Source organism: Spermophilus citellus, assembly GCF_964194105.1.
Source record: "Spermophilus citellus genome assembly, chromosome: 2".
Taxonomy (NCBI): Eukaryota; Metazoa; Chordata; class Mammalia; order Rodentia; family Sciuridae; genus Spermophilus; species Spermophilus citellus.
In genome coordinates this window covers 197,532,121-197,604,209 of record NC_138183.1, presented here as the reverse complement: position 1 = coordinate 197,604,209, position 72,089 = coordinate 197,532,121, and the positions used below count along the sequence as shown (strand labels likewise).

Here is a 72,089-nt window from a genome sequence, read left to right as displayed (position 1 = left end):
AATATCCGAGATGACTAACTTATAAAGAAAAATTTTGTTTAAGCCCACAGTTTTGGAGGTTTAAAGTCCATACGGCATAGTCCATAGCAGGTTGAACAAATGCTGCCTTTGACTGCATCACCACATGACATGGATAGCAATGGCAGGAGTGCATTCTGGGAGCAAATAAGTGATTATATATATGTGTGTGTGTGTATATGAAGCAGAATGAGAGTCCTATTTTATTATTTATTTATTTATTTTGGATTGAACCCTAGGGCATTCTTCCACTGAGCTACATCTCCAACCCTTTTTATTTTTTATTTTGAGGCAGGTCTCACTAAATTGTGGAGGCTGACCTCAAACTTGCAATCCTTCTGCCTTAGTCTCTAAATTTCTGGGATTACAGGCATGCACCACTACACCTGGGCCACAATCCATTTTGAATGCATTGTCCCCAGTGACCTAAGGACCTCCCGTGACTTCCCACCCTCTAGCTCCCACCCACTACTAGGGAATGAATCCAGGTTTTGGGTATGCTAGGCAAGCACTACTACTGAGCCTCATTTCTAGCCTTATGTCCCACTTCTTAAAGATCCACAGCATATAGTTTTCTGTATTGTTATCATTTTATATTAATGTGGTACATGTGTTAAGATAGATGAACTAATATTAATCATATTAATATCTTCCCTAATACTGCCATCCTAAGGACCAAGCCTTTAACATGTGTTCCTTTAGAGAACAATACCCATAACCAAACCATAACCCTAGGATTTACTCTTTGAATTTACTCTAATTCTACAGGTTTGACAAACGTATAAAGTCATGTATCTACCATTACAGTATCAGACAGAATAGTTTCATTGCCCTAAACATGCCTTGAATTCATTTATTCATCCCTCCATTCCTTCCCTGAACTCCTGGAAATCACTGATCTTTTTATTGTTTCTATAATTTTATCTTTTCCAGAATGTCACATAGTTGGAATCATCTGGTGTATTTGTCACTTGGGCTGCCCTTTTCCCCTCACAGCTTTGGAAGCTAGAACTCCAATAAGATTAAGATGACACTCGGTTTGTTTCTGGTGAGGCCTTTGTTCCTGGCTCGTAGATGGCCTCTTTCTCTCCAAGTTCATATGGCTTTTTTTTTTTTTTTTTTGTGCATATGTGTGAAGAAAAAGAGATACCTCTGGTGGCTGAATTGTTTTTTATCATTCCTTTAAAAATACCTTATTTTGTGTGCCAGGGCACATATAGTATTAGTCCCTTATTGTAGTTATGGGCATTTTTGAAAATGTGGCTCCCAAATATTTACATTATTTCCATTCAGAAACAGCTTTCTTCCTCCACTCCCACCACTTCTCCTTAACATTTTCTCAGCAGACCTTTGCAAAAAAAAAAAAAAAAATTCCAATGTAACTGTATGCTTTGTTGCTATGAGGTCTCCAGGCCAATTTCCCTGGAAAGTTAGGTTGCACTATCTAGTCCTGTTTCCTTTTTATTTTATTTATATATTTTTTGGTCTTGAAGTAAGCCTAAACAGTCTGAGATCACCAAAATTAGCCAGTCAAAGAAAGAGTCTGAAAGAATCATTTTCCAACACGGAAAACCATAAGTGCACTATTTTGCTTTTTCCTTGTCTTTTTGGAGGAAATCCTAGAAACACATAACTTCTGCCATCTCTTAATGTGTCATTGTGTGGAAAAAAGTTATAATCCCATGAAGGGCAGAGAAAGAGAAATTATGCATCTGGCATGAAGCTTCCTTCCCTGCCAAAAGAACTAACTCAGATATTGCAGATAATGAACTTTTTTTTTTTTTTTTTTTTTGGAAGAGGATTGAGTGGTATGCAGAGAAATGATTTAAAGTGAGTTTAAAGATTCTTTTAAATGTCAATAACTATCACTTTTCCCGGGTCACCTTTGTTTGTGCATTTTGTGGTGTGTTCTGACAGAGCATCAGATTTCATTCTGTAAAGTTGAAACAACTCATGAATGTTTGAGAATGGCAGTGGTGGGGAAAACTAGGACCACAGTGGTCATTTTCAGTGATGCCGATTAGACAGAGAAACAATATTTGTGTGGTTGCTGTCATGCTAATATGGAAAATAAACTCATATTGAATCTCATCTCATATATAATCTTTTGGCAAGCATGAACAACTAACTCAATTCTCTGTGTTTCATGTGATAATTGCTGATATTAACTGAACTAATCCACATAAATAATTTGGAATAGAACCAGTCACACTCTAGAATTCAGTGAAACTAAGTATTGTGTTAAAACTCTATTGTAGAAGATAATACCTAGCTTAGATTAATCTTCCTCCATCTTTGTTGAATCATCAATATTTTCCAATTTATACCTTTCTGTGAATGCTACTGGTGTTTTCTGAATGTTCTTTTCATTTGGAACTCCTTATTTTGTGTTACAAGTTTGTGTCTCCATTTCTTGTCTTACAACTTTTCCTCCAGGAGAGGTATCTATCTCGTAACTGATGAAGATGATAATAAATATAACAATGAGGACTCCTCTCATGAGAAGCCAGCCCATAATAAACATCAGATCCTAAAGCAGGATGTCAAAAATTACACTTTCATTCGATGAAACATGCGGACAATGGCTCGACGGATCTCCTTTGTCTTGGCGCTATAAATGAGAGGATTGAGCACAGGAGGCACAAAGAGGTAGATGTTGGACATCAGGACATGTATGTAGCGTGGGACATGTTTCCCAAAGCGATGCACTGTGGAAACTCCGATCATTGGCACATAAAATGCAAGTACTGCCAGGATATGTGACACACATGTGTTGAGAGCTTTGAGGCGTTCCTCGCGGGAAGCAATGCCCATAACAGAATGCAAAATGAGCACATAGGACAGGAAGATAAAAAGCAGGTCCATGCCAAAGGTGGATACCAGAACAAAGAGTCCATAGATGCTGTTGATAGTGATATCAGCACAAGCCAGCTTCATCATATCTGGATGTAGGCAGTAGGAGTGGGAAAGAACATTTGATCTGCAGATGGGCAGCCTCTTGATAAGAAAGGGAAGAGGGAAGAGGGTGACAAAGCTCCGAGCAGTTACAGCTAAACCCATTCCAGCAATGACTTCATTGGTGAGTACAGTGGCATAGCGCAAGGGATCACAAATAGCTACATAGCGGTCAAAGCTCATGGCCAGTAGAATACCTGACTCCATCATGGAGAAGGAGTGAATGAGAAACATCTGGATGAGGCAGGCATCAAAAGCAATGTTGCGGGCATCAAGACAGAACGTTCTGAACACAGTGGGCAGTGTGGCCAGGGACATAGCCACATCACTGAAGGACAACATGGACAGGAAGAAGTACATGGGTGCATGAAGGCTGGGCTCCATTCGAACAGCCTGTAGGATCACTGTGTTTCCCCCAAGGGCCACAGCATACATCACACAGAGGGGCCCTGCCAGCCAAGGATGAGAACTCTCCAGACCAGGGATACCAGTCAGGAGGAAAGAAGTAGGGTGAGTGACATTGAACAACCCCATGACAGGAAGAACCCAGGGTACTTCTCAGGGTCAGATCTGAGTTGGAGAATTCTAAAAGTTGTACTTACTGAAGGACAAAAAATCAGGAAGTAAGAGGGACAACTGATGGAAACAGATGCACTCATGAAATCACTGGTTCAGAGATGATGCTGGCCAACTTCTCTTCTTCATATTTTATGATCACTGGACTATAGGCTAGGCTAATGCTTCTCTCTGTTCCATGAAAGAAGAAAGACATTACCCAATACCTTAAAAATATTCATTGATTATGAGGAAAATGTTTCCTTCACATTATTAGAAACAACATTCAGTAGAAGAGGATTAATAAGAATTCATACATAATTATTATAGAAGGAAATCAGGAATTGGAGTGATCAGTAGCTATTGGAAGTGCTTAAATATTTTTTAAAAGCACTGTTTAATTCAGATGTGTCACTAATTAAGGAACGAATTCCCCAGAACTAGTGTAAATCATAAGTGAGGAGAAGGGATAGTGGGGTGTGGAAGGAATTGACTACCTCTGGATATGGCAGAATTGCTGCAAAAAAGCATCAATAAAAATAATAAAATATATATTTGTGCAAAGACTCAAAACTGTTCTATTTTTAGAAAATTGTGAATCCTAAATATTCTATAGGTACACTAACATTCAGTTTATAGGAAGGTATTGTTCCAAATGCAAACTTTCATACCTTTATGCAGTCATGTGTGTTCTCAAAATACCCATTATGCACAAGGATACACATGTGCCTTCTCAACAGTCGTACACTGGATGCCATTAATTTGCTAATGAAATACTCTTTCTCCCGCAATCTCACTCTCATGTACAGATCTATTCACACACTTCTTGACCTTCACATTCTTTAATGGGCACAGATCTTGTCCTGATAATACTCTCTGTCCACACTGATATACAAGCAGTGTTTGTATATGCAAGCAAACTCAAGTGTATACGTAGAGTTATGTACTCACGCTGCATTTCTACCCATAGGCTTGCAGGATGCTCAAGGTATTAATCCACTCACCACCATAGGAACTTTTTTAACCCTTGTGTATTTGACAACAGATTTTTTTTTAAAATCCTTTCACTCATATTATTTAATTCCTACAGCCATTCTCTGTGGTAGTAACTATATATTGTTCATTCTTCTATCATGCAGATGTTTCTGAAATGCTGTCATGTTCACTGCCTCCTGTGGATGAGCACAGTGAAGGCTGAAGGCTCTCCGCCTGATAGGTCTCTTTAGGCTCTCAGAGAATCCTCCTGTGGGGGAACTCCAGCAATACATGCCACTCTCTTCCCTTCTCTTCCTCCCCAACCCTGAACAAAGCAAGATCAGATAATGTTTTAAAAAATCCCTTCTTATAGGGGTGGTGGAGGAGGGGAAACTGGGAGCCTTAGGGAGGTGCAGTGACAAGAGATGCAGTAACTGTGTGCAGAACAACACAGGGAGCATTTCTGGGCTTTCCAGCACAGTGCAGAACTCATGTGCTCTGTGGTTCCCAGCAAGTCAGAGGCCACTGCTCTGTGTTTACAATGATTACAACCCCTCTGTTCTTAGAGTTCAGTCTCTGCACACCTGTGGTCCTCAGAACTGTGATTCTTTAGGATTCAGGACTTGCCAATCTGACTTGTATTTTGTTTCTCCCACCTGACTACCATCTTATTCTTTGTAATGAGGTACACAGAAGATAACAAAGAAGAGAACTGAGATAAAATGAAGAAACATGAGGATAAGAACAAAGAAAGCAGACTCAAAGAAGAACTCTGTTCATCATAAGGCCAAAATCATTTTGAGTCTGGAGACCTAAGTTTTAGAAACTTTTGAAAGAAAGATGCCTGACAATCCCAGGATCACACTTCTTCCTGTACTCTTACCACTGATATTGTGGGTTGCCTGGGTGGCTATGATAAAGAAAAAGAGAAAGAGAAAGTAAATGTTCTGGGCATGCTATGTGCCAGGTACTCTGCAGAAAACTGCACAAACATTTACCATTTAATAATTGACAGATGTAGAAACTCCGCTCAGTGTAATTAGCTTGCCTTACAAACTGTAGTGAGTAAGTGATAAAAGCAAAATTTACATAAAGATCTGTAGGACTTTCTACTCTCTCATCCAGGTTTGTGAGGCATGATTAAGACATTAGAAAAGAAAAAATAAAGGAAAATACAGGTGTGCATGTTGGAAATTTCTCATCCATCCTTTCCAGAAGGAGGATGCCCTTGGGTGTGGCTTAAAGCAAATAGAAGAGATGAAAATGGTGCCAAAATATAATACTGATAGCCTGTATTCCATTTCTTTTGCTCCTGGAACCCAGAACTTCTAAGTAATTGTTTTGATTTTTTTTGGACATTCTCTAAGAACTTTTCTGGCACTGATACTCTTTATGTTATTTTGCTTTTTAATTTTCTGTCAAAGAAGAGGTATCTAGGAGGGTTTAATAGGGTAAAGCAAGAAGTTAGAGATGGAATATAGAAAGACTTGTCTAAAAAACCATAGCTTCCAATCATTATTAAAGATAGCAAAAAACTAGAAACAGCTATTTGTGGCCCATCTGAGGTTACTACTACTATTCTTTAAATCTCTGGAACTTTTTATTCATAAGGCAAGTTCAAAGCTAGACCATGTGTGTGTGCTGTTAGTTTGAGCCATGGATGCCTTATGAATCCATGAATCTTTACAGAGACCTGCTTCCCCCCCCCTGAATTTTCAGTAATATTAATGAATTATAGAAACTGACTTTTGAAGCTAGGAGTCACAGAGAATTCAATGATGGCAAGTGTGTCGTCTAGAGAAGCACAGGGAACTTCCTAGGGCAGCACAATCAGTTAGTGGCAATATCAGGACAAGAACTCCAAGTCCAGGGATCTTTCTATCTGCTCTGCTGACTCTACTAAGCTGCTGCTGTCACCAGGCTCTCCCACTTCTTCTCCGCCTACCTCTATCCAGTTTAACCCTTTCTCGAAGCAGGCTTTAGGAGACTCACCCCTTCAGGGTTTCAGAACTCACCAGAAGACAGACAGATGTGAGGCACTCTCCCTCAGAACAACATGTCCTTCAATCTGCTAGAGTGAATTCATGCCTGCCACTTTTATATCTATTGCTAAGCCCCAGGGAGAGAACAGTGATGCTTACTTTGTTTTGGAAAATTATTCAGTGGGGTTTTAGTCTCCTGAGGTCTTTAATGGCTGCTAGGAATGAACCATATACTTTTTTAGCTGAAAATCAACTCAGCACTTTCCAGAATAATTCTTCAGCTAACACAATTATCCGGACATAGTTGGGCAGGTGTTGTGAGAGAGGAAGTCATCACCTTCTAAGAGATCCCAGGTTTATGCAACAAGTAAATCGAAGAAATAAAGTATAATCAGAAAGTAACTGTTTTTACTCTTATTGTCTCTTTAAATGTATTAATTACAAAGGGCTAATTACTTCTTAATCCCAGATTTAAACTCAATTCCTTGCATTTTCTGGTCACATTCACATAATAAAATAGCCTCTGGAGAAAAATTAGAATGCCTAGTCTTATGTGATAGTCAAATTTGGCATTATGGCTTCTTCTTTTCTCCCAGCTCTCACAGTACCATGCCTCTTTCTCCAGGAGGCAACCCATGAAGGAAATGGACAGCCTACCTCTGTCACACAAATGCTCTACCCCAAGGCAGCAATTGCTTCTCATGCAATCCTGCTTTCAAAACAGAAGAGCAGCTTTTTTTTCAATTTTATATTTTATTCATTTAGATTTAACATGTACTGGTTTTGCATCTCTTTTAGTGACTGTTGAATTCATATACATGAGTCATAATCTAACACAGGAAAAACAAACAAACAGGGTTCAGTGGTCCAGTCAGAACATGAAAACTACATCAGTTCCTACAATTGGAAAAAAAGTGTAAAGAAAAAAGTAACCAGTTTTAGAGAGCCCACAAGACAAAAAGGGAATCCAAAAGTGTCATTGAAGATAGCAGCTTCAGGAAGGAGCTTTTAACCCTAGAATTGGAAGCAAAAGTAGAGGCTTGGAATTATTAAATCATATAACCTTGGAAGAGGAGTTCTATAAAGCTGAAACTCTTTTTTTTTTTGTACTAGAGATTGAATGCTTAACAACAGAGCCACATTAGCAACCTTTTTTTGTATTTTTAAAAAATTGATAGACAGGGTCTCATTAAGTTGCTTAGAGCCTCGATAAGTTGCTGAGGCTGGTTTTGAATTTATAATTTTCCTGCCTCATCTCCCAAGCAGCTGGGATTACAAGTGTGTATCACCATGCCTGGTTTGAAACTTTTACTTTTGAGCAATGCACAATGTTTTGGAGGTTCTAGGGTCTCATGACTTTAGAAGAGAGATTCCCTATGATAGAGACTTACTTCTGTGAGACCGGAGTTTGAGGGAGGATTCTCTGGCTTGTTCTGGGATTCTGGGAATGTTGAGAAGGTGTAAAATGGAATCAATTCATGCAGCTGGAATTAACCACTTGTGATTGAATGAAGAAATATATCTGGGGTAACATAATAACCAAAAGTACACAGGAGAGTACAGGACACTTCTTTGGCCCAACTTCTGTCCCCTATTTACAGATCTTGGGATCTGGTTGATAAAGAAGAAATGCAGTTTGAAGTGCCTCAGTCCCAATGTCACTAATAAAGGCATAGAAGATGGTATTTAAACCATGAGACAATGACACAGTAGCCAGTATAATAAACCAAAATGAATTTAGTCCTGAAAATTGTTTATACAGATTTCAAAAGAACAGAGAAACTGAGCAGCAGATGGCCATACAGCCTAGAGACGTGCAGCAGCCAGAAGCTCTTCTGACCTTTCCAAGGTGGGCTTACGGCAGCTGCAGTCAAGGGGGCCCAGCCAGAGGAAGCTGGGAGAGGTGTGACCATGCTAGAGACCACTGTCCAAGATGAGCCCAAGAACTGAGAGGCACATCTTGCATCTATCAGTGCTTCCTCCTGCTAAATCCACCTGGAAGGCATCTGGTACAGGAGATTGCAATATTTGTCAAGTAATTATGGGAACCCTGTGATATGGAGAAGAATCAGAGGGCAAGGAGCAGATTTGAGGATAAACAGACCTAACCGTGGGAGAACAGAAGCACAATTTGTTCATCTCCCTCTTACTGTTTCATTGATATAAGATAAATGCTTTCCTCTTCATAGTCTGCACCATACCAAGCATCAACTCATGGCAGACCAGTACTGGTGGGAGAAATCTGACTTGTCAAGGTCTGAGCAGTAGAGATTCTGTTGTATAAAATGATCTTCTCTCTTAAATCCAGGCATCTAATTCTCCTGGAGCTGCTTTAGGACTGATAGGCCATAAAAGCCTACTTATATCTCTAAAATTTTACTCACTCGAGTAGAATGTATTCACTGTTTCTTTTTGTAAACTTTATTTTATAGGTTCATCTTAGCTATACATGACAGTAAAATCCATTTTGATAAGATTACACAAGAATAAGATAAATCTTATTCTACTTAGGACCCCATTCTTGTGAACAGAAATGATGGTGGGGTTCACTTAGGTATTTTTGTATGTGTACATAAAAAATTATGTTAGATTTATTCTACTGTCTTTCTGATTCCTATTACTTTCATTTCCCTTTTTCTATCTACTGAACTTTTCTCCCCTTTCCCCTTTTATTGTGGTTTAGCTCTCATATATCAGTGAAAACATTTGACCTTTGGTTTTTTGGGATTGGCTTATTTCACCAAGCATGATATTCTCCAGATCCATTCACTTACTAGCAAATGTCATGAGGTCATTCTTATTTATGGCTGAGTAATATTCCATTGATAACACTTTATTTCTGCAATAAAACAGTTACTGCACTCTGTGCTGAGAGAACTTTGTGAGAGAACCCAATGTCTCTGGAATAAGACTTGAATGTGGCAGGGGGGATCTCCGCAATTGGTGAAAGTAAATAATTGATCTTGGACAGAAAAAGCTGAAACTGAGAAATTTGACTCTTTTATTTAATCATATAAAAGGATATCAGTATGCCAAGTACACAAAATTTAGCCTGTAGCATATTATAACATGGTAGATATTAATTAAATATGCTCAGGTTTGGTTTAACCTTGGAAAGGAGATGCCTGTATTAAATTGAATGTTTTCATTGCTATTTAAAATGTGGTCTATACTTTCAGAATAATACTATATGTCTTTCATCATAAATTTTTAACCTATATATATCATTAATCTTTTTATTATGATAGCTTTATCTTATATCTATTATTCATCCCCTAACCATTTATAAATCATCTTACTTTTTCTCATCATTGTAAAATAAGTTGTGACATCAATACAACTTCCCTGTCAGTGTTTATATAATTAATTGGAATTCAATAGTTTCTGGAACTTTTTTGATTTTTTAAACACCCAATGCACAAATATTACATGTAGATAATATAAATTTTGACACAGGCATAAATTTATTATAGAATATGTTTATGACATATTTGTAGGTAAGGTATGGAAGCATATCTGAATTGCTGTGTGAATCAATTTTTCAATACTTTGCAAGAATAGGTGCTATATCTTTATTAATCTTTATAATCATCAGTGTTGAAGATAACATCTTAAAATTGCTCACTAATGTGTTTTTCTGCCATTTGTTTGTCTAGTTTTAGTTGAAATGAACACTTTGTAATTTTTTTATTATTCTGTACAGTGGTTGAGTAAAGGAAACACTTGCAGAAGAAACATGCCAAATGGATGCTTGTATGTGTGCAGAAAATATATGGTGCATTCACATTCTATATATTTATCTGTGGATAGATGTGGGGGTATTAATGTGTTGAACGTTTTGTTGATATGTTAATAATAATGTAGGTATGTGTTTGAAATACTTACTTTTGGTTATGTGTTCATGGGAGTATATTTGAAATATACTTAGTCATTTTTCAAGTCTGTGTATGAGTCTCTATTTCTAAAATTATGTCCATAATATATTTTTAGCCTTTATAATTAATGTAAGTATGCACAAATTACAGGGGGTGCTTTTGGGGCAGGGGTACAAGGATTGACCCCAGGAGTGCTTTACTACTGAGCTACATCCCTAGTCCTTCTAGTCTTTTATTTTGAGACAGAGTCTCTCTAAGTTGCTGAGACTCTTGCTAATTTGCTGAGGTTGAACTCAAACTTGCACTCCTCTTGCCTCAGCCTCTAGAAGGCATGCCCCACTACAGTCAGCTATAGTGTATGTTCAATATATCAAGAAATGTGATTAGTGACACTAATTAGTGACAGTTTCAGGAGCTTATTTGCATATAAATTAAGAGGCGATATGAACATTAATGAATAAATAGCTGGATGTGTCTAAGGTACATCTGTGGAGGTCTCAGCATATCTGGGACTAGTTTGTTTGTGTGTGTTGTATGCAGTGTGTTTGTATTTCTGATCAAGGAAGGACTGGCATGTTAATGGATGTGGATGATGACATCAGAATTCCTGAGGCCAAGATTGAGATTCCCCTGGGAGTGATTCTCCTATGGCTCAGCTCAGTTCATTGATGCCACCATCCCAATTATTTCTACTTTTCTCCCTCTTATACAAAACGAGTCTTGGGATTTTGGCACATTCATAAATTTATGTCATAGGAGAATGGTTGGTGCCGCTCTGGCGGCTGGATCCACAGTGCAGTACATCCAGATACAGGGAAAAGAGGCATCTTCCATCCAGTGAGTGCTCTTCCCAAAGACTGTCCACCTGGACTCTTTATATAGGCCTTATCCAAAATTTGAGAATTTTTACTGAAAGTAAAGGCAAACTCTACCTCTTATATTTTCCCTACAAACATGAGCCAAATCTATTTCCTTCCAAAGTCCAGGATCACAGAGAAATGATGCCTATTACCATCTGAATCAAAGCCCTAACACCAAACCACCTACCATTAGGCCAAGGGACTGATGCATCAGACTTGTCTTGAGGGTATTTTATATTTCTCATTTAGAAACCTACAATTTGAATTATGATCTTCTATACCTGGCTCTGGGTGTACATAGGGAGAAAAATCACAGAAGCAAATGAGCTGAAGTCATTCAACAATGTGGTCTTCGATCAGGTTGATTTCTACTATGTGTCAAGGGATTATCCTTAATGGAGATATTGCTGTGAGTCTGTTAATGGTGATCATTTGTGACACTGCTTGTGTGTGTGTGTGTGTGTGTGTGTGTGTGTGTGTGTGTGTGTGTTTATGAGAGAGTATAAACAAGGGAGGATGGATATTTGAAACATTATATTAACCAATGAGCTGTCATGAGTATTCTTGAATTCTGTGGTATGATGGTGTTATGTGTGACCAGGAGGGATGTGAGACAGTTTCTATGAATGTGTGGATGTTTAAGTGAGTGTGGAAGTGTAAAAATGTGCACTTTCGTTGCCCTTTTAGGCACTTATTCATGTGCAGGCTCATGTATATGCTGTGTTTCCATCTTCTTGACTTTTTTTTACTGAAAAGTCACAGTTAAGAAGCTTTAACTGACACTCCCTGGACAGAGCAGAGAAAACAATGGTTGTTGGGTGGCATTGGGCATTATTCTCCCTGAAATGTTTTCAAGTCATTTTCCAGACAGGAAAATCTGCAGCACAAAAGAAATATTACCATCTAGACTACCTCAGCTTGCACACCAAACATTAAGAACAATGGGGCAAGCCTCTCTTTTGAAATAGGTTTTAGTATCTCTTGTTGCTGTCAAGGTTCTTCCCATTTCTTCAGGACTCAGACAATGTCTGGGAGTAAAGGTGATTTTAAAAAGGTAGATCTGGATAGGCTGGGTCCAAAAAGACTTCTTAGAGATATTGATTTTAAACATGGGTTGGGAGGGGGGAAAAGTTTATAGAGGATAAAGGACTAGAAATCTTACTTATAAAAGGAGTGCAGTGATTTCTCAGGTGGAAGAGAGAGAGAAATTAAAAAAAATACATAAGTTTCTTCTGATGGTTTATATACTTTAAGGATTGTGACTGATATCACTATCCAGCCCCTGTCATGATCAATTTCACCATGTTTACCAGGTGTGTCAGGCAAAGAATGGAAAATCTGGAAAAGGAAAAGGACAAAAAAAGCCATTGTGCCTAAATTCTAGAATAAAGTTTTCATTTTGAGCTAGTTGGTAGTATGAAAATACAGTTGCAGTGATATGTTGAATAAATACGAAAAAGGGAGTCTTTAATGATACATTTTTTTTCCAATTTTCACCACTCTGACTATTGGTTATTTTACTTGGTGTTAGGCTATTGCTGCTTACAGCAAACACAGAGAAAGAGGATCCAGTGAATAAGGTAGAAATAGGAAAGCCAAGGCACAAGGAAAATCAAGGAGAAATGGTGCTCTTCCACAAAGAAGGCAGTTTTGGGAAGGTGAATTACTGATAATGCAATCAGGGAAGTCACATGGATTAGGAGGATATTTTCATTAGCTTTAGAGGCAAGGAGATGACTGGTCACCATAAAGAAATTTGTTTTGGGGAGGGAGAAAGTGTAGAAGCTATGTATAGAAATGAGTAGTAATAGAAGGAAAGACCAATGACATTGAATCCCTGATATAGAGGATCTCAGAGATCTGTTGCAGAAGCCGGCACATTAAATAGGTAAGTGCAAGATCCTCTCCCTTAGCATCAGGAAGGACAGTGTTGAAATAAATATGACTAAGAATTGATAGCAGCTAGAGAGGGAAGGTTCCAGTTTTCATGATGGGATGGTTCCTGCAGGCTTGTTGCCTGTCAGGAAAGAGGCAGAAAGGGGAGGAGATAGAAGGCATCATATAATGGACTAATGGAAGAGAGATCTGAAGGAGGTGGCCAGAAATGGGATCTTGAAGATGAAGGGACAGTCTTTGGAGAAGGAGGGACATCTCTTTCTCAAAAGACTGGGGAAAAGGCTAGATCAATGTGTAAATAGGTTTAAAATTTAAGCAGTGGCAAGAAACAATTACCTTCTTTTTATTTCAATAAAGAACTTGCATCTTCAGTTTTGTACAACTGATTTGATTATAGACCTTATCAAAGGTTAGGGTTAAAAAAAAGGTTAGGGTTTACCATGTTCATATAAAATGGAGGAAAAGTGATAAAGAAACAAATCCCTGTTGGGGAGTAGGTCAGGAAAGAAGTGAAGAAGTTAAAAGTTAATAGACAAAGAGAAAAAAAATCAAAAGAATCCTGGAGACTTCAGAGCTAGTGTACAAGCATGAGAAGGTAAGAGAACTGTGAGATAGAAGTCTATGATCAAAATGAAAGGTATTAAAATTTATGGTTTCAGAGAGAGAAGAGATTTTGGTGATGACCAGTTTAGGTGTGGCCAAGGGATTGGGAGGCTGATGTGAAGTGTGGGTGAAGGCTGTTGATGCCGTAATTTTATGACTGTAAATTTTTTGGAACATCTGCTGAAGAGTTCCCAAAGGCACGGGCAATGTTTTCTCTTTATGGTGTATCTTAATTCCTACTTTCCCCAAATTACTAGATATAATTTCTGGGTAGATTGGAAAGGGAAGAGATATTGCATTTGAAGGTAAGAGGACTTTGTTCATGCTGTCTCCCACCTTGTAGGCTTGCCATATTTTGGGCACTCTTTTGAGTTTCCACCTTGGCCTATGTGGCATGCTGGGCCCTGCTGGTACAGAAATGTATAGAACTCAGTTTCTTCCTCACAGAACGCAGAGTTGGATGGAGGAGGCAGGCATATAGATACATGTTTTCAATCTCTTGTCTTTTGTGTTGGAGACAGGATATCTGAAAGAAGGAAAGTGAAGAACTCCCCTGACACCCTCTGGGCTCATTTCCCTGCCATGCTGGGCCTCAATGGCACTCCCTTCCAGCCAGCTATGCTCCAGCTGACAGGCATTCCTGGGATGCGGACAGGTCAAGCCTGGGTTGCCCTGATTTTCTATGTCCTCTACCTGATCTCTATCGTAGGCAACCTGAGTGTCCTTGCTCTGGTGGTTCGGGAGCCTGCTCTTCACCAGCCCATGTACTACTTCCTCTCCATGCTCTCTCTCAATGATCTGGGAGTGTCCCTTTCCACACTTCCCACTGTGCTTGCTACTTTCTGCTTCAACTACCACTATGTTGGCTTTGATGCCTGCCTGGTCCAGATGTTCTTCATTCACACTTTCTCTTTCATGGAATCGGGCATACTATTGGCCATGAGCTTTGATCGCTTTGTGGCTATTTGTGATCCACTACGTTATGCCACTGTGCTCACCAACAGCCGCATCTTGGCCATGGGCCTGGGCATCCTTGCTAAGAGCTTCACGACTCTGTTTCCTTTCCCCTTTCTAGTGAAACGACTGCCTTTCTGCAAGGGCAATATTTTGCATCACTCATACTGCCTCCATCCAGATCTCATGAAGGTGGCATGTGGAGACATCCATGTTAACAACATCTATGGACTCTTTGTGGTCATTTTTATCTATGGTGTGGACTCAGTTTTCATCCTTCTTTCCTATGCATTGATCTTGAGAGCTGTGTTGGCTATTGCATCTCAAGAGCAGCGGCTGAAGGCACTCAACACCTGCATGTCACACATCTGTGCAGTGCTGGCCTTTTATGTACCCATAATAGCAGTCTCCATGATCCATCGCTTCTGGAAAAGTGCCCCGCCTGTTGTTCATGTTATGATGTCCAATGTCTACCTGTTTGTACCCCCCATGCTCAACCCCATCATCTATAGTGTGAAGACCAAGGAGATCCGTAGAGGGATCCTCAAGGCCTTCTGTAAGTCCTAGGCCTGAGGAAGGCTGAGGATCCCAAGAGAGCACCTTTGGAGGAAGGACTATGATATGCCTACTAACCTGGAATGCTAAAACAAGGAGGAAGATGACCCAAGCTCTTGAGAGTTGTGCATTTTGAATGAATAAATAAATGTTTAACTCAAGATAGTGATGCATATATTGAAAATTATTTATTGAAAATTCACTGTCTGGGGCTGGGGTTGTGGCTTAGTGGTAGAGTACTTGCCTAGTATGCATGAGGCACTGGGTTTAATCCTCAGCACCACATAAGAATAAAATAAAGGTGTTGTGTCCAGCTAAAACTAAAAAATATATTTAAAAAAATTACTTTCTGAAAATTCTTGAATCCTTAGTTGCTAAGGATATTACAAGGGTGAGTATAGCATATTGTTAAATAAACAGATACACATGTCAAGAGAAAAGCATAAAAAAGAACAACAAATACCCTGAGATTTTTTTTTTTTTTGGCATATGTGGGAATAATGGAAGTCCTTCAGGGCAAATAGGCTTGAACACAAATAATTCTACTATCACTAAAAATGAGGGAGGCAATAAAAATTAAAGACAGAGATTTTGGGCCACAGAGAATTGGTGTTCTTATTTAAAAGAGAGCTTCTATTTTACATGGAAATAAGTATAGGCTATTTTGGGTGTTATGAAGCAGCTTGTGAAGGATAAGAGCTTTTAGAATGCTTGGTTCAAGATAACAGGGTAAAGGACAGATATAATCACCGAGAGGAAATATTTAGACAGAAGACAGAACCATAATTCTCAAAATATAGTCTAATAAAAAATAGCATTGGCATATCTGGTACTTGTTAGAAAAACAGAATCTCAGGCTATTCTCAACCTACTGACTAAATGCATTTAGTAAGAGCCTTGGGTGACTAAAATTTTTGAAGCATAGTATTCTCCTTTCTAATAACTCCCAGTGATTAGATTCTTATATGTCAGCTGGGAAGCAAGAGTTAAAAAACAAAACAAAACAACAACAACAACAACAACAAAACAATCACACAGTCAACAAAAGTTTGAAAGGTGATTCTCAGAGTAAAACTCCCAGATCAGCATCATCGGCATTGCTTGGAACTGTATTAGACACACAAATTCTGAGAACTGTTTTCAAACCTCCCAAACCAAAAATTCTGGACACAGCAATTTGAGTTTTAATAAGCTCGCTAACTTATTCTGGTAGTTTGAACCTAGAATACTGGCCTAGAATGTTTGGGAAAGCTGCAATTAGTTTTGACTAGACAACAGGGAGGTCTTTCATTGAGGAGCTTGGGGAGCAAGGACTTTAAAGATTGCCTAAATTAACAGGTGAATGACTTAAAATTTGGAGAAACTGAGTGCTTTACAACTAAGTGTAAACTTACTATCTCTATGAGACGATGCAAGTGGAACATAGAAACAACTTCAGAGGAATCTGATGAACTATCTTCACCCACCTTCCATTCCTCCCAATCCCCACTCCTGACATCCCAACCTACTAGGCATCAAAGTCTAGACAAGCTCTGATTTTAGGGCTGCCACCTAGGTACATAGAAACTAGAGAGAAAAATTTCAGTTAGTTTTTTTTTCTTTCTCAAGTTGCTCTGATACTTCAGAGCACCACAAGGGGGAAAGAAAGTTCTCTATGCCCATCTTCTGTTTGACTCTCCACACACATTCTACCACATGATAGAAAATGGAGAGAAATTTCTGTCATTTTTATCCTCAGTAAACCCTTATTCTCTGAAAAATTGAAATTAAAAGAGGTTAAATTGAATCTTTAATAGGAAGAACAAATGTTGGGGAAAAGAACATATTTGGAGGATCTGAAATTGAGACCTACAGCAGAAGTAAGTTACCACTAATTATCAGGTGTGCTATAATTAATTAAAAACAAAGAAGCCCATTACTTCCTTCTCATTTGAATCTCTATCTCCTGGAGACAGAAATATATACTTGACAAATTAGGTTCCAAGTTCAAGTTGGAAGAATATGAATCTCCTAAAACCCCAAAGTAAAGCCAGGACATAAACCTAGGTTTGTGACTTTGAACTCCGTGTTCCTTTGCTGCCCTGGAATGTCTATCATAGAAGAGACCCTGAGCTTGCGGAACATGGTGAAGGGTCAATGGAGATGGGATGGCAGTGGAAATTAAGTAGGGAACAGTGGGGATAAATGGATCAGGGTAGCCAAGGGCATGCACTCTAAATTCTGGGGTTTTCTCTGGGCTCCAAGCTCTGTTCTCTGATATCCAAGCTCTAAAATTTTTCTTCTGGGTTCTGTGCTTTAGGATCTACCTGAGATCTGGGTTTTATGCTCAAAATCCAGGAACCTACACTTTGGATTCTGGGCATACAGTTTTAAATTTTAGATTGGATAGTTGAGTGTAGGTATGTGAAGCTATGAAGCTCGGAAAATTTTTTCTCCATGTTCTTCATCATGAGAAAGAAATTGAAATTTTATTCTTTTGTGTGTGTGTGTGTGTGTGTGTGTGTGTGTGTGTGTGTGGTGAGAGGACACTTCCAACGGGAAGTGTTTTCATATACATTCTTATCTTACTATGATATACCTAGCCTAATTCTCTCTTGGGATCAGAAGCCAGCTTGTCACAAGCTATGAAGGATTCATTTCTGTTTTCTGTAAAAATATTAGGATGTCTGTATAGCTTGGCCATAAGTTGATGTTGTAAAGCTGCTTGGAATGCCTGCCTGTACCTTGAACTCACCCATGCCCAGTTTTCCCTGACCAGATAATAACCCTTTCCTAAACCTTAGTGATGCCTCATAAATCCTGGCCTTCCCTGGACAGATAACGACCCTCTCTGAGGCTCTAACGACCTTCATAAATTCTGATGTCGGGGCCAGCAAAAATGTAAACACACTAACATTTGTGTGTGATGCTTCTCAGAGTTCTGTTATCTGTAACCCCTCTTTATGTAACTTTTTGGGCTATAAAGCTGGGCTGTAAGAAGGCTGCGGGGCTGTCCTTGGCTTCCACGATTTTGATGGGACAGGCAGCCCGGCTGGTTGAAATAATAAGCTTGCTTTAATTTGATTTTAATTGGAGTCAGTGGTCTTTTCTTGCATCGTAGTCTAACAACTATTCCCAAGGGGAGATCTAACCCCCTCCTTTTTCCATTACCAATGAAGCATCACACTCAGGCAAAGAGTACTCTGGAGGCCTTGGTCTCTGGGAACTCTGACTCAAAGACATTAAATCTGCCTCCTCCCCTGGCTACTCACTGCCTGAGGCTCACTGTGGATGGTTATAAGCTCTGGCCCTCTTGCATCCCAACAGTCGCTTGCTTCACAAAGCCCCACCCAGTGAGTTTGAATCTGTTTTTGTTTTCCAGATGTGTCTAAGAAGTGTGTTTTTATTGACAATTCTGTTTGTGTTCCTGTATGAGTTTCTCAGTCTCTTTGATCATATTTTTGAGTGAGTTTCTGTCAATGCTTGTGTGTTTCAATAGTTGCCACAATATGTTTAGCCTATGATAGAGAGGTTTAAGGCAAAACAAACAAACAAAAATCCCCAAATTTCATTTTTTAGAAAAAAGAATATGTGGGGCTGGGGTTGCAGCTCAGTGGTGGAACCCTTGCCTAGCATGTGTGAGACATTGGATTTAATTCTCAGCCTCGCATGTAAATAAATGAATAAAATAAAGGTCCATAAAATAAATATATATATAAATTTTTAAAAAAGAAAGAAAAGAAAAAGCAATAGGCATTCAAATGCCTTTGTGGTCTCCCACCCACTTTCAAACAGGGTTTCCAGAGTCACCTTCAGATGACAGGCATTGGAAACTTGCCTCTGTCTTTCCCACACAGATTTGGAGATAAGATTTTCTGTCACTGAACAGGAGATAATTTGACAGTCTGGAATCTCAGGCCTGAGACAGGAGGAGAGTTGAAAGGGCCTTTCAAGGTTATCTTGTCTTTCTCTGAATATCTTCCTTATCCTGAAGCTTATTATTTTATCACATAGCTTTGACTTTGAGAAAAATGTTCCTTATATGACTCCCATACTGTCTCCTGGCCACCTCCACCTATGACTCACCACCTGTCACATCCATTTCTGCTATGGTTCCCTCTTGTCAAAATGAAGTGTCCTTTGTTCCTTCAATTATTTCCTTATATCTTAGTTTCTCTTACCTTTGCTTATGCCATAGTTGGTTTAACTCTTATCTAGAGTACAGAACTCAGAACTGAATGTGCTTCAATTATGTCCTGAGTAGTATAATAATGCATTTTATTTGTTGATTGTTTTTAAAGAATGTTTTTATGTCACAAACATGGGAATAGCCATGGAGGTGAGGTAAATAAGGTACAAATCTGATATTAAAATAACTCAGTCTCAAAGGAAAGACAGAGGCATAAATGCCATTTTAATATGATAGGAAAAGTTCATATAAAAGTTCAGATGAGAAAATTACTATTCCTGCTTAAATGATATTAGGAACAGTTGTCAATTTGCAGTAAGATACATATTACACTGCTCATTCCTATTACACTTACTATCTATTAGTCACCCTAACAAGAGGACTCATGTGGTATGGAAATGGAAAGTCAGAAACTTCAAGAAGAAGCTAAAGGAATTTAGGATAGGTTATATGGAGAAGGGAAGATTATAGGATACCATGACTAAAATGTTCAGATACTATTTATCAATTTAGTTATTTATTAATCCAGTTATATATTTATTAAGCATTTTCTATGCACTTGGACACATGTTACTATTAGGTATGTAGTGGGAAAAAAGTCAGCATTATTATTTCTTTGATGGAGTTTGCAATCTAGTAGGGGATACAAACATTAAACCAAAGAATATACATGTAAATAAATGCCTACAATTAAGATAAGGGTTGCAAGAAAATTACAGATACTGTGAAGAGCAAAATTCAAGTGATAGCTGAGTAAGATTATTGTGCCTCCATGTTTGCATCTATAATACAGAGAAAATAGATTTAACCCAAAGGTAAGAAAGTTCTCTATAAGTCAGTGAGACCTGACAAGGATAGTGGTTTCAGGAAGCAATAAGAGTATAGACTTTGAGAATGTTCAGACTAAGCTTAAGAATGTCATGGTGAAGATTCTCACAGCGTGTACAAGATTGGGCTCTGGTCTGATTCACCTTCAAGCAAGTGCAACAATAGCCCTGAATCTAGGCTACTGCTGTGGATGTCACCTTAGAGTATTACAAGTGAATCTACATTTGTTTAAAGGAGCTCCAGGATTCTGAAGAATCTGATGGATGATGAAACACAAGGAAATGTGAAATTGTAGTTAGAAGTTAGGGAGGAAACTTTCTGAAATAAAAAGTGTATGGAGGAGACTTAGGAAATGCTTGCAGGTTTCATTGTGGTCTAAAAGGATGTCACTATAGTGATTAGAATGTCATAAAATGAGTCTGGAGTTGTTCTCAACACTGAATTCATCTCAGAAAATTTTTAGTAAAATTCATAATTTGATGCTTTACCCAGAGGTTCCAGTTTAATTTGTGATTTAAAAATTTAATTTGTGATTTAAATTGTGATTTAAAAACTGGGATTTTTCGTTCTCCCCATGTGATTTTAATGTGTAGCCAAGATTGAGAACCACTGATCTATAAGGTTGACCCAAGAGAAATCTGTGGATAAGAGGCACATGGTAGTGTATTTCATTTGTCAGAGAAGTTGCTAGTTTTGAGGGAGGCCCAGAGAGAGTGTGCAAGGGGTTTTAGCAGAGCTGTGTCTGAAGAGTGACTATCATAAGAGTGCAGCTTCTTTGACTGTCCTTCTTGTTACACTATGCTAGTGTCCAGTCATAGCTCTTTGTATTCCATGGGCTCTCCAGTTCTCAATCATTTATCCCTTCCAGCAAAGCATTATCATTTAATTATTTAGATCTTTGAGCCGTTTCACATTAGCATAATGTGACCACAGGATAAAGAACTGATACAAAATCATTGATTCCTACATCCAATCTGTGAAACAGTAAACTGATTGGTGTTAATTCAGCTTTCATGCTCATTGTGACTGCATCTTCCTATCTACTATTTTACAAATTTAATATATCATATTATGTTATATTCAATGTGTTATGCTATATTATGTTATTTCACATTGCATTACTTTAAATTTTATGTGACTTCCAACTCCTGATTGGTTTTTAGCTATTGCTCCCTGACTCTTGGTCTCAGATGGAATCTTTTATCTCTGAATCTTTGATCTCCATGGTCTCTAGGTCAAATCTGCTCATTTCGAAAGGAACACATCTCTGATAATCTTTCTGTTTTTATACTGGAAGGTCACTGTATTTTAGCATAATTTTAAGATGGAGTGTTAATTTCCTTCATAGTCCATATTTCTCTTTTGAAACAGTTTGAAACTGCAGTTACAATTTTACTGGAAACATTTTTCCCTCCCTAGGATTCAGCAGGGACTCATGGAGACTATCACTTTCCTAGGTGTTTTTGTCATCTCAGATCCATGTCAGCAGAGCTCAAACTCAACTCTTTTTGATGACTCTAGCCTAGATCAGAGTTTGCTCTCATCTCTGTAGTGAAAATGAATATAAACTCTGAACATATATTAATTTTCTCAATTTTTCCTTATGTTCAAATAAAGAGAATAATACTATTTTCTTTCATTTTAAAATTAAAGTAATTGCCTATCTAGTGATTGACTGAGTATGGATCTGACTCAGATCTGAATTATTTAAGTTTGTGTCCCATTTTTAAGCTGTGTTATCTCCCACAAAATTGGGCAGTCTAACATATCTCTTTTACTATAACATGTTAGAAATGTAGAACTCAGGAGAACAGGAGTAGAGATGAGATTGTGTGTTACTCCAGCTTCCCCCACCCTTCCTATCTCATTTTTGAGCCTTTAGAGTGGGCTACTGAGGCAAACGACTTCATCTTGTGAGAGCTGATTTTCTTTTTCTTTTTAATTTGTTTTGTTTTTCAAATGGCAGGTGAAGACTAATACCTGCTGTCGATGACATGGGAACTGAGAGCAATGGAAGCCTCAACCGCCTATCTGTCTTCCTGACTGGCATCCCAGGACTGGAGGCCCAACATGGCTGGTTCTCCATCCCCTTCTTTACCATGTACATGGTGGCCATTGTGGGAAACAGCCTAATCATGGCAGCAGTGCAGGCAGACTCTGCCCTTCATGAGCCCATGTACCTGTTCCTCTCCATGTTGGCCATCAGTGAGGTGGGCGTCTCTGTGTCTACACTGCCTACTGTTATGGGCATTCTTTGGTTTGATGCTCACAGGGTTGACTTTGATGGCTGCCTGGCCCAGATGTTTTTCATTCACACCTTCTCCTGCATGGAGTCAGGGGTCCTGTTGGCCATGAGCTTTGACCGCTTTGTAGCCATTTACAACCCACTGCGCTATACAGCCATCCTGACCCTGCCCCGCATCATCTCTATGGGTTTGGGCATTACACTGAAGAGTGTAGCACTCATGGCCCCACTTCCAGTCCTGTTGAGGCAACTGCCTTATTGTCACATTAACATCCTCTCCCATTCCTACTGCCTCCATTCAGACCTGATCCAGCTGCCTTGTGCTGATACTAAGCTCAATAGCATCCTGGGCTTGGCCATTGTCCTGGCCACTTTTGGGCTGGACTCACTGCTCATTGTGGTCTCATATGGGCTGATTCTTTACACAGTGTTGGGAATTGCTTCTGGGGAGGGAAGGTGGAAGGCTCTCAACACTTGTGTGTCACACATCTGTGCAGTGCTTGTGTACTATGTGCCTATGATTGGTGTGTCTGTCATGCATCGGGTTGCCAAGCATGCCTCACCTGTGGTTCACACGCTGATGTCTAGCATCTATCTCTTTGTGCCACCAGTGCTCAACCCCATCATCTACAGCATTAAGACTCAGCCAATCCAACAGGGAATTGCCACCTTATTCTCCTGCAAGAGGAAATTGATCTAAGTCACTCCTTCAATCCAAAAGTTTGATTGTGTTTCTGCTATGGGCAAAACTCAACACTAGGAACTTTGAGGATAAACAGGAAGGAGAAATTCAAAGCATTGTCACAGGCTTGAATCTGAATCACAGGAATTACTCCTAAGTCCTTTACCTCTCACATTTTATTCATATATATGTCTCTGTGTGGGCACATCTATATACCCTTCATTTCTAAGCAGATATAACAACTTGAGGGCAGAAATAATGAAATTACCTCCCCACCTCATCCTCTTAGTAGTTCTAGCAGAAGCCTAAAAAATGGTAAGCTAACAGTAAAGGCCTGAAACCTTGTGATATTTGAATTGAAATAAAACAAAATTTTATTTTATGGGATAGCTAGGGTTTAAGAACACCACCTTCCTATCATCATAAAGAAAGATCATCCTGGGAGCAAGTCTTTAAATAAAGTGATCACACTTTCTGGTTTGCCCCAGATATGCATAATTCACACTTTTTTTCCTCAACATTATTAGTAATAATGCTCTCTTTCACTCCCCAAAATATTCTTGTTTAAATAATGAAAGACATGATGAACACCTATGATGTAACCTCCAATTATAAAAGAAGTCAGATTCTTCTAGCAACCCACCATCCAATGGTCTCCACATGCAGAATTTATGTACTTCAGGCTCTCAGGATGCACAGCTAACTAAATGACCTCAACTGAGGCATAAGTAAACTGTGGACAATCTTATAATGCACAGGCTACAAATCCTAGGAATTCTAGTAAAGGCAACAAGTTTTACCATAACAGAATTCCATGCTCTATTTTTAGGTAAACATTTGCTGTCTGGCATCACTGTCCCTAGATGTCCCCTCTTCCCTTCTCCTCTCTTCCCTTAAGCCTTCAGTGGCCTTCCTATGCTACCTGAAGCCTCTCTGACCCCTCTCCTCCCACAAACCCCTAAGGATAGGTCTACTTGGACCTGCCTCCTTCTGTCTGTGGTTTCTAGAAAACTTGGTCAAATAGGAAATCATCCTTTCTTCTACATAGCTCAGCTCTTTGTGTAGAATGGGTTAATAGGACTATGCCAGTTAATCAGAAACTAGTGTCAGGTTTTCAGCCTCTCTCCACTTAGGCCCTCTAACTACAGCAAGAACGTTTTCCTCACCATGTTTTATTTTCTCCCAACTCATTTAACTCTCTAGGTCCACCTTTACACAGTGAATTTTTGGAATAAAAAGAAACTACGTCTGTCTGGAATAGTGGTCATAAAATTTTTGTTATATACTTTTTAAAATAAAGAACAAAAAAAATCTATATACCTTCTCAACAATTCCCAGTTTGATATAAAAAAATTTGCTCATAAATTTTCACAGGTATTCAGCATGCATTTTGGACTATATTATAAATATAGTCAGTTTAAAATAGTTACACAACATCTTGAAAAACTAAGGGAGAGAAGAATGTGGGAGAAAGACAGCCCTCTGCTATTTATCTACTTTCTCTCTACCTTTTACCTCCTACTCTTCCTTTGCATTATGCTTCCACTGAAGCCTTATTTTCTCTAGTTCAAATCTGAGTTGTTCCTAATATTGACCACTTGTACCATGAGTCCAGTAATAAGAATCTGTGACCAAAATCACAGGTGTCCCTAAAAAAATGTTATTTTTGAGAGAACATGAACAGTTTCCTCATAATGTTTTATGAACATTAAGTTATATCTCTTATAATAGAAACTTTGCTACTACAAAGTCCATGATAACCAGGGGAATCTGCTCCTAAGTAGTGCCATATTAAGGCCATTGTCACATTTCTTTCTTTCTGCCTTTATTTTTTTTTTGAAGAAATTCTGATTCTGGTGGGGGAAAAATGAGACCATTTTGTGAAAATATTATCTTAGCTGAAGTTTGAACTTTCAGTTCTAAGAACCTTCAGCTAGGCAAAAGTCCGATTCCCGCTCTGAGGGATATTGCCCTGCCACCCTGATTTTAGACTTCTTCAATGGGTTTGCTTGTTCTGCTGAAATCAGGCTGCATTGACTAGGTAAATCTGAATGGCTGATAAGCCTGATCTGTTAGAGTCTGTAAACAAGTCTGCATGGCACCTGGCATATTGCCAGAGGGAGTGGTTTGTGAAGTAACGCCAGCGAGCCATTAAGTGTGGAGATTCCTTATTGGTTGACTGCTGTATCTAGTTTATGCTAATTAAGATAAGTTGTGTGGAATGTATAAATACCGCTCCTGTCCTACAATAAAGGGCTCCCACTCCTGCTGTATCAATGTACGCAAGTTGTTCGTCACCCCCCCCCCCCCGCCCCCCGTTATTTTGCTGCAGCCGAACTGTGGCACTGATCTTCACCAATTAATCTGTCCAAACTTAATCCTCCATTAAGTTTATAATTATTTTGCAACGGAAACTCAGAGAACATCCTCAGTACTCAATGTGGTGATTCAGGAGAAAGGAACCAGAATTGACATGCATTCTGGAGAAGAGCCCCCTAAGAGAATAGCTTAGGTGGGACAGTACAAAAAGACATTAAAAAAGGACAGTATAGCTTAGGTGTTGGTGTCAATGTGCTAGAATTCTCATCAACTCAGATGCACATCTCTTTTGTATAGAATCATTGTTTCTAGTTTACTACCCCAAACTCTCCTGCCACAAGTCAGGACCATGTGTACTCCCTCAGTAATATTATGGGGTTTTATTTTACATATATTATTTCACAATTCTGACTGTACGTTCCTCTTATTTCTGTATAATTTAACAAATGAATTCCCTTATCATAAAAAGATTGAAAGATGAAAAAAAAAAAGAAAAAAGAGTTTAGGCAGATTTCTAGCAATTGTTTCTTCTAATAGCCATGTAACAATGAGAACTCTCTTGACCTTTCTGAGCCCAAACATCTAATTTCCAAAACTGGGTTTCTATTTGCTGTGGCTTTTATCACAATTAAATTCTTTAACTAATCTTTTAGCTAGCTGATGAAAGGACATCCTATACATGTGTGTTACATTGTGACCAGATTCAATTCCGTAGGTCTCCCTGAATATGCTGTTGAATTGGGGCCTTGGTGCAAATTACAAAAATCCATTGAACTAGAGAACATTTTCTGAGACATACCTCAATATGTTGGGGGGGGGACATTAATTTTGAAATTTATTATAGACTTTTGAAAGGTAAAACTTTTCTATTCATATGTTAATAGACACTTGGGTTGTTCCCATATCTTGGCTATTGTGAATAATGGTTTCACAAATATGATGATGCGGAGTCTCTTTAAGACCCTAATTTTGATTTATATGTGCCCAGAAGTAGGATTACTAGATCATTTGGTAGTTCCATGATAAGCTTTGGAAGACTCACCATTCTGTTTTTTCATAGATGCTGGACACCTGAATAAAGTTATTCTTAAAATTCCTAGGAAGATTCTCAATCTATATGCAGTTTTGAGGTTCATCTTTATTTTTAGATTGAATTTGTTACTGATAATTCTGGACATATGGTGATTAAGAGGTGAGAAGAGGGCAGTAGCATTGGAAATATCCCAGATGCAGGAGTGGGTTAGTGGACATTCCTAGGGAAAACCCCAAATGCATCTCTATTTATATCTCTGTTTAAGTTGGGGCCTTTATCTCTGTCTGTCTGTCTATCTATATATCTATCTATCTATCATCCATAGAGAGACAATTAAAAATATCACAGAATGAGATTAAAAGAAGGATATAATACTAAGAGCAGCCTATACTCTAAACAGGGTGTTTTTTAATTTAAGCAAAGCTTTTTTCATACCCTTTATTCCTTACTCTTTATTGATAGTATTTACAATTTTGATGAAGGTGGTCCTTCCTTTTACTTCATGTTTCTCTATCAAAAGCATTCTTGCAAACCTGACAGTTTATGTGTGTTTTATATTCAATATCTACTAAAACTTCTTATGGAGGCATAATTGTACAGACTTTATAGATAAAGACTTACAAAATGATAAACAACTTTTTCAACTCATTGATTAACAAATCATGATGACACATCAAGGGTATCCACCATAATGAGAGCACAGCTTGAGCCAGTGTAGAAGGCAAAACTAATTTTCCACCATTTTGAGTTGGTTCTGTATATTCACACAAAATATTGACAAGTTTCTTGCAGTCTTCCAGAGGTGACTTTCTTGGAGTTCCTTCTTGCACCTACCATCCTCTTTAAGCAAGAGTTTCCATTTCCGATTCTTTGACACCACCACTAAGTTTAAGTGAACTTTGAATTGGAAATTAGTTTAACAGTTTCTGAAACTCCAAGAGTATTTTCTCTTTGTCTTTTGGTGATTAGTATTTGTTTTTCTTTGCACATAGCACCATTATCCATAATGTTTTGCTTTTTTCAGTTTGGTCTCCTAATTTATGAAGGTTGTCTTTTATTATTTCAGTTTGAGATTATATGAGAACCAGCGTTAATTAAACATTGACATTTGCTTTAGAAATTACTTATAAGGATATGAACATGTTATAGCTTCGATGAGAATTTTTATATAGTTATCAGAATTTAAATTTTATAAAGCAGAATTTTATATTTTATCATATACCTAACACTGCAAAGAAGGAAGGAAAGGCTCCATATTTTGAATCATATTTTATTTTTTTTTCTTTTCTCTAAGTCAAATGATTAGTGAAGTGCAAGGTTGAGTTTTTTTAAAAACTATTGGGATTGGGGGTGTAGCTCAGGCGTAGAGCACTTGCCTGGAATGCATGAGTCCTGGGTTCAATCCCCAGCCCTGCAAAGAAAACAAAACCAAAACCTATTTCTTATAATTTCTGGTGAAGCAATAGTGATATCTTTTTATTTACAATGAAAGCCTTTTATATACCATCTGCTCCTTTCATCATCTATGCTACTTAAAATTGTGATGGTAATGGTCTTTGCTCCTGACTCCACGTTACCTAATAAAATGACTCCGGTAAATCTAAACTTCAATAGTTAGTGCATTTTCCTCTGAAATAGGAGGCGAGTAATTCCCTGACGGATCTGCTTAGTCTTTGCACTGTAAATGATAGGGTTCATCACAGGTGGGGCCAGCAGGTAGATATTGGCCATGATAACATGGACCAGTGGAGAGGCATGTTTGGCAAAGCGGTGAGTCATAGATACACCAACCATGGGGACATAAAGGACCAGAACAGCCAGAAAGTGAGAAAGACAGTTATTGAGGGCACGAAATCGCTCAGTCCGGGTGGCTGTGCTCAAGACATTTTTCAAGATGAGTACATAGGAGAGTACAATGAGCAGAGGGTCCATTACAATAATGAGCAGGACCAGGGCAAATCCATACCAGGCGTTGACTCGGGTGTCAGCACAGACCAAGTGAATCATATCCTGGTGGAGGCAGTAGGAGTGAGAGAGTAAGTGGGAGCGGCAGAAGGGCAGGCGCTTGAGTAGGAAAAGTGAGGGAAGAACAGCCAGGACACAGCGGCAAATAATGGCTGACCCAATTCTACAAATGACCTCACTGGTGAGGATGGAGGCATAATGGAGGGGGCGGCAGATGGCCACATAACGGTCAAAGGACATGGCCAGCAGGACGGAAGATTCCATAAAAGAGAATCCATGGAGGAAGAACAACTGTGCAAAGCAGGCCTCAAATCTGATTTTTTGAATGTTGAACCAGAAGAGCTGCATGACTGTGGGCAGAGTGGTGAGTGTGAGGCCCAGGTCAGTCAGAGCCAGCATGGAGAGGAACAGGTACATGGGCTGGCGCAGAGACGGCTCTATGCGGATGACAGCAAGAATGGTAGTGTTTCCCATGATGGAGATGGCGTAGAGACAGAAGAAGGGGATGGAGATCCATATGTGAGAAGCTTCAAATCCAGGAATGCCCGTGAGGATGAAGTAGAAGGGAGCATGGGTGGTGTTAGTCACAGGCCCCATTTTTGATAAATGCAGAACCCAGAATCTGTGTGTTCCACATTGAGAATCTCATCAATATGCTACCATCACAGAATCACTATCTATTAAATCCAGGATACAAGCATGCTTTTAAGATTGCTTTTTCTAACTCCACTGAGCAATACACTAGCCAGAAACACAACAAATAGGCATGCCTTTTTATAAGTTTCTATTTCAGGTAAGTTCATGTTTTCACTTTTCATACCCCTTGCTACACATGGGGTATGAAAAGTGAAAACTTCATGCTTCCTGCAAACCATATATATATATGGTTTGCATATATATATATATATATATATATATATATATATATCAATATATATATATATATCAATCATTACATCCCAATGACTTATACATATGTACATATGTACCTGCACAAATATTTTGAATTATGGAAATTTGTTTTATTAATAGTTTAAATAACTTTCAATCAAGGCTATAAACAACCCACATTTTACTTGACATATAGAAAAATAAAATTTTACTGATTTATATTATTTACTTGAATAGAAATAGTTTCAAAGGGTAAGTATCAAAGTGATGCCCAAGTTGAACACATGTAGATTATAGTAAGAATTTTTTTTTTGAGCACTAGAGCAGGAGGAGACTCCAGGGAAAGAGTACAGAGTTGGTTTGTGCAAGTTGAGTCTGTTCTTCATAGAAGCTATTCAAGAGAAACTACCACCAGATGGACAGAGAGAGGAAGCCTGCTAGGGGCCAAGGTAATTTCAGGTAATAGAGAATCTAAAGTTAACATCAAGGGCTGGGGATGTGGCTCAAGCGGTAGTGCTCTCACCTGGCATGTGTGCGGCCCGGGTTTGATCTTCAGCACCACATACCAACAAAGATGTTGTGTCCGCCGAAAACTAAAAAAATGAATATTAAAAAAGAAATTCTCTCTCTCTCTCTCTCTCTCTCTCTCTCTCTCTCTCTCTCTCTCTCTTCTCTCTCACTCTCTTTAAAAAAAATTAAAGTTAACATCAAAATTTAAGCAAGAATTCAACATGAGAAAAAAAGGAGTCCTAAGGCAGATTTATGAGAAAATGAACAATTTAGCAGGTAAGTATAAGTAGAAGAAAAATAAAGGCAATTATAGAGGACTGTCTAAAGGGAGGAAAAACAGAGAAAATAAAATCAAAAGCCAATTAATTAAAGGGAATATCCACTGCAGTTTAGAGCAGCTACTCAGACATTCAATAAAATCAGTACTGAAAAGAATTTAGTTAGTTTAGGGACAAGAATATCACCAGTAACATTTTGGAGGAACAGTTTAGTAGAGTATTTGGAAAAGAAGCCAAATTAGTGGTCTGAGGGATAAATTAAAGGGGCGGGGGGCGGGGGAGGATGGAGAGTTTTTGTAGTTTTGTAGACTGTGTTCTCAAATCGGTTTATACTGCCCCCTATGGGCGAATGCAGACTTTAATTTTTTTAATGAAAAAATATAATGACTGAACTCTTATTAATCTTTGAAGTGTTCTGGGAATAAAAGCTCAGAACATGTTATAAACAGTACCTAGAATCTACCTACAATCCATGTATTCTAACCATGTCCCCCCCATGAGCTTCTAAGTGTCAAAGTATAATCCTGGGAAAAATCTCTTAAAAATTTAAGAAACTGGGAGAAATGGGAGGAAGAAAATAAAGATAAAATAAATTTTTAAATTAGAAAAATAAAAATATTGAAACTTCTAGAAATTATTTGGTGGAGTCAATATAATTTGGAAGCTTCTAATAAATATGGTCAGGAAAAAAGAAATATAGGCAAACATTGAGAACTGAAATGTAATATGAAAGCAAAAATTGTAGTGAGATTATAGAGACTAGTGAGTATCACTGATCAAATAATAAACAACAAGAATTGAAATGTCCTCTGAGGCTTAAACTGTAAATCAAAAGACAAGAGGCCACAAACTAGGTGTGGTGGTGCATGATTGTAATTCCAGTAATTTGAGGTAGGAGGATTGCAATTAGAGAATAGCCTGGAAATTTAGCAAGACTCTGTCTGAAAATAGAAATAAGATGAGCTGGGAGTGTAGCTAGGGCTAGGGATACCCCTGAGTTTAATCCCCAGTACTTGAACAGCAATAACAGCATCAAAAGACAAGAGGCAAAAGCAAAAGTTTATAAAAATCTCCTAGCACTGAGTACTAATGATCTTGATTAATATACCTGAGAAATTAACAATATATCAGATATTCCAAATAAATATATTTAATAAGATAAATAGTTGTACAAGGATAAAGGAAAGAAAAACCTGAGACAATTTTCAGTGCTGCCCATCCAAATGCTGTGCAGAAGGAAAATGTGTCTGCAGCCAGGAAATGGCAGCTGCATGGGGATCAAGTGGGGCTACCTGGTCCAGACATTTTAGCTTTCAGTTAATGACTGCATTCCCATGCTCTCGCAGGCACTTTTGGCCACAGTTTGGCCCCTATGTCTTTTAAATTTTTTTTTCTAGATGGTAGCCACACATCTTTTCTTCATATATATGATACTTCCCCTAGTTCTTAAACTGCGGGCTTTTTATTTTATTTATTTTTAGTTTGGTTAATATAAATATTAATAGGGAATGAAATTATACTTCATTTTGAGAGAATAATGATTATGAGCCAACAAACTAAGGTCTTAAATGGAATTAAAAAGCACTGAGTAAATTGCCATATTGAAAGGATTCTTGTAAGCTGACATCAAGATTTCCAAATTTTTTTTTGAGCTTCACTATTTTAAACTTCACAAACAACAACAAAAAGAATGAATTTGAATAAATCATATCCCATGCTTTCTTAATTGTATAAAAATGATTCCTAATGTTATATACAACTAAAAAAGAAACAATAAAAAGAAAGAATGTGTAGCTGTGTGAGATGATGGATATGTTCACTTGCTTCACTACAGAAATCATTCTATTACGCACACTTTCCCCCATAACATCATGTTGTATACCTTAAATGTACATAATAAAATTTATATTAAAATCTTACAATATTTTCTCTCAAGTAAGATATCTCATCATGTTGTAGTTGAACACAACTGAGACCGTCCATGTGACATGCTTATCACTGAATGACAGAGAGTAGAGAGATGAACGATGATGGCAGAGCAACAATGTTTGCCCAGTTTCCTTGGTGCTGTGTGATGTTCTAGAATTTTTCTTATTTTAATTCACTTCACTTAATAATTACACAATGGCTGTCTTTCATATTAAATAATAAAAAATGTGTAGTGCTGATGAAAATATGTATTTATTTCTTTGAAGAGCCAGGAATTCTTGATGGAAGAAGGGATCTACCAGCTGTTTTGCAGTTTTAAAAGGGTGGAGAAAATGATAAGATGGGAGACAAGATGATGCAGTGACATACACAGGAAATGGCAACCTCCTTAGCTGTCTCAGGGTGGGCCTGACTGAAGGTGTGGTGGGAACCAAGACAGGAAGTAGTGAGAACAGAGGGCTCCAGAGGAGGAGGATAGAGTCTTCACAGGGCTTTAAGCCAGAGAGAGACATCATCACTTGTTTTGGTTGGAAAGAGAATGTGGGCAGGTAGAATCAGGAGAGAATTAGGGGAACACAAACTCACTGAAGACAAGCAGGTAAGAAATGTATGAGTGTGTGCATTCATAAGTATGTGCATTTGTGTAAGCATTCATGTGCACATGTGGGGTGGTAGGGGTGAGATCAGAAAGAAGGTGAGATAGATGTGTGATTCCAAAGTCTGTTGGAGAATATTTTAAGGTTTATATTTGGTATTTTTGAACTCATGACAGATTTAAAATTATTGAATATGTGTTAGGAAAAATAAAGATAGAAAAAAGAGAAGATGGGAAGGAGTGGAGAAAGGAGGGATGAGGTAAGAAAGGAGGAAAGGAGGAAAGAAGGGAGGGAGGTGAAAGGGTAAGGCTTAATACCAGTGAAAACCTCATAATACATTTACTTTTCTGCAAAGCAATTATTTCTACTTTCTTAAGTAATTCTCTAGCTAGGCGAAATTTTTTAGGGAATTTCCAAGCAAGTGGTGAGGAGACTTCTGCATTGTACTTAATCTTGTTTCTCCTAGCCATGCTTCTTTCTATCGGTTGTCCTTGTGCAGTAAGATCTGGACTCAGTAGCTGGGAAGTATTAAGGAAACTATTTCCTTCATTTCGCATCAGCTCTAAACTCACAAACCCTTACTGTGGGGCAAAGTAATTTGCAAGCCCCTGACTAATTTCAAGCCAGCTTTTGTTCATTCTTCATTCACGGTTTCCCATATTTCTTTCTGAGACATTTGATGAACCATTTGCAAGGCAGAGAGGAAGACTCTTGTGTACTGAGACTACTTCAGCTTTGATGGCCACAGGTTTGAGATAACAAGGGATAAAGACATCAGAGTTCCATTTTGTACTCAGTGGGAGCATAGTGACGACCTCTGCATGAACTGCTTCATGTTTCCTATCTGTCCTATCTCACTCTAGTCTACCTCCTTTTAGGATGTCTCTGAAATGGGTCTGCTTAATTCTTCCGCTTGTCTCTAGAGAGCATCCCCTTCTCTCACTCATCCCCTCCTCTTACTTTTATTGCTAACCATCACTGGAGCAGTCCAGCCTTACCTGAGTGTTCTCTGTTTGTTTGTTTGTTTCTCAGTGCTCTTTGGTTTCTATTCTCTGCTCTGTGGTTGAGTGTGATTATATGTTCCTGAACATCACAGCCTGGAATACAGGATATGAGTGAAGAGACTTCTGCCAGGATCTTATAGGAGTGTAAAACTTGTGCTCTGAGACCTGAGGCCCTAAGGGAGAGAACCAGGAAGCCAATCATTCATGTTCACTAAAACAACAGGCAAAAAAAACCACAAAACCTTATTATAGTCAGGTTCCAAACCTTGAGAGAATGTAATGTGGTTGAAAGGTTCTTTTGGAAATTAGTTCTGAGAAGCTCTCCAGCCTGGATTGGTTAATATGAGCACATATTAACCAATATGTCCCCATATTAACCATATTAACTCTTCAGGGAAGAGTTGACTATGTTTCTTAAGAGTATTGTTGTCAAGAATGAAAAATCTGTTTTCAGTTTACTTAAAAAAATACTCATTCAAACTTAAATTTGAAGTATTAAAACTTCCATATGCTGTTCCCCCTCTAAAGACAAATCCTAAATTAAAAACATTTTAAAATTATTATAAAAATATAAAGCCAAGTAGAAAAATCTCTTGACTTCAGTGAATATGTAGACACCTAGTTCAAGGAATGAGAATTAATAGTAACAATATGTAAAACCATGTGTAAAGTTCTCTGCTTGATCTATATGTACTAGCAAATGAGCTGACAGACACATGGATATCTGAACATCTTGTGAGGTACATGGAAACAGCCTAACTCCTATCCTAGCAGATGTTGTCTCAGTGATCATTAGTGCCCTCCTGCTTACTGCTGTGCCTTATCTGGTTTGAGAGGGATAGTTCAAAGTTGGAGCAGAGCTGCCCTTTAATATTGTCATGGCATGACTATGACCAAACTCAGTGTTGATGTAGTAGATTCTCAAATCACAGAGAAAAATGGAATTTCCTCTTCCAGTGATCTACAGGGAGCAGCTGTGTCATGCATTAAACTTCTTCCCCAGGAAAGACTGGATCTCTGCTCAGGCCAGAAGTGGCTGCGGTGTTACCTAGAAACAATTGACCTAGGATTTTACATGTGTATTTATTGAGACTGTGTTCTCCATAGTCAATAAAAACCAGCAGCTATTCAGATGTTTATTTACGTGTGTCTTGTGTTTTATTAAGGGAGGCCCAGGGTGCTTCCTTCAAATGTGGCTTGTGATCTGGGGAAGCGCCACCTCTAAACCACTACTGCTGCGTCAGAAGGGAGATTGTTATTGCAGAGCAAAATGTTAAGTTATAAACCCTGAAAATGAAGAAATTAAATAACCAATACAAATTGGGAGTAAGGATTTTGGAAGTTATTATGAAGTATTTGATTATTTTACTTCTAGTGGTTGAGGATCAAAAGACACAATTTAAAATTGACAAAGTGATAAAGTAACACATGGCATATTTATCAGTAAAAGGAATATTGGTAAAATTGGTAAAACTGATAATATTTGTAATTTTTGAAAATGAAGAAAAATGAGGCATACAAGAGATTTGTCTCTTATGCATATTTGAACAATAAAAATAGTGTTTATCTAGTTTATATATAGAAAAAAAAACTGCAATGAAATTGAGATTCAGCTTTTTATTCATCAACTTAGCAAACTCCAAGAATATTAAAACACATTTATGGGCAAATAAATAAGTGAATTTTATGGAGGACATTGAAAATATTGTACCAAAGTTGTACAAACTTTGTAACCAAAATATGTATCAAAATTGTTTCAAAGTTATATAAGTACCTAATTCTTTTTTTTAAAATTTATTTTTTAGGTGTAGATGGACACAACACAATGCCTTTATTTTTATGTGGTGCTGAGGATCGAACCCAGGTCCTGCCTGTGCTAGGCGAGCGCTCTACCACTAAGCCACAATCCCAGCCCCAAGTACACAATTCTTTACTCAGCAATTCCATCTCTAGAAATTGAGTTTACAAATGTATTTTTAAATATATATGTGCAAACTGGCATATTTACAGACAAGATTTTTCAATAAAATGTCATTTGTAAGAGTATAAAATGGAAACAATTTAGATATTCATTAACTGGAAATTGGTAAATAAATTGTGGGAATTTATTTATTTATTTATGTCAGAATTTGCAAAATGAAATATTTAGATATGAAAATGTTGTTTATGAGTGACCTCAAAGATATAGATATATGCTAAAAATTAAGTAGAGGACAGCACACAATTTTCAATGGAAAAAAAGTATAAATTCACATAATTTCTTATTTATGCATGATTTTTTTCCTAAAAGGAAATATAATAAACCAAATTTTTGTGTGTGTCTGGAGAGAGAAGCCAAAATGAGTAAAATATAGACTAAAGTGAATATTTTAAATATTTACATACACTCCATGTTTTTGAAATTTGAGTCTTATGAATGTGTAAACTTGTCAACATTTTAGTAAAATGCAGATATAAAATTAATCATTAGTAAGAAAAATAGAAGCTAAGAAATAAAATAGCATTTATAGGCATGTTAAATTCTTTATTCACATAGAGTGAAAGACACTGTTAATAACTTGGAACTGTAAAGATTAGTGGTATGAAACTTAATGAAACAAGTGAACAAGAACTTAACTCTGCTAACTCAGAAAGTTTCATCTGAGGCATCTGGAACCTAACTCAGAGAGGGTAACCATGTAGGACTCAGAACTGGAGAGTTTGTGGAAATCAATGTGCAGATAAGTTAGATGCAAATATTCACCCATTACCACCACACAGACAAATGGTTATTACACTTTAAAAATGTTGTACACCATTCTTTTTAATATACATTACACATTTTTATTGGCATATAATAATCATAGGTAAATGTACTCATTTTATATGTAAATTGCTCATTAAGTATTCACAAAATAAATACATCACATCTTCTGACCTCAATCCCAATCAAGGAATAAAATGTTACTATGTCCTAATGGTTTATTTTGGGAAGTGTTTAATATGCATTTAGAAAGAGTGTATTATATCATTATGTACAATTATAATGAACAAATAAAAATGTGGAAGAAAAAATGAAGAAAGCCAAAAGAGTATTTGTTATGTAATTGCTTATTGGAATTGTTAATTAGATAGAAGTTTTAATAACATTTTCCAGAGTTTTTAAAATGTTGATATATATATATATATATATTTTTTGTCAGCTTCATTACTTACTTGGAAAACTATAATAAAATGAATAATTCTGGATTAATCTACTTAACTTTTAGTTTTAACAAATTGTCCTTTGCACATCAGCCCTTTGAGATTGTTATCAGCTGTTTTCAGCTTTTACTTTTGAATTGATAAATTTCTTAAAGAGAAAAATAAAAACTTCCAGGTTCAATTCTTTAGGCTTTCCTTCTTTTGGAATCTTGGCCTTTATGCACTCATCGTTGATGCTTTTTGAAGTTATTTTGAAGTATTTCTCTAAGTTTTCTAATTGTGGGCAGGATGATTGGCTTGATACAATAATATTCCCTTGATAAGTGTGGAAATAACCTATAACATTCTGACATTTTAAAGTGTCCAAATTCTTAATTTATTTTCCTACATACTTAAATATGAAGGTGGATAATTTTGTCCTGTTGAAAAGACAAAAAGATCAAACATAGTTTCAAAAGGTCTAGATTGTAAATTAGGGTAGTAATTATTAAGGGCAGAAAAAGAGCCCAAACTGATATTTTTCCATAAAGTCATGTTGAATTTGGTTGAATTCAATGTCATAGACATCAGATTATTTCTGGACTGTTTTCAGCATGTGGTTTTCCAAGATTGTCCCTTTCTGAATCTGACATTGACAGAATCCTGGATTTCAGGACAATGGGACAATAAAAGTTAGAAAAAAATAGAGATGGAGGATGTGATATGTGCAAATCCATTCTATGATGGGATTGAAAGGTTTACACTAAATTGATTGTGATCTGACAAACATCCAAGGATGAGATTTAGAGTCAACATTTGCAACAGGCTCAAATGTAGGAGCAATCATATTTAAGAAGCCTAAAGATTCCCAACACAATCTTTAGAAACAAAAATGACTTGCTAAGATGATCGTTTTATGCCAAGCCATTTGACAACCTGGTGCCATCACCTATTCTGCACATCTTTAGATATGGGATGTCTTCAGATTCTATAGATACTCCTCCTTTTCTCCTCTCTTCTCATAATCACTCTCTCAGTCTCCTCTGACTATCTATAGGATTGCCAGGGTTTACCTGCGTGATTTTCCTTGATAATTCAATATCATTGTCCTCTGCAGAACCTTGCCACTGGTGGTTAGTTATAGGCAATTGCGGATCCCCAGGTCAGAATCTAGGGAAACAGGTAGAGGGAAACCTGGAGACAAATTCACAGAATTAACTTTTACAAGAAGTCTTTGTCAATTTTTGCTATCCTTGCAATGTAAAACAGAACCATTTAAAATGTTTAAAATTCATAATCAAAATTTTATTTGTGGTTATTTATATATGGGGCATTTGAATGTCTGCATGAAATTGATTCTAAACACTTTTTCATAGGAAACATAAAATATAGCAAAGATGGTGAACGTAGTGAGTAAATTCCTTTCTAAGCTCTGTAACAGAAGGTGCCTTGTCTCTTTTATCACTGCTTTACCTTTAAGGCCTAGAATCTTGTTGGATGCATTGATTGTGTTTTGTAAATTCTACTTGGCTGACTACTAATAAGGTCAAGGAGATTCTAACTCATAGATATGTAGGTTTAATAAGATGCTTATTATATCTAAACATCAGCTTTTCATCTGAAGAATAATAGCTATATTATTTTGTAATATTTTAGTCATTCCCTACCTCAGGCTTGTTGATATTGTTTATATTTAATAATAAATATAAAGTGCCCAGTATATATTTGCATCTCAAAAATCTTAATCTCTTTCTCTGAAAATATAAGTATAAGCTCTTCATATTATTTCAAGGGTCTGAAAAGGAATATCCAACCAAACAAAAATTATCAATGTCTTCAAAGAGGATGTTTGTTTGAAAGTTTCTGCCATCTTGGGGGGAAAACTTCAGAATTTTGCACAACATACAAGATTAGTAATTTTTGGTCTCTCCCAGTGTACGACCTTGGTGAAGTTGGGTAAATGCCACATTAAAGCATGTGGGGGAAGCCTCCTTTGAGCTAGCTCTGGTGTTCCCTTGCTATGGAATCAAAGGGCCAATAGCTCAAAAGAATGCAACACACTTACTTCCTCTCTCCCAGGTACAGAGGACTCAATAGATTTCTCAGGACACTTTCTGAATGTGTTTTCATAAACCATCTTTTTTTGCATTCCTGCTTCAAGTATGCGAGGTAATGGAAAACTTCATGTCACATGATCTTTTAAAAAATATTATTAGTTCTCCAACTGTTTAATTATGCATATTCTGTGCCTACTTGCATTTCCATTCCAGTTCACTGTCAGTATATGAAAGTCTCCTTTTAGACACCATGTTTTAAGGCAATCCCAGTTATAACCACATAAGGTGACTATAGAAAACCAACCAACAAAACCTCCCTTTTTAATTTGGCCTTTGATTAAACTCTGAATCTCTTCTTTGCTAGCATTCTGATAATTCCACGATGAATCTCCTTGGTTTTAATACTATAGACAATGGGGTTGACAACAGGTGGGAAGAAAAGGTAAGCATTGGCCATCATGGTTTGCAGCAGAGGCGATACATGCTTTCCAAATCGATGCACCATAGACAAGCCAATCATAGGTATATAATAAGCTAATATAGCACAAACATGTGAACTGCATGTTCTGAGTGCCTTCTTCTGCCCTTCTCCAGTGGCAATACCCAATACGGTGTGGAGTATGAGCCCATATGAGATTACTATGAGCAATGAATCCAGCCCAAAAGTGGAGGTAACAATGAAAAGTCCATAGATATTGTTGATAGAAATGTCCCCACAAGGTAGGTGAATAATGTTAGGGTGGAGGCAAAAGGAATGAGAGAGAGCATTATGGCCACAGAAAGGCAGCCTCTGTAAAAGCATGGGCAATGGAGCCATGAGCACAATGCTCTTCAGTCCAATAATAACTCCTGTGCCAAAGATACGGGGCAGTGTCAGAATAGTGGTATAGCGCAATGGGCTATAGATGGCCACGAAGCGGTCCACAGACATGGCCAACAGCACAGCTGACTCCATAATGGAGAAAGAATGGATGGAGAACATCTGGAAAAGGCATGCTTCAAAACTAATCTCAGTGGTGCCAAAAAGGAATATGCCTAGCACTGTAGGCAGGGTGGATACAGAGACACCAACCTCAGCTAGTGCTAACATGGCAAGAAAGAGATACATGGGCTGATGTAGGGAAGCATCTGTTCTGATGACATGAAGAATGGTGCCATTTCCAAGGAAGATGATGATGTACATCAGGCAGAAAGGAATGGATATCCAGAAGTGCTCTGCCTCCAGTCCTGGGATGCCAACCAAAATGAATGTTGTAGGCAAGAACCCCAAAGAGCTATTGGAATTCTTCATGCTGAAATCTCATCCCACAGGACTGTGACACCTGAAAAACTAGAAATAAACTAGTGAGGTGACATTATTATGGAGAAAAATGATTGAGCATTTAGGGAGGGAAGAAGAAAACAAACTCAGATTCATGTGGCCAATGGTCTCATTTCTGGAAGCTGACAAATTACCATCATCAGGAGATTCCCAATGTGAAGCAGTTTACAGTTTACATTACATGGACGTTCTTGGCTAATAGAAAAGTATGCATCTAAACTGAAGTGACCTTGAATCAGCTGAGGGAAAAATGACTGCCCTGTTGGCATCGAGATGCTTGACCCTAGAATGTCACTGGGGAGACAAACATGGACGCAATTTCAGCACGAGATATGAATTAATGCTGGGAATAGGTAAGCAGATATTAGTAATAAATACATAGATTCAAGGCACAGAGTATGGTATACAAAACAGCTAAATGAAGGTGTCAGGGTAATTGAATGATTAAAGTCCAAGGCAAAGCCAAGACAATGGAGTGAACAGAGCCTGGAGTGAGCTGCAGAATTAAACTAGAAAAGCATGGGGTGTGGACCTACACTGGTTTAGCCATTCTGAGCTTTGAAAGTTATAGGAAGCAACCATAATGATTGTGTGCAAAGGTCTGGATGATTCAGAAGGAATCAGGTTTATGAAAATATTATCATGAATATTGTTCCTTGACTCACAGTTCCCGAAAACAACTTACCTTATCCAATGAAACTTCTTTCTGGCTCAGGTGCACTTCTCAATTCTCTGTAACAGCAATACCAGGAACCTAAAAAGATTTTCAAGGAATGCTTCCTGACAGGAGAAGAAGGCAACAGAGGAGAAAACCACCTGCCTACATTGATCTGAGTGTTACTAGTCATAATATAGTAATAACGCAAGGAATCCTGGGGCTGGGAAGGTGGTTTTCAACTCATTTACTTAAATACAAACACACACACACACACATATACACACATCTGTTTACCTATTCATACATGCACATAGTTTACAAACTCGATGAAAATATGCCTAAAAACCCTGATATGAATTCTCCTTCAGCCACTGCTTAATTTCCCTAGCAACAGTGACCTCATGCCACCAGTAGTCATCCATGCTGATTACTATTAAATTCTTCTCTGTTCTGCATATCTGTAACCAGCCAGAATTCTGTGTGAAGCACCATACAGGGCTCAGGCAACATAGGTCCTGGACCTACTTAATAAATCTTTGCAACTTTTAACCACAGATCAGAGAGTGCATCTTCTCCCACACATATTCACACACAATCATTAAATATCCTTTTTTATTTTTAAATTTTATTCCCAATAGTATTAAGTTCCATAGGAAAAACAATTAGGATACCATAAAAGGGACCTAAAGGAAAAAAACCTAATTTATTTTGAAAGTCATAAAGCCTTCTTTGGAAAGTGACACTTCAGCTGATACCTGAGGAATTGACAAAAAATTTCCAGGTTAAATGGAGAAGTTGAGTGAAGTGTGACACAGAGGGAAAAAATGACAATTACTGTTACAGGTATGTAAGATAACACTTTGAAAAAGACTGGAATAAAACATGGAGAAAATGAAAAGCATTAATATACTATGATGTTCAAATCATTGACTTTTCACAATTGTGAAAAAATATGAAAATATAGGAGGAAACAATTAAAAAATAATTTCTTGCCCAGATAGGGGATCCCTGGGCACTTACCATGGCCAGATGCAGTTTAACTAAGCAGACACTAGTTTAGGAAATGCTCTCTGTGGAGGGTTGCAATTAAATTTAGTGCAGAGAAATTCAGAGGCAAATCATTGACTTCATAAAATGATCACACATTTCATAACATCACAGGGCTGGAGGCTTGGGGAACTTCCTCTGTCCATTTTGTATACTTCTTTCCATATGCACAACTTATTTTTAGTTCCTTAGAGTATCAGCAAACCCCTGGATCACACAACTCTTCCTCTGTGCTTCCTAACTGCAGTCTTTGTCTTGCCTGCCACACCTCAAGTGACCTGATATTAGAAGGGACAAATCTTGGCAGATAATGGAAGTCTCTACTTCCCAGTCTTCTCTGCCCTACCTCGCTCTCTCATGTGTTCCTATTTTGTCTTGTTTTCTATCCTTCTTCCATTTATGCATTGATGTCAACCTTTATCTCAAGTCTCCCAAGCCAGATAGTACAAGGCCAGGCCTTTTAGAAAGAGATCCTCAGCACAATCATTCCTCCGAGTTTAGGATTTATTCAACAAGAGCACTCCAGTATGGGAGATAACAAAAGGGGTCATTAAGTGTTTACTCCAGTATAACAGGACAGAAAAATCAGCAGAAAAAAAAAGATGATACAGTGATTCTAATATCCCTGAAGCAAGACTGGATTGGAGGTGACTCCTATGTGCAACATAACTTATTTTACTTTTGTGTTGTTTTTTTTTGTTATTTAAGACAAAGATATTACTATCTACCACAGAAAATGGCTATGACTATTCAACATGATCCTTTAACAATCAGTAAATACTAGTATCCTTTCTACCCACTATTTCTTTTCCAAGGCATTCTTTGAAAAGATCAATCATGGTCAGCTTATCTCTTACTTTCTATTAAAAGTGTTCTTCCCTTATCACTCACTGATACTCAGGGCACATCTGTGAGGAAAGCAAGAAGACAAAGTTCCCACTTAACAAATAAGCATCTAAATAAGACACATGCATTGTGAGAGTAACCCACAATAATATCATGGCAAAACTATTTTGACCCAGGGTGTCATCTGATATTTTGTTTTGCTCTTCACCAGGAAAACACTATGCTCATTCTATAATACAGGTTCAGATAGCTAGGGTTTGCCCACTGTAATTCCTCTTAAGGGAAAGTACTGATTAGGGAAAAATCTAGAAGGCTTCAAAGAGTGAGGCAGGGGTGGGAATCCTGGAAGCTGCTTTAGGAGGAGGCAGGGATGGGAGATTGTGGCTTGATCACTCACCACAGGCATCAAATGGTCCAGGGAAGCTCATGTTAGCAACTACCACCACTTTGGCATTATTACCTTCCCAGTTCTTGGGCTGGGGTGCTGCCTCCCTCTTTGTAAGCTGATCAGAAGCCCTGAGAGTAAAGTAATAGGGAGGGAGTTAGGTCCACTGAGGAATTATCCAGGTAATTACATCATCCTTTCTTAATATCCAGAGACCTCTACAGGAAATAAGCAAAGATATAGAAATGAGCACAATAATATTTACCTAGTATGATAATTAAGGTACATAAATTACTTATAACATATGCTGCTTAAAAAAAGTATTCCATAAACATGAGTATGCACAATTCTCCATAGCCAGGTTATGGAAGCAGCCTAGATGTCCATCAACAGATAAGTGGATAAAGAAAATATGGTGCATATGTACAATGGAGATTTTTTTCAGCTAAGAAAGAATGAAATTATGTAGTTTGGAGAAAAATGAATAGCCCTAAAGAGTATGATTTTAAGTGAAATAAACCAGATACATAAAGCCAATTATCATGTTTTCTCTCATATGTTGAAGCTAGAAAAAACAAAGGGAAAAGGGGCAGTTACAAAAATGGAAGAGAAACCACTGGGTAGAGCAAAGGGAACAGGGGAGGGTGAAGGAGGGTAAGGGGAGATACTGTAGATTAATATTAACCAGGCTATGTTATATGAATGGACAAATGTGCCAGATGAAACCCATTATTCTGTGTAATTAACATGTACAAATAAATGACTTTTGAAAAGCACACCTCAGATATTGGCTATATAACGATTGTGGGACAATTGTATCTTAGAGAAACAATATAACAATTTATTGTGATTATTAACTACTACTTTTATGAACATGTATTTATCAAGAAGGGAGCAAGGCACAGAGAATACCAAGTGTGCTCAATGAGAAGGACCTGCAAATTCTGCTTATTGCTATGTACAGACTCATTTCCTTTTTCCCATTCCATGATGACTTCAGTTTGGTCTTTAACACAATATGAAAATGTGGAGTCATGACTTAGACATAGGGGCATCTCTGGAATAAGATAATATAAGTAGTTCAAACTAATTCTCACAGTGATCTCATCATGTATAACTGGTAACAATTTAATGTTCCCCCTTTATCTAGCAATAGATGGTGTTGAGTAGCTTTAAAAAGGTGACTGGAAAGACTGACATAAAGTTATAATGTTTCTGATACTGTATAAATTCTTGTTAATAGCATGTTGAATTTTCAATGATGAGGAGTTGAGAGAAAAAGAAATTACTTCAATATAAACATAGATTCGAAAAACAGAGAAAACTCTTAAGTACCCATCTCTGCCATTCCAAGCATTATCAAACCCAGCTGTCCACTGGAGATGAAAATTATTTGGCTTTACTTGGATAAAACATCTCTAAAATATTCATTCCACAATCTTCTGGATAATTAATTTGTATTTTCCACATGAGGATGAAGGAAGGTATAGGAAAAAAAAAACTATGGTAGAGTTAGTGGAAAGAAGGATTTGCCCACTGTAATCCCTCTTAAGGCAAAGAAGTATTCTATCCAGTGGGAAATGTTTCCCATTGCCAACCTACATATTGGAACATATTTAATCAATATTTGTTATGTGTATGGAAGGCTGGACAAGACTATGACTCCTTCAGAGCATGTTTCTGAAACTTCAAAAATGATGACAGAAATTTAAATCCATCATGGCTCCCAAATTTAAATTCATGTGCTGATATCTTCTGAACCCCTACCTGGGAAGACAGCATGGATCTACTTACATTATTCAAAAGAAATACATTTCTCAAGAAGACAGGAAGAGACCTTTGTTTACCAAAATGTACCTGTGAGAAAACATCCACACCTTAAGATAGAAGATTAATCAAAATCTGTGTTAGAAAAAAATTAGAAATAATTGAATAATCTCTTTCTCAGTACTGAACTGCTGGCAGAGTTGAACCAGCAGATGTGGTTTTAAGCCTCTGGTTTCAACTTTCTATAAATCTTTGAACTTGACCTTTTAAATTTGTAAAATGGGGATGTGTATGTGTGTTATATATCTCTAAGACAGTGAATATATTAACACATATAAAAGAGCCTTATAAATTGCAATAATCACTAGCTACATGGAAGTAATATTAGCCATTGTGGGAGACAGGTTTTCCAAGTAGAACGTGACTTCTCACTGATGAATGAACGTCAATAATGATATAAAGTCTTCCTTGTTATAGGACCACCCTGATACTTGAGGCCTTATTTCTTCTGTAAATGATATCAGTGAGTGTAGATTCCTTTTCAATTCAATCCTTCCCTGCAGCATATTGGTAGCCTAAGTCATTTTCTTCCTGTTTATAATGCTTTATATTTTGATACAGTCTCAGGAATTTCCTTTGATTGCTTATATGACACTAGTTATTTTAATCATATACTTTATTTATGGTTTCAGATTTCATGTCTTGCATTTTTGGATTTTAGAGCAGTATGCTTAAGAGGTAACACTGCAGGATATTAGGTCATATTGCCCAAGTGGAGACCTAGCTTGACACTTCTTCTCCATCTGTAAAGCAAGGGTAATTATAATGTCTGGCCCTATAGTCTGACCTTAGGCTTAAAGAGAAGTTTGCAAATAATGCACTTCTGCTAAATGCTGCTATTGTTGGTGAAATGATAATATCATCAGTACAGTTGAGACAATTTTCATGCATTTTTCATTTAAGCCTGCCACCACCCGTTATTGTGGATAATATTTGATTTTTAAATATCAAGCAATTTCTTAGTTGCTTAAAATTGTTTATATTGAAGATATCAACCCAGAATTTTTGACCCAGACTCATTATACTGAAACCTTTCAAGAATCTAGAATGCCTCCAAGAAATAACTGATCTTGTTCTCTGAAACAGAACAAAAAATGATTTTCACACGTTATAAAGTTTCACTATTTTCCATGAATTCCTCTGAGCATTCGAGAATGATAGCAACAAAATTATTTTCATGAGAAATTAATAGCTGTGTAAAACTGTGACAATACTGAGCCTCAACTGACATGTGGAAGGAACCAGAGAGAAAATAAACCCTTCCAATAAAGGCTACAAGGGAGGAGATCTTCTTTGGACTCCAGCCTAAAACTTACAATGATCATCTTTGTAGTCTGTTTGCTGTTGTGTTCATTTCAGGAATATCAATTAAAAGGTGAATAAAAGTAATTTTCTAAAATACCTACCCACTGGACTTTAGAAGAGTCTGGCGCAGGCGAAGTAAGTGGCATCAATTTGAATTTTTTTTTAATATTTATATTTTAGTTTTCGGCAGACGCAACATCTTTGTTTGTATGTGGTGCTGAGGATTGAACCCGGGCTGCACGCATGCCAGGCGAGTGCACTACCGCTTGAGCCACATCCCCAGCCCATCAATTTGAATTATTAAGAAGAATGATGAGTTTTGCTCCCCATCTCATTGTTCAAGATGGAAGGAAGATTCTGTCTCATGCATGCAATCTCACTGAATGACACTTCTTAATGCCTGTGAGCCTCTACTGATGGAGGCTTAGCTTAGATTTTAGAGCAGTATGCTTAAGAGGTAACACTGCAGGATATTGGGTCGTATTGCAATACTATTTGTGTTCCAATACAGCCTTGTTTTTCCTTTCCTTTTCTTTCCTTGTCTGTCTATTGCTATTTGTTTGTTTCACGTTTGTTGTTGTTATCATTTGCTTTTCTTCTCCCCACCCACTTTTCTCTGCAACGTTTTCTGTTTTCTTTTTTTTCCCTTTCTTGGGCACTCCAGCCTTCAGTTTAACTAGAAATTCTATTTTAATTCAAATGCACCCACCTTCCTTATTTCAGATCCTGCCCAGATGTCAGTTCTACGATGTCTGCCCTCACTCAGGCACGCCTCTCACAGCACGTCTCCCTAACCTAGTACTTGGTTCCTAACTGCAATTCAGTGACTTAGATGAATTTCTTCTAGTGGTTTTCTTCAGAGAATAGAGCCCATTTTTTGCAGTATATCTTTGTGGCTTGCGGCATGAAAAGGGAAAGGAAAGCCTGGCAGGAAGCAGGAAGAAAGATGCACACTGATATGCAGTGGGATAGGAATTAGTGAAAAAATACTTTGTCTTCTTTTGTTGCATACAGAAACTTTTGAAGAAAAAAGATAATTTAATGTCCTTTTTAATTTAATTTTATGTGTGGAGCTGAGATAGCAGGAAGTCAGAGATGAGTGCTAATGAGTGAGGTATAAGGGTCGACTGTGCAGTATTATAGAGAGATAAAGCCTAGTATTTGGTAAGGAAGAGGGCAAGGAGGAGTGGAAATAAAATGCACTAATTTAATACTGCATATCAGGCATCTTAGAAGGATGATTTATGTCTGTTTTCATTATATATATTGTCTTATTAATTATTTTTAAAATTTATTTAAATTCTAGTTAGTTATACATGACAGTAGAATGCATTTTGACACATCATACATAAATGGAATATAAGTTCTCATTCTTCTGGTTGTACATGATGTAGAGTTACACCAGTCTTGTAACATTACAAGCACATGGGGTAATAATGTCCTATTTTTTGGGATTGGTTTATTTTGGTTAGCATGATATTCTCCAGCTCCATCCATTTACTGGAAAGTGCCATCATTTCACTCTTTTATAAGGCTGAGTAATTGTGTATAATATCACATTTTATTTATCCATTCATCTGTTGAAGGATATCTAGGTTGGTTCCATAGCTTAACTATTGTGAATTGTACTGCTATAAATATTGACATGGCTGCATTGCTATACTATGCTGATTTTATGTCCTTTGGGTATAAAACAAAGAATGGAATAGCCGAGCCAAATGGTAGTTCCATTACAAGTTTTCTGAGGAATCTCCACATAATCAACCATTATGCTTTCCATAGTGGTTGCACCAATTTGTAGTCTCACTAACAATGTATGATTATACCTTTTCCCCCACATCCTCGACAACAATTATTGTTGCTTGTATTCTTGATAATTGTCCTTCTGACTGGAGTAAGATGGAATCTTAGAGTAGTCTTCATTTGCATTTCTCTAATTGTTAGAGATGTTGAACATTTTTTCATATATTTGTTGACCAATTGTATTTCTTCTTCTGTGAAGATCTGTTCAGTTCCTTAGCCCATTTATTATTCGGGTTATTTGTTTTTTGGGTGTTAAGTTTTTTGAGTTCTTCTATATCTTGGACATTAATGCTCTGTCTGAGGCGCATGGGGTAAAGATTTTTCCCATTCATCTTCACATTATTGATTGCTTCCTTTGAATGATCTAATCACACTCATTTATACCTTGAAAGAGTGAGAAATTGGCATTTCAAGTGATTTGCCAAAGTCACAGAGTTATTCATTGACAAAACTGTCATTAATGTTAGGAGGGAAGGAAGCTGGAGGAAAGCCCTATAGAGAGCGCAGAGATAAGCAGGAGTTCGGGTGGAGCTGGGTCACCAGAGTTCTGTTAGGGAGGAGTGGACAGCAGGGATCTTCAGAGGAGCTGGGATTATGGGGTGAGCAGGACCCACAGGATGTGCAGATAGCTGCAGAGGATACAAACTGGAGGCCACAAGGATGCTATTAGAGAAAGGCAAAAAGAGGAGGGTAACAACTCTAAGGAATGAAAACCAACGTAGAATCAAGACCCTAGTGGAAGAATTACTGAATTTGAGGGCAGTTTGCCTCAGCTTAGTTTTTAGCTCACTAGCCAGAGACAGTGACAGCAGACCTTTGTATTTAGCTTGAATTTAGAATGAATCTTTCTTCTCCCCATGTTGCTGGTCCATTTCCTGGGAGACACAGGCCAACCAGGCTTCAAAGAATAAGCTGCCTCTGGGCCTGCAGGAATAATTGGATCAAGAGCAGAGGATCTCTCAGAGGTGTTCTCTGAGAAGAAAATTATGAGAAAATATAGAAAAAGATGTGTATATATGAACATGATTTTATGTGCATGCACAAGCATGCGAGTTTATGTAAATATATATATATATGAGCGCACATATATTCATTCATTTATATTCAGGTATAGGCATAACCATGCTTGTTCCTGTAGAATTTTATATGCAAGTTTACATGAATCCATGACCATGTACATCTTTCCACAAGTACCAGTTGAACGTGTACACGTTCATGTCTTTATATGTGCATGCATGTACTACATTTCTCTTTTCACATATGTTTGTGTAGTATACGTACATAGTTTTCCAAATTCTTCTTAAATACTGAATATCTGAGACAGGAAGGAGTTGGAAAAGAGCATCATCTGTAAACTTTAAATTCAAAAACTCCCTGAGCATTGAAATCAACTAGACATTGTTCTGTATCTCCACCCCAATACTTGAGAGAGATCACAGCTGTTAAAAAGAGACTAAATAATTCACTGTGAATAGATGGGGAGAGAACACATATTCTCAAGGCCATAGTCGTAGGTATAGTCCAGCAGAGGGCAGCAAAGATCTGGCTCCCAGAGTTGGGCTGCAACATGTCTTGTGCTAGAGTAATAAGAGGTTTTATTGGTTTGTTTACTTATTTCTCACCTGGATGCTAGCTTTTTGGGTAGGGGAATCAGTGTGTTCCATCTGTACTCCATATACAAGGAAAGGAACCTGCCACAAGAAGTATTTGCAATATTTTTGTTATAAATAGAAAACTTGACCCATAATCCCCAACATACTCTACCTAGCTTACCATTATATATATGTAATATATATTGAATCTTTGAATTTATTTTAGCTTCTGATATTTTATTTTTCTTAATTTTTTTGTGCTCTTCCTTTAATTGTATACCCAAAGGGGAAAATTGCAGAATCATTAATCTATTAATAAACTTTGCTAAAATGTGATTGGTTGCTTATAAAATTTTTATTTTTAATAGATCGTTGGCAATGTCTATAATTAATATCAAATAAGTGAATGAAAATGACTTTACCGGGGCTGGGATTGTAGCTCAGTGGCAGAGTGTTTGCTTAGCATGTGTGAGTCACTAGGTTCAGTCCTTAGCACCACATAAAAATAAATAAATAAAATAAAAGCATGCTGTATATTTATGACTACAAACTACCAAAAAATCACTTTACCAAAGACATTTATTTTTAGAAAGCAAAATGCAGATGATTGTTTAGCAATTGTTCAAATAGCCACTAAATTATCTTAAATCATAAAGGTAATATGGTAAATGCTGGTAATCATCTCTTGAATGGGAAATTTATTATAATCATCAAAGATGATATATTGAAGAATGAGCACTTTGTAGATGAATTTTAATGGGAAACAGGCACAGGGAATATTTTCTACTTACAAGGTCTAGGTTCTTTAAAGTTTCTGATCCCAAAGTCTCAGGATAGCCCTCAAAAGTTGGTTACTAGCTTCCTCTCTAGCCCGACCCTTCCAAATAGGAATATGTGATTAGCCGACTGACTCAACCATTTTATGTTTTAAGTGTTTTGGACAAATAATTTGCTGAAGTCCAAAGTTTCTTGCATTGTGAGAAACAACATTTATATCTAATGAAGAAAGAATCATAAGGTTTGGACTCTGAACCTGATGTTGTAATTTAAAGAAACACTTGAGGTATCTTTATTTCAGTTTTATTTTTGCTAAAGTAAATGACAAGGGAGCATGTATTTTATGTATGAGAAGGAAAACTGGTATATTGCATTATTGCTTCCAATTTTCCATCGTTCACAGTAGGTTATCTGACCTTTTACAGGTAGTACAAGATATTCCACCACCCTAACATTATCAGGCTTGAACACTGACTGTTTTGGGCTTGTCATTGGTGAGGAAAAGTAACAATTGCCATTTCTGAACAGAAGCCTAAAGAACTACATTATATTTCTTATGTCATTTTCCTCAGAATGACATTCCCTGTATTTTGTGACTTACTTAACTAGTATTCCAGAATGTAGAAGAGGTGCCACAGAGCAAGAGCATCAAGAAGTAATCTGAGAAAGAAAAAACAAAGTTTGTTGTTTAAAGAGAGTGACATTTTAGTTTTTTTTCCTCCAAAATGGCTAATATACATATTTTTCCATTCCTTAAGATTTTTTTTTTAAATATTGGCTCACAAATTTAATGCAGGTTTTCCACATATTGACATATTTTGCCATGTAATATATTTTTCAAATCACATTCTTTTTTTTAAATTATTTTATTGTTGGTTGTTCAAAACATTACATAGTTCTTAATATACCATATTTCACAGATTGATTCAAGTGGGTTATGAACTCCCATTTTTACCCCGTATACAGATTGCTGTGTCACATCAGTTACATTTCCATTGATTTACAAATTGCCTTTCTAGTGACTGATGTATTCTGCTGTCTATCCCATTCTCCACTGTCCCCCCTCCCCTCCCCTCCCCTCCCCTCCCCTTCTCTCTCTCCATCCCCTCTACTATAAATCGTTTCTTCCATTTATATAATTTTTCTCCTACTCCTCCTTTCCTCTTATATGTAATTGTGTATAACCCTGAGGCTCACCTTCCAATTCCATGCAATTTCCCTTAACTCTCACTTTCCCTCTCGCCTATCATCCCTGTTTAATGTTAATCTTCTTCTCCAGCTCTTCGTCTCTACCCTGTCCTTGGTTACTCCCCTTATATCAAAGAAGACATTTGACATTTGTTTTTTAAGGATTGGCTAGCTTCACTTAGCATAATCTGCTCTAATGCCATCCATTTCCCTCCAAATTCTATGATTTTGTCATTTCTTATTGCAGAGTAATACTCCAGTGTGTATAAATGCCACATTTTTTTAATCCATTCATCTATTGAAGGGCTTCTAGGTTGGTTCCACAATCTTGCTATCGTGAATTGTGCTGCTATGAACATCGATATAGCAGTGTCCCTGTAGCATGCTCTTGTTAGGTCTTTAGGGAATAGACCGAGAAGGGGAATAGCTGGGTCAAATGATGGTTCCATTCCCAGCTTTCCAAGAAATCTCCATACTGCTTTCCAAATTGGCTGCACCATTTTGCAGTCCCACCAACAATGAACAAGTGTACCCATTTCCCCGCATCCTCGCCAGCACTTGTTGTTGTTGGACTTCTATTTGATAAAGGGGCTAAAAGCATGCAATGGAGGAAGGATAGCATCTTCAACAAATGGTGCTGGGAAAACTGGAAATCCATTTGCATCAAAATGAAACTGAATCCCTTTCTCTCGCCATGCACAAAAGTTAACTCAAAATGGATCAAGGAGCTCGATATTAAATCAGAGACACGGCGTCTGATAGAAGAAAAAGTCGGCTATGATCTACATACTGTGGGGTCAGGCTCCAAATTCCTCAATAGGACACCCTTAGCGCAAGAGTTAACAACCAGAATCAACAAATGGGACTTACTCAAACTAAAAAGTTTTCTCTCAACAAAAGAAACAATAAGAGAGATAAACAGGGAGCCTACATCCTGGGAACAAATCTTTACCCCACACACTTCAGATAGAGCCCTAATATCCAGAGTATACAAAGAACTCAAAAAATTAGATAATAAGATAACAAATAACCCAATCAACAAATGGGCCAAGGACCTGAACAGACACTTCTCAGAGGAGGACATACAATCAATCAACAAGTACATGAAAAAATGCTCAACATCTCTAGCAGTCAGAGAAATGCAAATCAAAACCACCCTAAGATACCATCTCACTCCAGTAAGATTGGCAGCCATTAAGAAGTCCAACAACAACAAGTGCTGGCGAGGATTCGGGGAAATGGGTACACTTGTTCCTTAAGATTTTAAATTAATTTTAAAGCTGAAATAGATATCTGCATAGGATAACAATTCAAATCAACAAGAAGAATCTGACATAAGGGAAGCCCCACTCCCCCCAGGCCCTGCCTTCTGTTTGGCAAATCTGTTTTTCCTGCACATCATCATATCTGACAGCTTCAGTGAGTTGACAACTTCCTCCTTTTCTAAAACATTCCCCTCTAGGGTTTGTTGATTCTATATCTTTATGTCCTTCCTTTTATTGTTTCTCTTTTGCTACATTTAACTCTTCTAACTAAGTAGTAGCTATCTGTGAAGATCTTCTCACCTTGGTCTTTATTCACTTTCTCTGAATAATACTCCCATTCTTATGAATTTAAATAGCATATATATGATGAATATTCACAAAATTACATTTCCAACCTCTATCCAAATAAAAATTAACTTCACCTGTGAATTTGCAGGCTTTTCAAACCCAACATGCTAATAACAATATTCTTAATCTCATTCCCTAGTTCTAATTCTCCACAATGTCAATTTTTCTCATCTAAGTAACTATGTCACCATCTGCTTACTGGAGTCAGAAGTCTGTACATCATTGTTAATTTCTTTTTTTTCTCTCTTCTCTCATATTCTTATTTAGACCACAAACACATTCTCAGGTTCTGTTTTTAGGCTTCCCTCACTTCTACCACCACTACAACTAACCCTCTTTTAAACTTCGTCCTCTCTGACTCTTTCTGTTCTGTGTTCAGGCCATTTTCCCCCAGAGCTATCATGATGCTCTTGTTTAATACTTCAATAGTGTCCCATTGCAAATAAGTGAAATCCCAGCTGTTTGCAATGACTTACAAGGTACTGAAGATTTTAGTATCTGTTTGTGCTGAAATTGACATTTATCCATGCTTCCTGCACAATATCTCCTTGTCAAGTTATTCAGACATGAAGGAACACTTTCTGGCATATATTTTCAAGTCATGCTTATCACAGGTGACTTTTTCCAAATCCCAGAACTTAACTAAAATGACTGATCCCCCCAAATCATGCATACAAAATAGTCTACATTCCGTCGTATTTCTTTTGATCAATTGTCCTATCTGGAAAGGAGACACACAAATGGAAGAAATCCCACATTTTTATTGTTGACCATTGTGTTTCAGATGGCAGCCTAGTTCTTGGCAAATAATTGTCACTCAATGACTAAGAATGAAGAAGTGAATTAGTAAAATCAGGATCTCCTCCAAAGAAGGAGATATTTTCAACACCATGGGGATATTTCATTGTCCTAACATGTTAAAGGAGTAGCTCTCTATGAAGACCTCTTACCTTGGCTTTTATTTTCACTTTCCCTGAATAATATTCCCATTTTTATGAATTTAAATAGCATCTATACATTGAAGATTCACAAAGGGGACAGACAGATGTGAATATACATCTTCCCCCACAAAGGGAGAAGACAAAGTTAAGGGAATAATTCTATAAAATGTGACCACTGTGCTGACCCCCTCATGCTTTCTTTTCCAAGAAGCTATCTACCTGCAGTCCTGCCTGGCCTTAAGGGACAGGATATGTCACATTCCTCAGCAAACTATCTGTTATCTGCAGGAGAAAATGCAAGCCAGAAATAATATTGATAAGAACCCATGTTACCATGAAGGGGGAGACTTTCATGACCCTCTCAAGACCAGATCTAGAAACTCATGGAGATAAGAATATGTTCTTCTAACATAAAACCTGTAAGAATCTATGGCTAAAAATCCAATTATAACCAGTCAGCATGGGCTAAAGTGACCTAGAGTTGTCATGTCAATGAGGACTTGAAAGTCTGATGTTATCCTGTTGTCAGTCAAGAGGTGGACTTGGGTGGGGGCTCTCTGGAAACTTCCCTGGGGTCCCCAATAAAACTGGAGTACAGGAGAGGCACACTGTCCCTCTCTTCTCTGAAAAGACCTACTTTCTCCCTTTTCCCTTACCTATCCCTTCAATAAATTTATGGCTATTACTCTGAGTGACATGTCTAAAATCTTTCTGACTTGATCACAAGAATAGAGATTTGAAGTGGGGGAGTGGGGTTTGTGCTGCCTCAATTTCTGGGAAGCCCCTAAGAACTGTAACATTATCACCAACCTTATGTTTTCTTACAGGATTCTTCTCCTCAAAACCATGCCCTGATGGATCATCATTTCCAAGGATTATTTTTCACACTTGAACTCACTCATCTCCATGAGGGGAATGAAAATCTGATTGGTGACATTATTCTGAACCATTCATGTGTGGCCTAGGACCTTGGTTCATTTTATGCCAATTTGCTGGACCACACATGATATTGAATTTCAGTTCCACTTTATAAGTAGATAAGCACAAGGAAATAGTAGTTCAGAAGACCATGGAGTGTCTTGTCTTCATAGATCTCATAATCTGGTAAGCACTAAAGACAGAGAAAGTGGTTGAGATCCAGTTTCCTAAAGATTTGTATAGAATACTGCAACATAGGACCTGGGGATATAGCTCAGTTGGTAGAGTGCTTGCCTCACATGCACAAGGCTCTGGGTTAAATCCCTAGCACCACCAAAAAAAAAAAAAAATAGTGCAACACACAAAGCATTGCAGCAGGCATCAACAAAAGTCCTCTGATGAGAGCCATTTTAGTTAAATTTTAAGATCTAAAGGATGATGTCCTTTACTTATGGGCTCCCAGGTTCCTTAAGTCCTGAACTCTGCTCAGAACGACTGAGGTAAATTTCATCTCTCATCCTTCCCTGACAAGTAACTGTCTTGTTCCTGGGAAGCCTTTTTGACATATCAGTAACAGGAAGAAATGAGAGAGGTTTCTTATTTTGAGGTCTGTGGGGGTGTTGCTGACTGTATGTCATATATGTTTGCAACAGTGATGTCAGCACTCCTGAACTGCCAGCACTCTGGTGCCTGCAGAGCATCTGCAGCGTGGGTTCTCAGCAGTGGCAGCATCTCCAGCACTTCAAGAGCAGGCTCATGCTGCATGGTGAGCCCAGGGTGGGAGCCGCTGTGCTATTTCTATATGCTACCCTTGAATTTTAAGTGCTTCCCCAAGAATCTCTCATTTCTCTTTTTTTAGATCCCTTCCCCAAATTTTGTAAATAATCCATTCTATAAAATCTCCTTTTAAAAATATCCTCAGCATTGTGTTCCTTATCAGACTCTGATTGAAACCAATGAATAGGAAGAAACTATACAAACTTGGGAAAGGGGAAGGGCTTTCTAAGAGAAATAGATAGTTTAGGTTATGGAATAACAGATTTTTTTTTTAGATTTCCATAAATTAACTTTTTTAGCATAGATGAACCTGGGAGAATAGACAGAAAGCTTTTGAGTCAAAAGCCTAATGTACCACTGCCTTATAACTTGGAATCAAAATATTTCATGGTCTATCAGAAGAAAATTCAGGCCACCAAATGAGAACTCCTTCAACTTTCTCCTCTGCTCCAACACATATATCTGAATCTGACTGTCACAATTCTTCCAGGGGAATCAATGTCCTTTCTCCCATCTAAAAACTCACCTACCATTTATCTTACGGGACTAACATTCTGGCTTTTCTGTCATCCATTTCCCCTACTCTTTCCTCAATCCTTTTTCTTGCCTCTGTTTACTTTTTATTATTAGCATGTAAACATTCTAAATTTATCTTACTTTTTTGCTATAATGTTATTATGGCAAAAAAACCTTCTGTTATGTGATAGGTTTTCCTTTTCCTAGAAGAATTTGTTGGATGTACTTATTATCTTTGCATTTACGATTTTTGAAGGTAAACTAGGGGGTTGGAGGATATGAAAATGTAAAATTGGATGACAAAAATTAAGTATGTTTGTGCAGTTGGAGAATTTAAAAATGGTGAAAAAAATACAGTATCTTAGAACTTATCTTTGTTCCCAAATATGATAAGAATAATGCAGATTAAAAAGCTAGGTTGGAAAGCTCCTTTTGGATGTCAAAATAAAGTTATCCTTGATGGAAATAAAAAAAAATATTTTGTTGTTTAGATTATGTTGGGAAAACTAGATATCTACATGCGGAACAATAAAATTAGACCTTTAACTCACGCCTTACATAAAAAATCAAGTCAAAATGGATTAAGCACTTAAATTTAAGATCCCAAACTATAAAGCTAGTAGAAGAAAATATGGAATAAAATTCTTCAACATTTGGGCAATGACTTTAAGAGATGGCCTAAAAAACACAGGTAACAAACATAAAAATAGACGAACTAGATTACATCAAAGTAAAAAGTTCTCAAGAGCCTGAGAAATAATCAACAAAGTGAATAAACAGCCTATAGAATTGGAGAAAATATTTGTAAAGTGTTTGTCTAATAGTGTTTAACATTCAAAATATGTAAGAAACTCAATTTAATAGTGATATATATATATCTACTAAAAACGAATATATATTCTTATTTGAAAATATCCCTGTTTAAAAACGGGCAAAAGATCTGAATAGACATTTATTAGAAGACATGACCAAAAAGCATATGAAAAAAAACCCTCAGCATCATTAATTGTCAGGAAAATGCAAATAAAATCACAATGAGATATCACTTCATACCTGTTAGAATGGCTATCATTGAAAAACAAATGCTAACAAGTGTAGGAAAGGGAATCTTTGCATAGTGTTGGTGAGAATACAATTTAGTACAGCCATTATTGAACATATTATGGTACTTTAATAAAAAACTGAAAATAGAACTGCCATTTGATACAGCAATCTCACTATTGGGTATGTATTCAATTGAAATAAGTATGTCAAAAAGATGCCTATACTTCCATATTTATTGCAGCACTATACAAAAAAGCCAAGATGTGAAATCAGCCTAAGTGTCAATCAGAAGATGAATGCGTAAAGAAACATGTATGTATATATATATATATATATATATATATATACATACATATGTATATATATATATATATATGTATATGTATATTATATGTAATACTATTCAGCCAATAAAAGGATGAGATTCTGTCACTATAACATGGAAGAAGCTAATGCACATTTTGCTAAGTGAAATAAGCCAAGCCCTGAAAGATAAATACCATATGATCTTACTCATATGTAGAATCTGTAAAAGTTGACTTTATAGAACTACAAAATAAAATTGGTTACCAGGGACTAGGGTTGTTGGGGGAGAAGGTTGAGGAATAAATTCAAGAGATCTATGGATAGTATTGTGACTATAGTTAATAACATTTTGTGTTCTTTAAAAATGCTAGGAGGGTGAATACAAAGAATAATGATAGCTACGTGAGGCAAAGACATTGTTAATTAGCTAAATTTTGTCATCCCCCAATACATTTGTAGACAGTATGTTGTACATACTAAATAAATATACTTTTGCCAATCAACAACAAAAATAATTCTTTTTAAAAGAATATATTTTATTGGGAAGAATGGTGCTAAATTCATTAGTGAATCCAAAGAATGTGAAAAATGATAGAATTAGGAAAATGGTGGGGGAAAGCCCTCGGATTGATGCCATAAAAAAGGAGTTTTCTTGGGCTTCCTGAATGTGAAGAAGGATGAGAAGAGAAGTTCTCTTACTTATCTAGATCCCACTTTATGCATTTATTCATCTGTGAATTTATTTAATATTTATTTATTGAATATATGGCATGTACCAGAAACACGTTTATGGTATACAGATTTACTAGTGAAAGAGACATGCATAATTCTTCCAAAGAGCTTAATTTAGTCACCTATCCTAGTGGACACATTCACATACAAAAACATACATTAAACAGTGTATTACTTTGTGACAAATGTCCTACTGGGAAATGCAGAGTGCTGTGGAGGCAGAGTATCTGCTCTTTTGGATTTGGAAAATGGATTTATTAGTGAAAATATCCTTGAGAAAGCAAACTCAAAGTTGGGACTGCAACATGAACTGCAGTTAGTCAACAGGATGGCACGCTGTTCTGCTGATTTTAAATTCACATTCTCCTGGAGTGTTCAGATTGTGACTTAACATATTGGTGATAGCTTTCTTGGTTGAAGCTATGACACATTATGTCATTGTGTGGGATTTCACAACAAAAGGTCCTAGAAGTAAACACTGACTTCAGCTTAATGTCAAGATTGAATTATAGGACACAGTTGTTCACAGGAAAGGTAAAAACCAGAGATAAGAAGAGTCCAGGGCTTTGACTAGAAGAACATGGTAAGAAGGGTTCAACTGCAGAAAAAGTTGGGGGAGTTCTATCTGAACCAGGTTTGAGGAAGGGTATAGGAGTTCTTATGCACCAGTGTGACTCAGGGATCCCAAAGTTAGTGCTTAGCCAGGATAGCAAGAGATGACAAGGACCTTGGCCAGGTACAGAAGATGGAAGCAGTCCCAAGGAGCATGGAAGGAGGTCTATTTTCTGAGGCCAATTAGCACAAATTACATATCTCTAGCATCTGCCAAGATCTGTTCTGAGTGTTTTGTTATTTATTGTTCCATTTTAGTATTTGTTTTTTTTTTCATTTAATTTCAGTGTTTGTATGCCAATTGATGATCCTTTATAAAGTCTTCCTCTCTATAGCTTTTGATGCTACCAAAAAATACCAGACCTCAGATGTAAGAGGAGGCATTATAACTTAAACAAGAGAAGATCAGCCTTTTAAAGCTATAACTCAAAAAAGAAATTCACCCATGCTTTATTTAGGGCAGGGGGAAGTCTGTTTGAATGGGGTGTATTATCATAAGCCCTCAATGCTGATTAGAGGCCTATATGGGTGCTCAGTGAAATTTAGCCCCAGGACTCAGCATTGGCTTTTCTAAGGCCTAGAATCTTGCTGATGACACGGCGAATCTCCTTGGTCTTAATACTATATATGATTGGGTTGAGCATGGGAGGCACAAAGAGGTAGATGTTGGCCAAAAGAAGGTGGACAGCAGGTGGGGCCTCTTTCCCAAAGCGGTGCACGAGGGACAGCCCCATCATGGGCACGAAGAATACAAGTACAGCACAGAGATGTGAAGTACATGTTTGGAAAGCTCGGAACTGCTCCTCTTGGGAGGCTAGTCCTGACACCGTGTGCAGGATGAGTCCATAAGACAGTGCGATGAGCACCAGGTCCAGCATCACAGTGAATACCACCAGCATCAGCCCATACAGGTTGTTGAAGGTGGTGTCTACACAGGCCAGGTGGATCACTTCCTGGTGCAGGCAAAATGAGTGGGAGAGGACGAGAGAGCCACAGTAGGGAAAGACCTTCAGGAGGAGGACAATAGGGATGAGGGCCACAGGTCCCCGCAGGATGACAAACAAGCCTGCCCTGATCACTCGCCGGCCAGTGATGATGACTGAGTACCTCAGTGGGTAGCATATGGCCACAAAGCGGTCAAAGGACATGACGAGGAGCACTGAGGACTCCATGAAGGAAAATGAGTGGATGCAGAACATCTGGATTTGGCAGGCTCCAAAGTAGATGCTGTGATAGTTGAACCAAAAGATTCCTACGGTGGTGGGCAAGGTAGACACCGAGAGTCCCAGGTCAGTGAGGGCCAGCAGGGATAGCAGATAGTACATGGGTGTGTGCAGGCGAGGGTTGGTCTTAATGATTATCAGAATGAAACAATTGCCTGAGATGGCCACCAAGTACATACAGAAAAAGGGGATGAAAATCCAGTGTTTGATGGCTTCCAAACCAGGAAAGCCAGTGAGGTAGAACATGGGGCTGAAGTAAGTAATGTTGGATATGACCATGACCTGAGGACTGAGGGGATACTGGGCTGGCATTCCTCAAGGACTGAGCTGGAAACAAAAGGATATTTCTGATTAATAATTGCACAGTGTTACTAACATGCACATCACCATTAACAACATCCTGGCCATAATTACCTTCACTATCATATACTCAAATTTATCATTTCACTATATTATTGCATGCTTCTTTATTAATGTCACTAATATTATCCTCCCAGATTCTTTCTTTCTCTCTCTCTCTTTCTCTCTCTCCTTCCTTCCCTCCTTCCTTCCTTCCTTCCTTCCTTCCTTCCTCCTTCCTTCCTTCCTTCCTTCCTTCCTTCCTTCCTTCCTTCCTTCCTTCCTTCCTTTCTTTCTTTCTTTCTTCCATACTGGGGATTGAACCCAGAGGTCCTTAACCACTGAGCCTCATCCCCATCCCTTTTCTTATTATTTTAAATTTTGAGACAGGGCCTCACTAAATTACTAAGGCTGGTTTTGAATTTGTGACCCTCAGGCCTCAGCCTCCAGAGCCTCTGGGATTACAGGTTTGACCACTACTCCTCTAGATTTCTATCCCTCCTCAGTCCTCTGCTGGCTCACCATCATTATTTATTCCTTAAATAGTTATTTTAATTCTTGGCAATTCTCTGGCCATACTCCTATTATTTTTCTTCAGGCAATATCATGCATTCCCATAGCTTTATTTGTCATCCATTTGTTGGTAAGTATGAAGTCTATAGCTCCAGACTTCTCTTTTGATTTCCAGACTCGTACATAATAGCAGCATGCTCAGCATCTGTATCTTAGTATTTTATATTTACTTCAAATGTATGCCAGAAATATGTCTTCTCTTTCCTAACAACCTTCTTGCTTATTTGTGTTTATTATTTCAGTGATATAAATAAAAAGCCCCGTTTTTGTGTATTTTTTTTGCAGTGTTGGTGATGTAACTCAGGGTCTTACACATGCTAGACAAGTACCCTATCACTGAGCTACATTCCCAGCTCCAAATTTAGTTTTATGTTGGACTCCTTCTTCCATGTTGTACCTCTTTCCAATATGCTATCAATCAACAAACAAGTCTGGGAATTTCCATTTTTTGAAAAACCTCAAATCTGCTTACTCACATATTGATTGATGCTCTCCTTAAGATTATTTTTATCTCTTCCTGGATTATTCCAACAGCTTCTAGTTTCGCATCTAAGTAGTTCACTACACTATAACAAGAGAGATCCTTAAAAAAACAAATTTGACATGAAATACAAAAGATTCACAATGACATGCAATGCTCAACCTTGTCTTATTTCTACTTATATTCCCTGTTCTATCCTCAGACTGAACTAATATCAGCAATGTGATTTGAGTCCTCATCTACCTCATTCCAGCCTGTTGCAATATAATGGTCTGTACTACTCTGTTTTAAGCGCTTCCTACTTTGACATCTTTCCAAACCCATCTTCTTTTTTCTACTCCAGTCAACACAGCCATATCATTTATTCTTTATTTTCCCATACTTTCATTTCTATTCTTTAATGTTTCTTACTTTTTCTCCCCATGGAAAGAAAGAAATCCCATTTACCAGTAAATAAATACTTCTAATAATTTAAGACTTAGTACAAATTTTTTATTTCTTAAAATTTTCTCTTGACTTCCTTATATATTTAAGTACATTTTTCTCATTATTCCTATAATACATATACTACATGCAGCACTATTAAGCACAAATACAAATTACTTCTATATTCTTCATATTATATACTTTTTATACTTATATAAAATAAAAATTTTATATAGAATACACACATGCATTAGTATAAATAAAATATATACAAGTATAAGTAGGGTAAGTGTTTATCAATTTACTCATATACTTAAGAAAGTATATATTATTTACATATTTATTATGTATTCTTTATTGCATCATGGATACTATTTACATATATTGTAACAAAAGTATAAGTATATATTATACATATAATTACATAAATCTATGAAGTTATAATTATACATTAATATAGGCATATTTACTTATATTACTTTATGTAACATATTATTAGTGTAATACATAAGGTATTTATATATACTTAGATATTATTTATATATATTTATTTTTCACTTAATGATTTTTAAAACTCACCTTTTATTTTAACCAACTAATTTGGGATTCTCTAAGATTCCTGGAGACCAGGACAGAGTTTATCACATGGTGCACACCACTATATATATATATATATATATATTTTTTTTTTACATGAAAATATATATTTGTGCTTGGAGTTCTGTGCTCAGCTCTGTGTTCACTGACTGCATAGTGACTGGATGGATAGGTAGAGGGATCTGGTGGAAGTAAAATTCTACAGAGAAACAATGACAGGCATGAGGTTATTACTCCTTTTGGAGAGGAGGTTCTAGAGAAATTCTCAGGGCAATGAGAGAAAATTGTCTTTGATGGAAGAGTAGCAGATGTTTCCCCATTTCCATGGATAAACAGAGGAGTCCCATCCATACATTTAATTGAAATGTAATTACAATATTCAGAGCAGAGGAGATACAAGCAAGACCTGAGGAGAAAACCCATGAAAAGAGGGAATTTAGTATGCAGTGGGTAATTAGCTCTCTACCATTGTCATAAATAATTATTTTTTTCCAGAATTAGAACTGAGACCACCTCCTTTCTGGATCACAGCTCTTTTGGGACACCCATGCATCCCCCTCTTCCTGCATTTTCTCCCTCTCTCTCATATGCTTCCCTAGTCCACCTTCTTTCCGGAAGCCCAGGACAGGACAGTGGAGGAAGCTTACCAGCTCTGCTGATTTAAAAACCGTTGAAGCCTGGGCAGTCTGCACTGCAGGCAAGGAAGGCTCCAGGTCAGGGAGAGGCACCAGGCTGGGGGCTCTCAGGGAAGCATTTATCCTCCTTCTTCATACAAGAGAAACACCCCCTTCCAGCTGGGAGAACTGAAGACTAGCAAGGAGTCCCCAGGGATGGAACCCATGTGGGCTGTAGTCTTGTGACTTCCATCTTATTTACCTGAGGCTGAAAAGCCCTGTCTTTATAGGGTTGTAAACATGTCTGCAACAGCAAAACTGGTATTGCTTGTTTTTTCTGCTTTAGGAAGAAGCCAATCCTTGTCAGCTATGGCTTCATTCACTCCCTTTGTCCACCAGAGGGGCTGAATGGAGTCTATGAAGAAGAGGAGAGTCCCTGTGGTACACACTGGCTTCTGAATGCCCATCTATCACAATCACAACTACCCCCAAGCTCCTCTCAGTCCTGTACTCATTTTTCTATTTCTTTCTTTTATTCTAAAATAAAGATCACATTTATTATCACAAGTTTTTCTTTAATTTGCCTTCGGTCTGTGCCAACCACTTTCTTTGAGCCTAGAGATAGACCAATTAAGCCCTTTCCTGTAGGACCCAACCCAAACGCAGGGTTCATACCAGTGTCTAAGGATTTCCTAAGGCTCTCTGCTCAACTCTGAATGCACACTTCTTCCACAAGTCTCCCAACAAGGACCCTTTATAACACTTCTTGCCTTTTTCTAATAGAAAATCTCACCATCTTTTAAAAAATCAATTTTATTCTTCTTCTATGTTACAAACCTGGATCAATGTGATCAGATCATGCATATGCTTCTCTTCCCTTTCAAAACAGGCACTCTTAGAAACTGCCATGAAGCCAGAATTATATCTTTCAGTCAGGGGACGATTGGTCAGAATTGTAATGAAAAGCCCCAAATGGGTCTATAGTGAGGACAGGCACCCATGAAGCCCATGACATGCCAGCATGATCAGAACAAAATCAAGTAGGAGGTGCCTCCACCTTAGTCCACAGGTTATGGCTAGAGTTCAGGAGGCAGAGTCAGGATTCTAGAATAGAATGAAAGAGCAGGATATCTTAACTAAATGGTAGTGCATAAAGAGGGTTCCAACTTGGGTACAAAAGGAGGGAGCTGAGTATCTTCATTTAGGCTTGCAGGAGAGGGAACCCCTACCAGAGAAATTGAAAATCGGATTCTGCTAGTTTTCAGAGTCAGGGATAGTATCATAGCAAAAATGCTGCTATTATTACCTTCAACAATGAGTACTGTTATTGTTTTAGGGTCTGTATCACATAGAGGGAGTGTAACAATTACCTAACATGAAACACAAGAGATGGGCACAGAAATTATGTGAATATGAGTGGGTAGCAACTTGTTCCTGGGGAGAGCCAGGAAAGGCACCCAAGCTGAGCTATAATATGAGCATTACAGAAAGGGTTTTCAGGAAGAAAGAATTGCTTAAACAAGAGAATAAAAGTAGAGATGATTCTAAGTGTCTTGAGACTATAAGATTTTCTAATACTCAAATATAAAATTTAAGAAAAGTAATAGATTAGAATGAGTTCAGGTTACATAACAAGACTCTGAAAGGTTTGCTATGACATGTCAGTCTGTGTGCCGTTGATGACAAGATATGAGAAGGCTGTGGATGACTGTATCTTATTTTTCTTAGAGTGAATTTTAAGCAATATACAAAAAGATTAAAGTATACACTGGCAATAGGTATTATTTTGTTGTATGGAGGTAGGTGAGGATATGCAACTAGTAATTTTCATAAAAATAATGATGGATAACCTGCCCTTTATCTAGAGACTTATAACATTTGTTCCCTTGTATTTTTTTACAAAATTTACATAATAGCTTTATAGTCTTCTCTGAATTATGCAATTGAAGAATTTATTACCAAGCAAAGGCCATTTAAAATTCAAAAAGCAACAGAAAAGCATTTTCGCTTCTTTATTACCCAAATGATCTTTAGATTTATTTTGTCATATCACAAAATAGCCTTCTTCCAGTGTCAAATGAAATTCTTTAAACTTTAAATTTTCTTATCAATTTTTATTCCTGTGAATCTAGTGAGTGCCTCTTGTGAGAAACCCTGAGCATGGCTTTGCAGATACACAGATAAATATGGCATGATCTTGCCTTTATGAAGCTCACCTTTAGTAAAGACCATAGATGTTAAATAGAATTTGTGCAGTAATGTGAATGGCCCCAGATAGGAAGGTAAGAGTTGATTTTTGAAGACTAGTGTGGATTAGAGGGTGATGGGGAAAATAAAGTAACAGCTCCTGGCCCATCTTTTTTGCTTTGGGTGTTGTTGGAGTCTTGTGAATATGAAGAGAAGTGAATGTGGTGTGTTTTGGTTGGGGATTTGGAGTATCAATATGTTGTGAGTCATTCAGGCTGTAACTCTGAATGTATTAGAATCCATTACTAAATCTATTGGTGCAACTGTCACATGTGATGGTGTTTGCAAATGTACCTGTATGAAAGAGAGAGAGAGAGAGAGAGAGAGAGAGCGAGAGAGAGAGAGAGAGAGAGAGAGATACAGACACAAAAAAGAGTATTTGTTGTGCCTTTTAAGGAACCAGGTTATTTTTAAAGGTCCCTCTTTCCAGGATTGGTACCTAGCCCACAGAACCAGGCTTGGCAGGGTTTCAGGTTCTTCCAGCAGTCTGGTCAATTGTACTGTAGTTTTCCAATATAACCACTAGGGGAAGCATTTGGTCTAAGGATAAACAAATTGAGGCCAATACCAAGGTACCTTCCCAGCACTACTGTCCATGTCACCTCTATAGCTCCACAGACTGAAGAACTGCCAATGTATTTATTCTTCCTTTTCAAAATGATCTACCGCTCATGATACAAAAAAATATATGCCCACACTTACAAATCCACACAAAATTCTGAAAATGATGGCGACAATATTTTTAACTACTTTGTCAGATTTTAAAAGCAACACTCTCATGTGATAAATATCTCCTAAGTGGTTTTTTATCTTAGTGTTATTGACCATGCCTTCGATCTCCATTCTGACGAGACACAGACAGACCTAAATGAAATCCTTACCAGGGGTCCTCAATATCTCCAGATTTGGAGCCTAACTTTTGGGGTCTCTCATGGAAATGTCTACAACATCAACTCACTTTTCCCCTGATCCAAATCCCAGGTCTGTTATAAAAAGGCCCTCCTAGATGAACTTCATGTTTCTGTGTGGGATTAATGTGAGTCTTTCAGGCTGGAAAATTCATGTTAGGGTTTATTTTGTCCTTTTCCCTGGATACTTGCTTCTATGCAAGCATAGATATTCTGTAATATTTCCAGACAAGTTTTCTCCACATTTTTGTAGAGCAATTTTTTTTTAGAAAGCCCCTCTTTCACTACACATTATCTCTCTCCAAATAATTCTGAAGAGAAAACAGTTTGTTTTTTTTTTTTTTTTTTGAAAACAGTTTTTAACCTTATTTTTATCTTAAAGTACCCAAACACTAACTCACCAAAGCAGGTCTGATATTGCCCAGTCATTTTTCCTAGGCCATTCCATCACATCTTAAAGAAGTCATATTAAGAAGGAGGCAATTTCCCAAAGGCCTGGTTGCTTTGTCATTCAAGCAGCAGCCACAAGTCTGTTGTGGGTCCATTGTAGCTCACCATCTATATCTTGTATTATGTGTAACAGAGAGAGAAAGGGTCTGTGATTGGAGTCTGACCCAACCACACTCTCCTGATGTGGCAGTCTGGATGATTCTCCTGAGACTGAATAAACACTTCTTTAAAGTCTTTAATATTGAAGGTCTTGATCTCAATTCCTAGTTTATCTAACTCTGTGATCTTTTAGACTTCTTTGTAATAATCTAGTTTGAGCCCAGGGGGGGAAAAACATTTGCTTGGGAAATCTTTGCTAACATTCTCTGTTTTCTCACCTTCTCTAAGTCTTCTCACCTCATTTCTCTTTTTTCTCATCTTAAACATATTATCAACAGGACAATGATCAAGGGATATTATTGGTTTAACAGGCTCTTAGGATGAGTATGATATTCTCTCCAGAGAAAGACTATTTCTAAAACCTTGAAAAGACATGAGTATCCCATCTCTTCCCACAAATGAATATTGACCATCAGGCCAGGCCTAGGGTCAGCAAGGTAGGCACCTGGAGAGCAGATTTTAAGAAAGCACTCACTCTCAAGTCATACAAGGGCAAGATTGCCCATTGTAGTATCCTAAAAGCGAGTGCCTTCTCAAACAAGTTTGAGAAGGTCCTTACATTGCTTTACGCTACTCCATGATCTGAGTACCTGTTATAGATTAAGCACTAAAGATGCAAAGTGATTAAGAAATGGTATTAAGAGTTAATGTGCTCCACGGAAAGACAGAAGGGTATTCAATCTATTGCACCAGCATGGTGTAAATATTCCCATAGAAATATAAAATTTAACCAGACACAGGTCTTAAAAAAGAATTTTTTAGGGGAATAACCAGGCAAGTCAATATATGATATAGCAGTGAACTAACCACAGAAAACAGTGAGGGAGAATTTTCCAAACATACAAGTAACATCTGGAATATTTTTCAATGATGAACTCATCTTCTTGGAGGGTGGCATGAAGAAACAGAACCTCATAGGGCTTTTTTTTTTTTTTAAAGAGAGAGTGAGAAAGGAGAGAGAGAGAGAGAATTTTTTAATATTTATTTCTTAGTTCTCGGCGGACACAACATCTTTGTTGGTATGTGGTGCTGAGGATCGAACCCGGGCCGCACGCATGCCAGGCGAGCGCGCTACCGCTTGAGCCACATCCCCAGCCCCCTCATAGGGCTTTTAAATGCAAAGTCAGATCACTTGTTGACATCCCTGCCATATCCGTGTCCTCATTGAGCAAGTGATTTAACTTCTCCTGGCATCACTCTTCCAGTAAACTATGCTTATGTGAATAAAGCATAAAGGGGAAGCTCTTCAGACGATCAAGTGGAACCAGGAAGTGGTAATTCTGAAAAAAATAAAGCAATTATTTGTGTATTGAATTAACACCAACCACTCCATATACATTTTCTTAGGAAGCCTGAAAAAGAGTCAAAGCTGTGGCCCTCTTCTTGTGCTTCCTCATTTACGCTAGTGAGGAAGCTTAAAGTGTGAGTTTCCCTATCTATGCCATGCAGGTTTGTATGCTAGGTGGTCAATGGAGTGGTTTTAACATTGAGGCTCTTCCTGGCTTATGCACATAAGAAAGAGGCTGAGCTTATCTACTGGTGACAATGGGCTGGACTGTTACAATGTATCTAGTACCTTATCACACTATTGTCTAACATAGACTTTGCATTGCTCCTTCTCCCACTCTTGAGGCTTAAATTGTAGGCTGATTTCAAAAATTCCTTTATACTGCTCATTGGTTTCTTTTCTTTATCTATGGCCTGCAGACACAATCTCTTCAGCTGGTCTTTGCCAGTATCGAACACATTGTCTCTGATCCTTGGAATTAATCCCATCCTAACAACCATCATTGTAGCATGTGCCCCTGGGTTTTTATGTTTGAGGAAGTGCCTGACATGTGACACAGGAAAACTAAAAGCTGGGGAACAAATGTTTTCATTAAAATCTGAGAACTTTAACAGATTGTACATATACACTCAGAGACATGATACTTTCCAGGAAGCCCACTAATTTTCACTTATTCAAACATTTCCCTTAGTCAAATATTTACTTATTCAAGCTTTTAAGTACTTCTTACATGCCAGGCCTTCTAAAAATTCTAGGATACATCTGTGAATAAACAGGAAGGTTTCTACTCTGTGAAACTCTACAGAAACTCTACAGAAACACTGTCACACCACTTGTGTATAGATACGCTGATTACAAAGGGAAAGAGGAGAAAATCAAGAGAGTAGTTTCTTGAACTGCCCATTAACAAACTATTCTCTCTTGGGAGCTACCCAGCACAAGTTGGTCAAACTAGGACCTCTATGTTTTATGGTCTGTTCAAATATATTATTTGAAAGTTCTATAAAAACAAAAATATATTTCCATTTCAACAACCTAGAGAAGAACAGGGGTTAGAAGACTCCTTTTGTAATCAATTTATACTTCACATACCTGAGAATAGTAGGACGGGTGGTGCCACAAGGGGACTTCTAATAGAATATTGAAAAGGTTACCACCTTCTGATTTTTTAGGTTTTAAAGGGCTACCTCAATTTCCATTCCACACTCTAGTCAGGACAACAACTGAAGAGCATACTTTGGTACTCTCCTGGTCTGGAAATAGTCTCTCAAAAAGTTAGACTCAAACTTGCCACTTATCTGCCAATAGGCTAAACAATAAATCACAAACTGAATGGATAAGATCTAGAGTAGATTGAACAACACAGAATTGAGAATAGCTGAACTTGAAGGGTCAAAAACATTAAGTGAAATAAAAGCTTAGGGGGTGGGAACCTAACAGAATCCCCTGAGTAAAATATTGCACTGTCTACTATATGCAAAATTATAACCCCCAAAGAAGAGAGAAAACAGGACAGATATTATTTAAAGAATTGTCAAATAAAATTTTTCGAAATTTGAACATAAAAGAGAATCTGTTATTTCATGTGTTCAGCAAACCTTGAGCAAGGTTGTTATAAAAAGAAAACATATAAGACCTGGGGATTGATAAGAAGCAAAATGTGTTACATTTGCATTTATGATTATGTAAAAATGAACCTCAGTGTTGTATATAACTCTAATGCACTAATAAAAAAGATGAAAATAATACAAAGAAAGCATACAACTAAACACATCTATTGCAAATTGTAGAAAGTAATACGAATACACACAAATCTTAAAGTCAGACATAGGAAAAGACACACTACATAAAAGAAAATTATGAGAAAAAATTGATCAGAAATGTAGATGTCAGAAAAAATTTTACCTATGTAATGGTGAAAATAAAACTGGTCAATGTAGATTTCCAGTGAAAATTTCCTTCAAAATTTAAATGATAAACAAAAAAATCATTGCCAAGGCCAATGTCAAGAACCTTTTTTCCATTTTTTCTCTAGGAATTTTTTGGCTTCAGGTCTTGCATTTAGGTCTTTAATACATTTTAAGTTGTCTTTTGTGTATGGTATAAGATAAGGATTCAGTTGTATTGTTTTGCATGTGGATATGCAGTTTTCCTGAAACCATTTTTCGTGATGTTGGTGATTGAACCCGTGGCCTTGTGCATACGAGGCAAGCACTCTACCAACTGAGCTATATCTCCAGCCATTTTTCTTTAAATGAGGGAATACCACCTGGACATTTTCTTAACAAACTTTATATTTGTCTTTTCTTGGACTCATTCTCTTTCTTCTTTCCAACTGTCATGTCTCCAATTCTTGACTTTTACTTTCTTTTTATCTTCTGCTCCATTGACCTCATTTTTGCTGTCTCATTAGGAAACTAAAATTAACAATATTATCAGTTCTTATAGATGATATCTAGTGGACCTGACTTAATAATTGGTTTCTTTGATATATATATATATATATATATATATATATATATATATATATATATACACACACACCATGGACTAATTATTGACTTTATAGATAACAATAAATTTTTGACCTGTTTACCAATGAATATTGGCTCAGAATGATCTTTTGTTCAAAGCATGCAGCGGTGTTGTCATATGGGTAGCATCTCCTGCTAGTAAAACTTATGACCTTTCCCTGTCTGCCCACCTCAACACCAGATCCATTATAATGCACTCTCTCTTTTTTATATATTAACTTTAAATTTTGTTTTCTAATTAGTTATACAGGATAGCAGGATGAATTTCATTTCATTGTACACAAATGGTATAATGCTTACTTCTTGTGTGGGCCTGAGATCCTCAAGATGTGCAGTGCCTGTATCTCAACATGGAAGGGGTAGACAGAGAAGCTGTCCTCTGCCTTTGGTTTATAGGGTTTCCACACTTATTTCCTGATGGGCACTGATTCCACTTCTGGGTATATAGAGCAATTTAAAACCTAGTGTTCAATGTCAAGATTTGTCTTTACCTTAATCTGAGAATGGACAAGTTGGCAAATAGTTTTTTCAGTTAATCTGTAGCCTAAGTCACTATAGTGCCTCCTGCCCTAAGTTTGATTTAATCTCTTGGTGAGTAAATACCATAATAACACAGGGGCAAAGAGGAAGCTGGCTTATGCAGCTAAACAGAGCAACAAAGGCAAAAGATAGTACACCTCAGACTCCTGATCTACATGACAGATATCTTCCTCCATTTCTGTGGATTTTCAACTTTATTTCTTCCAAAATATACCCGTTTATTAGGGTAGGGAATGGATTTAGGTTTTTGCCTCTTTTAAATATCTGAAAGAAATTATTCAAACACCAAGTTCTGAAGATTTTAGGGAGACTTGTAGATACATTGCTATCCCCCATGATATCTTGACCGACTCCCTGTCTATAAGTTCCAGGAAACCAATTCTGTACTGCCCGCTCTGTCATGCCCTGTTGCTTATGCTAAGCCTTCAAGCCAAGAATCACTGGATCCACTTTCTGACCTGTTTTGTGGAACAGGTTATAGTTGCCATAGATGTGACTATGAAAGGTCCTGATTAAAAAATCATCTCTTTAGGTCAGGTCCACAAATGAGATGCAAGGAATATTTGTTTCAGAAACTCCTTCCTAAGGCCAATTTCTGCTTCCTCCC

At 37.5% G+C, this 72,089-nt stretch overlaps 6 protein-coding genes across 6 annotated transcripts; 2 read left to right on the top strand and 4 right to left on the bottom strand.

Moving 5' to 3' along the window:
- Positions 1-2,568: 2,568 nt before the first annotated feature.
- On the bottom strand, positions 2,569-3,507 carry LOC308642126 (olfactory receptor 51I2; the record flags this gene model as incomplete). Its single annotated transcript, XM_081280732.1, has 1 exon — positions 2,569-3,507. The coding sequence occupies one exon, from the start codon at positions 3,505-3,507 to the stop codon at positions 2,569-2,571; it is 939 nt and encodes a 312-aa protein (XP_081136858.1).
- A 10,794-nt stretch (positions 3,508-14,301) lies between these two features.
- LOC308642125 (olfactory receptor 51I1) lies at positions 14,302-15,240 on the top strand (the record flags this gene model as incomplete). The annotated part of the gene is made up of 1 exon (XM_081280731.1): positions 14,302-15,240. The coding sequence occupies one exon, from the start codon at positions 14,302-14,304 to the stop codon at positions 15,238-15,240; it is 939 nt and encodes a 312-aa protein (XP_081136857.1).
- A 6,978-nt stretch (positions 15,241-22,218) lies between these two features.
- On the top strand, positions 22,219-23,169 carry LOC308642070 (olfactory receptor 51I2-like; the record flags this gene model as incomplete). The annotated part of the gene is made up of 1 exon (XM_081280672.1): positions 22,219-23,169. The coding sequence occupies one exon, from the start codon at positions 22,219-22,221 to the stop codon at positions 23,167-23,169; it is 951 nt and encodes a 316-aa protein (XP_081136798.1).
- Positions 23,170-28,117: 4,948 nt separating this feature from the next.
- Positions 28,118-29,065, bottom strand: OR51Q1 (olfactory receptor family 51 subfamily Q member 1; the record flags this gene model as incomplete). The annotated part of the gene is made up of 1 exon (XM_081280677.1): positions 28,118-29,065. The coding sequence occupies one exon, from the start codon at positions 29,063-29,065 to the stop codon at positions 28,118-28,120; it is 948 nt and encodes a 315-aa protein (XP_081136803.1).
- Positions 29,066-39,232: 10,167 nt separating this feature from the next.
- LOC308642061 (olfactory receptor 51J1-like) lies at positions 39,233-40,186 on the bottom strand (the record flags this gene model as incomplete). Its single annotated transcript, XM_081280664.1, has 1 exon — positions 39,233-40,186. One exon carries the CDS (start codon positions 40,184-40,186, stop codon positions 39,233-39,235), a length of 954 nt encoding a protein of 317 aa, XP_081136790.1.
- Positions 40,187-59,645: 19,459 nt separating this feature from the next.
- On the bottom strand, positions 59,646-60,638 carry LOC308642029 (olfactory receptor 51M1; the record flags this gene model as incomplete). Its single annotated transcript, XM_081280630.1, has 1 exon — positions 59,646-60,638. The coding sequence occupies one exon, from the start codon at positions 60,636-60,638 to the stop codon at positions 59,646-59,648; it is 993 nt and encodes a 330-aa protein (XP_081136756.1).
- Positions 60,639-72,089: the final 11,451 nt, after the last annotated feature.